At 46.7% G+C, this 71744-nt stretch overlaps 1 protein-coding gene and 1 long non-coding RNA gene across 2 annotated transcripts; both read right to left on the bottom strand.

The window, feature by feature from the left end:
• Positions 1-9369: 9369 nt before the first annotated feature.
• On the bottom strand, positions 9370-14125 carry LOC138923790 (uncharacterized). The gene is made up of 2 exons (XR_011437914.1): positions 10883-14125; positions 9370-10313 (listed from the first exon to the last, which is right to left on the bottom strand). It is a non-coding gene; the product is annotated as an uncharacterized lncRNA (long non-coding RNA).
• A 27335-nt stretch (positions 14126-41460) lies between these two features.
• MTURN (maturin, neural progenitor differentiation regulator homolog) lies at positions 41461-68604 on the bottom strand. The gene is made up of 3 exons (XM_023639451.2): positions 68125-68604; positions 58653-58775; positions 41461-46858 (listed from the first exon to the last, which is right to left on the bottom strand). Exons 1-3 carry the CDS (start codon positions 68284-68286, stop codon positions 46748-46750), a joined length of 396 nt encoding a protein of 131 aa, XP_023495219.1. The 5' UTR covers positions 68287-68604; the 3' UTR covers positions 41461-46747.
• Between the last annotated feature and the right edge of the window lie 3140 nt (positions 68605-71744).

Below are 71744 nucleotides of genomic sequence, written 5' to 3'. Positions count from 1 at the left end.
TCTGTTGCTCCACGTCCTCATCATCATTTGGTGTTGTCACTGTTCTGGATTTTGGCCATTCTAATAGGTGTGAGGTGGTATCTCATTGTTTTAATTTGCATTTCCCTAATGACATAAGATGTGGAGCATCTTTTCATATGCTTATTTGCCATCCGTACGTCTTCTTTGGTGAAGTGTTTTTTCAGGTTTTTCTGCTGGGTTTTTAATTGGGTTGTTTGTTTTCTTATTTTTGAGTTTTAAGAGTTCTTCATATATTTGGAATAATAGTCCTTTATCAGACATGTCTTTTGCAAATATTTTCCTCCAGTTCTAAGGTTTGTCTTCTCAATCTCTTAACAGTGTCTTTTGCAGCACATACGTTTTTAATTTTAATAAAGTCCTGCTTACCAGTGATTTCTTTCCTAAATGTTGACTTTGTTTTTGTATTTAAAAAGTCATCCCTCTGCCCCATGTCATCTAGATTTTCTCCTTTGTTATCTTCTAGGAGTTTCGTAAGTTTGGATTTTACATTTAGGTCTATAATCTATTTTGAGTTGATTTTGGTGAAGGGTACAAGGTCTGTGTTTCGATTAATTTTTTTTTTGTTGTATATGGATGTCCAGTTGTTACAGCACCGTTTGTTGAAGAGACTATCTTTTCCATATTGTATTGCCTGTGCTCCTTTGTCAAAGATCAGTCGATTTTGTTTATGTGGGTCTACTTCTTGGCTCTCTATTCTGTTCCATTACTCCATTTGTCTGTTCTTTCACCAGTACCACGCTGTCTTCATTACCATAACTTTACAGTGAGTCCTGAAGTCTAGTAGTAGCGTCAGTCCTCTGACTTTATTCTCCTTTAATATTGTGTTGGCTATTTTGGGTCTTTCGTCTTTCCATATAAAGCTGATTTAGAATCAGTTTGTTGATAGCTACAAAATTAACTTGCTGGTGAATGTACTTAATGCCACTGAACTGAACCTTTAAAAATGGTTAAAATGGTAAATTTTATGTTATGGACATTTTACCGCAACAAAATAAATAAATAAGAAATGAAGGAAGAATTGGAGCGAGGGTGGAGGGGAGGAAAATTTTTCCTCAACCCTCTTAGGGTCCCTGGCTGCATCTGAAAATTAAACTGACAAAGACAGATTAACAGGAGAAAAGCAAACAAATTTATTTGATGTAAGTTTTACGTGAGAGGGGAGCCTTCATAAGGAAATGAAGACCAAAGAAACAGGTCGACCTGAGTGTTTTTATGCTAGGTTCAATGAATAGTGCAAAGTAATGGAGGAAGATGACAGGTTAACATGATGACATAAGTGTAGTAAACCAGGGAAAACAGCACAGCCTGTTGGTTGGGACTCATCTAATAAGGATGCTCCTCCCCTCTGGGTATGACGGGGCACCACTCACAGGAGGGTTTATGACCTGTTTCAGGGGAGAAGGGTTGGGGGAAGGTCAGAGTGCCCTCCTGCTTCTGCTATTTTGTCAGACTCTTTCAGCTTAGACTATTCACTGTGCCAAGGTGCCATATTTTGGGGTAGCGTGTCCTGATCCCCATCAAGGGCAAAAGAGAGAAAGAGGAAGGAAGAAAAGAAAAAAGGAAAGAAGGCAGGCAAACATCTTGGGAATGTTCGGGCTGTCCAACACAGCAGCAAAACTTGGTGTTATAAAAACCTTAAAAAAATAAACCAGCCCATCTTCAGCCCTAGAACTGTGAATTCTCATCTGAATAAGGAAGTGTTTCATTTGCATATTAATACAATGCAAATTCCAGAATGGTTGGATGTGCCCCCAGCTGTAAACACTTAGTTAAAAAGTTGAATGCAGCACGTCAATGTGAAGGGTATGACGGTAATAGGTGAGGAGACATAAGGTCTGATAAAATACAGTCAGGCGATTCCAAAGATCTGAGGACAGACAGAAACGTCGCAATAGGCAGAGGCAGCAGGCTAAGTGGGCGTCCGGACAGACACGTCTCTGTTTAAAGTTCATCTGAGCTGGTGTCAGTGGAAGGGCAGTGATAGGACAGGCGGGAAAGGCTGCAGGGAGAGCACCTGCTGCACAGAGAGGGAACCGGAGTAAACACAGTTTTCACACCTCGCCGTGGAGAAGCCGGCTGAAAACTGGAACGCGTCCTTCAAAGCTCACACTGCATGAACAGTTTGTTTCTGCAGACAGCTTCGTTGAAGATTGGAGTGTTACTTGGGTTTCTTCTTTCCTTGAAAGAAAACAGTTTTGTTTTGGATTGGCTAAGAACAAAGACTTCACTATTAGATACTTACGGCATTGCCTTCAGATGCTGTCCATCACGGTTGGCGCGGCTCAGACTTTGGACAGAATGTGAATTAATACGCTCCGTGCTTCCTGGCCGCGTTGGCCTTCCTCTCTCCTAGCAGCCATCCCCCACTCCTGGGCTGGACCCTGCTTCTCATCTGTCTCTGCCAGCCATGCTGTTATTCTGGGGGTTCAATCTACCCTGTGCTCACTATAAACCTAGAGAAAGAGTAGACTGTGGGTTAAGGAGGCACAAGGGAGATGACGCTATACTTGAAGAAGTGACCAGAAGAGGGCAGGGACCTCTGAGTTCGTGGCAACCTAGAGTGCTCTGTTGAGAAATACTTGGAGGCCTTGCCCTGGCCCTGTGAGACAGCAGGCCGTAATCCATCAGCCGTGGCCACCAGGGGCAGGTGATAGGATGGGTGGTACCGGAACCGCCTGTTTGCATTTTTGGACTGAGACTGTCCCTCCATCTCTTACCTTTCAGTGTCAGTCACATCCAGTTCATTCTTTTCTGGGGTCCAATTCTATGGAAGGTGAGTGTATTGGTTTCCTAAGGCTCTCCTAACAATCGCTACAAACTAGGGGGCGTAAAACCACAGAAACTTATTCTCTCACAGTTCTGGAGACCAGAAGTCTGAAATCAAGGTGTTGGCAGGGCTGGTTCCTTCTGAGGGCGAATCGGTTCCATGCCTCTCTCCTAGCTTCTGATGCTGCCAGCAATTCTTGGCATAATTTGCTTGCAGCTGCATGGTTCCAATGTCTGCCTCCGTCATCACATGGCCTTCTTCCTTTGTATCTTCACATCATCTTTCTGTAAGACAATGAGTCCTATTGGATTAAGGGCCCACCCTACTCCAGTATGACCTCATCTTAACTAACTACATCTGCAACGACCCTATTTTCAAATAAGGTCACATTCTGAAGTATTGGGGGTCAGGACTTCCACATATCTCTGTGGGGGACACAATTCAACGCCTAATAGTGACGAAAGCTGAAGTTTGTACTGAAGCATTCGGGCACCATGGTGCAAAGGCAAAAATGCTTTGAAATCCATCTCTTCTGTTCTCGTAAAGAAAAGGAGGAAAAAGGGGTGAAATGCTTGATTTTAATCTGAGGAACTATACACAGGGTTTAAATATCTTCTCTCTTTAGAGGACTTCATTCCCCCAGGTCATTGTTTCTTTTTTTTGTACTTTTTTTTTTTTGAGGAAGATTAGCCCTGAGCTAACATCTGCTGTCAATCCTCCTTTTTTTGCTGAGGAAGACTGGCCCTGAGCTAACATCCATGCCCATCTTCCTCTACTTTATATGTGGGTCACCTACCACAGCACAGCCTGCCAAGCGGTGCCATGTCTGCACCCGGGATCCGAACCAGCGAACCCCTGCTGCCGAAGCGGTACATGCAAACTTAACCGCTGTGCCACCGGGCCGGCCCCTCACTGTTTCTTGTTTATGAGAACCGAGAGCAGAGTTTTCTCCAGATTCCTGGGGTCTGGAATTCAGCTGTGCACAGTCAGAGGGTGGTTCAAGGTCCCTGTTTGTGGTGTCCATGGCTCGCTCCATGACAGAAGTCCACCATAGCGAATTCCCAGTATGCAACATGCGAAAACACAAATGGAACTAAATATTTCTACAAATTCATTCTGGACCTAGACCAGAGTTTAAATTCATGAAGATGGGGCCAGAAGTTCCTTTAAGTCCCTAACAAATCTGCAACATTACTTTTCTGAGCCTCAGTGTATTCGTCTGTAAAATGGCAGATGTTAGGCTCTAAAGGAAACTCAAGGCTTCCTTCCTCTCTCCCCTCAAGCTGAAGCTCTGTGTGCTAAGTATAAACGTATTCTTTGGTCACTGCTGGTAGGTGAAGATTCTCCTAGGTAAGTGGACAGGGGTGGCATGTCCTTACTTCTATCTGTGGAGACAGTGTTAATGTCAATCAGGCCACTGGGATGGACTGTGGGGGATATGGGTGTATTTGTGGCACTTCCAATGATAACACATGGATAGTCCTTGCTGTGGACTGAATTGTGTCCCCCCAGAATTCATATATTGAAAGTCTAAGCTCCCAATGTGGCTGTATTTGGAGATGGGCCTCTCAGGAAGTAATTAAGGTTAAATAACGTCAAAAGGGTGGGGCCCTGATCTAATAAGATTAGTGTCCTTATAAGAGCTATCAGAGAGCTCATTCTCTCTTTCTGCCATGTGAGGACACACCGAGAGGGTGGCCATCTGCAAGCCGGGAAGAAGGCTCTCACCAGAAACTGAATCAACCGCACCTTGATCTTGGACTTCCCAGCCTCTGGAACTACGAGAGAGAAATTCCTGTTGTTTAAGCCACCCAGTGTGTGGCATTTTGTTATGTCAGCCTGAGCAGACCAAGACAGCCCCATGCTTGGTTCTAGGCAGGATCAGCCAGGAGAGAGGAGTCTTTCCTCAGCCTTGCATGGACCAAAGGTGGCCATGGATGGTGGAGCAGGAATGGTCACAGTTATGGTCCCCATGGAGTATGCTGTTTGTTTTGATCTTGAGGAATTAACTCACTTCTGTGAGCTAGTCAAGGGCTCTGTGTACTGTCCTGTGCTTGAGCAGTCTCTCTCCATCATGCTGAGTCAGCACAAGCCTACTGAGAAGAAACGCCCCCAGTGCAGCTTTGGGGTGCTCACCAACTCTCAGAAAAGTGTTCCAAGGCCTTTTATCCTTTTCCGGCACTAGTTCTCCCCCAGCAGCTTGTGCGAGGCCCACCCAGACGTCACTTCTTTCCCATCCGCCCTCCCTTAATTCCCCAATCTCATCACCATTCATCCACAGTAAGCTGAGCTAACACAGAGAAGCTGAAGGGGTGCACACTGGGAGGTGGCTTACTATGAATTAAGTGTTTCCAACAATAAAAAGGTTGGGGTATGCCTGCCACGGAGACTTGATTTGATCCACAAAGGGGAAGTGGATTTCCATGTCCTATAGTTGTGGGTTTTGCCCATTTACTTCTTAGCAGTCTCCAGGCAATGGGCTCGTCTTTCGGTGGTGATCAGTTTGACCCTGATTATTATTGGACACTTGGGATTTAGAAATGTGTCCCCACCCTAGATAATGTGCAGTGGCACCCTTTCATTCCAATGTGTCATCTCCAGACCTAAACTCCCACCATTCAAGTCAAATAAGCACAACATTTCCCCTTACTGCCCCTTCTCCTTTCGTAAGGAGCTGTAAAAAAAAATCATCAAATGCCTTGTGGTTTCCAGAAGTCCTTTACTTCATTTTTGCATATGAATCTCTGCCTCCCCTGAGCAGTATAGATTAACCACCTGAACACAGTAGGTCCAAGAAGCACCTACCACAGTAGGTCCAAAGTACGTGGTGTGTTTTCAGAGGGAGAGGGATGCAGCCCCCTCTCTGTTACTCTGGTCCCTGCAACGAAGGCCTGTAAGGAGAAGTCTTAGGGTTGGAGCTCTCAGAGCGGATGGACAATTCAGAGTGTGCATCCCAGAGAAGGAGCTCTGCAAACGATGGTGAACCCTGAGTCAAATGTCAATGAGCATCGCCTATGACCCAAAGTCGCGCAGGCAACCTTCAGGCAACTTCCCCACTGTTTGGGCCTTATCATTAAAATCCTGACCCCTGCTCTTTTATTAGCTCATCTCTGTGCCAGGCACTCTTCTAAGTGCTTGACACCCTTATCTCAGTGGTTCTCAGACTGGGGTTCCAGGATCCCAGAGGAACTAAGAATATCCCAGGAGAGTTTAAACGTTTGTATTTTCACTTCAATAATAATCTTCAAACACATTTACATAAACATATTTGGCTGGGTCATCTGGATGGACACCTTATAACTGAATACTGCTCATAATTTCAGCGACTTTTTTGCCCTTGGGTTTCTCACCTTTTTTTGGTGTCTAGAAGTGCTCTCTAATTGTCATTGGCTAGTGAAGAAAGAACAGATGCTCTTCCATAAGTTGCATAAGAAGGGGTCACAAACCCAAATATGACAGGGGCTTAAACAAATGAGTACAGCTTGGGGAGTGGTGTAGGGGGCAAACTAGAAGCCCAGGCTCAGGCTAGAGGGGGCCACCGTTCAGCTCCAGACTCTGCGGCCTGTGGGAATGTGGGCCTCGTGGGGCTAGATCTTCCAGCTTTCCAAGAGAAGCTAGAAAGGCAGATTTTGTGTGAAATTCTTAATTCTTCCATAAGAACAACTAAGTGAAAAAAATGAATACTGTGCAGGGCAAATGAAACATATCCCTGGGCTACACACAGCCTCTAGTCCTCCAGTTTACAACGTCGAGACTAGAGAAAAGTGGTAGGCAAGTCAAATCACCAGACAGCAACAGTGGGCTGAGGAGATCAAGGTCACAAGAGCCATGACCTGGCAGTCACTAGAAACACACATTTCAAGAAGCTGAATTAATTTCAGCAAAATAACATCATCCATCACATTAATCAATTTTAATTTTGTTGGCTAGTTGGTTTGGGCTTTTTTATTTGTAAACTTGCCTTTTAAGAGTGTATTTGGCAATATTTAAGACATGTCCTAATTTAAATAATTCAACTGTGGAGATCTGTAAGATATAGTCATTCTTAAGTCTGAGAAATGATGTCCTATCTTATTTGATCTTCATGTAAATCCTTAAGAATATGTATTATTATGTCTATTTTATAGATGAGAAAACTGAGACTTAACGAGGTTAAGTGATCTGCCCAAACTCACACAGCTAATAACAGGCAGAGCTGGGATTTGAACCCAGGAGGGGAGGGACCCCAAAGCCCATGATTTCAACCCTGACTCCCAAATTAACAGCAGGGGACCCTGTTCTCCCCCCCGAGTCCTCTCACCTTCCACTGCCATCTGCTTAGCCAAATCTACACACCCTCAGAATTTAGAGGGGCAGGGGGTCAAGACCTGAGTGTCTGGGATTCAGGCCTCAGAGGAACTCAGAATTCAGACGGGCTTAGGAGGAATCTGTGATCAGAACTGTTTCAACAATCCCTCAGTTACATTGTTGGTCACTGTGGTTTTTGTCAGCTGGCCTGGGAAGGGAATCCAACCAACATTTACAATCTTGTTTTTATGGATAAATATTGTGCAAGTGCCATTCAACCTTTGGAACCAGCTCAATGTCATCTAAACTGGCCGCTTCAGGATCAGGTCTGTGGTTGGGGAGGAATCTGCTGAGAAGGTGGTATGTTCGCATCCCTTATGGGCGGAGTAGCTTTCTCTCTGTTCCGTGTCACTCCCCGAAGTCCTGGCTCGTCTGCTACTGTATGACTGACAGCCTGGACTGTGAAAGGGTAAGGACAGGTTCATCAGCACACCCGGGGCCGCGGGACCTGAGAGAGATACCTGCTGAAAGACAGGACGTGAGGCCCGGGAAAAACTGGCAGGGAAATGCCATAAAATGTCAACTGTGGTTGTCTCAGTGGTTGCTGCATTATGGGAGATTTAAATTGTCTTCTTTATACTTTTCTACAATATCAAAACAATATATTGCTTTTGATATAAAGAAAAATTATTTTTGGATGAAAGAAAAAGGAATTTATGAAAAAAACCTCTCCTGACAGTGGGGAAGGAGCACTATTGCCACACACGGCCATCTGTTACCTCCTCCTAAGTGCCCCACAGCGTGAGAAGACAATAGGAGTCACAGATTGGATTTGGAGTAAAATGTGGGCAATGGCGACAGCTGGCCCTGTTCCGAGGCACGTGGTGAAGGTGTCGGTGGCGAGCTCTTCTTTGTTTCCTCCCCATTGACTCATCTCCAGCTCTGAGCACTTATCCTCCCCCTGCCCCCAAGCCCAGGCCCCTCCCCTCCCTCCAGCGACTGGCACAAGAACAAGAAGCTTCTGTGGCCCGAAAAAATTAAAGCGGGGCCTGCTCCTTAATCCACGGTGGTTGTCCTGGGGACGCGGCCCCTTGTGCCATCTGCTGCTGCCGCTAGTGTCAGTTCGGCACCCTTGGTGGCGGCACTTCTTTACGCTGGCTGCCATAGGGTGAGCATATGGGGCGCCTCCCCACTGCCCCCAGGCCCCCCTCCAAACCCTTTGCTGCAATCAATGGCTCCTTCTCCCAGATATTAACATATCTTTCCACTGGGCGCCCCTCTCCCCAACCCACGCACCCCAAATCCACAACCCCCATCTCCTTCCCAGCACTGGGGCTGCAACCTCTCCCAGCCCTTCAAAGGCCTCATCTCAAAGTCCGAGGCTCCACCCCCCTGCCCCAACCCTTCTCCATTTTGGGTAACTCCCAACCCTCCCTGGATGGACGAAGAACTACCAAATAAAGACCTGGGTGGGGGCTATCTTTTCAGCAGCCTTTAAAACACAGAAAAGCCGGCCATCCTCCCTGGGAGAAGGGGGCACAGAAATGAAGAACAGAAAAGCTTGGCTCTTTGCTGTGAAGGAAGAGGAGGAAATTGCTGTTTTATTCTTTTGCTCAGGAATTTAAAGCAGCAAAATAAATCACTAACTGGGTGTTTATATATAAACCAAATATGCAACAAGATAAATTATGCCAACTGCCCAGGTGTGTCTGGGGTGTGGTGGGGCGAGGGGACCATTGCCTCTTCCCCACATTTTCTTCCAATGCCGTGCCCCTTCAACAATCTTAACTGTGGTAAAATACACGTAGCATCAAATTTACCATCTTAACCATGTTAAAATTTACAGCTCCCTGGGGCTGGCCCCGTGGCCGAGTGGTTAAGTTTGTGCGCTCTGCTGCAGGCGGCCCAGTGTTTCGTTGGTTCGAATCCTGGGCCCGGACATGGCACTGCTCATCTAAACCACGCTGAGGCAGCGTCCCACATACCACAACTAGAAGGACCCACAATGAAGAAGATACAACTATGTACCGGGGGGCTTTGGAGAGAAAAAGGAAAAAATAAAATCTTAAAAAAAAAAAGTTTACAGTTCCATGGCATTAAGTACATTTACACTTTTGTGCAACCTTCATCACCATCCATCTCCACAACCTTTTCATCTTCCCAAACTGAAACTCTATGCCTGTTAAACACGACTCCTCATTCCCTTCCTCCAGCCCCTGGCAACCACCATTCTACTTTCTGTCTCCATGAATTCGACTACTCTAAGTATCTCATATAAGAAGAATCACACAGTATTTGTCTTTTTGAGACTGTTTTATTTCACTTAGCATAATGTCCTGATGGTTCATCCACGTTGTAGTATGGGTCAGAATTTCTTTCCTTTTTTTTTTTCTGCTGAGGAAGATTAGCCCTGTGCTAACATCTGTTGCCAATCTTCCTCTTTTTTTTTTTTTTGCTTGAGGAGGATTAGCCCTGAGCTAACATCTGTGCCAATCTTCCTCCTCTTTATATGTGGGTCACTGCCACAGCATGGCTAATGAGTGGTGTAGGTCTGCACCCAGGATCTGAACCTGCAAACCTGGGCCACCAAAGCAGAGTGTACTGAATTTAACTGGTATGCCACTGGGCTGGCCCCCAAATTTCCTTCCTTTTTAAAGTTGAATAATAATCCATTGTATGTATGTATCACATTTTGTTTATCCACTCCTCCATCAATGGACATGGCTGGTTGCTTCCACCTTTTGGTTATTGTGAGTAATGCTGCTATGAATATGAATGTATAAATATTCTTTGAGTCCTTGCTTTCCATTGTTTTTGGTTCCGACAACTTTTCTGAAGGTCGTATGTTGACATAATGGTCATTAAGTCTATGCTGAAGATCACAGGGTAAAATTAAGACAGTGAGATGCAGAGAAGTTGGTCCAAGGGCAGTTCTTTTTCACGCTCACTCCTTGGCTGGTGGTGGCAGTCCAGTGAGCTCATCCTGCCTCTGACAGTGAATTTCTCAGTGCCAGGGTTCACCCAGATAACTCAGTGAACATGGCAAATAAGAACACTAAGAAAAGAGAAAGAGTTTGTCTAGGAGTGGATTCAGGTGTCTTCTCCCTGATTAAGGCAATCTTGATGGATTCCTGTTTGAAGATCAAATGTTGACCATGCCTCTCCAGGGCCCAGGCTATGATTCTGGCTTGTCACCTTCAGGGCAGTGTGACCTCAATCAGAGCAGGAGGAAGATTCACTGAGGCATAAATACAAGACAGGAAAAAAGACATTAGCTATCTTCACACCTTGACTGCCCCACCCCAAAGAGGGCCATGGTTTCAATAAATGTCTCTAGACTTCTTCTTTTTTAAAAAAAAAATCTCCTGTCTTTTTTGTCAAATCGACTTATTAAAGCATTTTTAATAGCTTCAGCATTAACAAAAAGTGGAGCCAAGGTTTTTATCTATTTTTGTTTTTAAAGAACTAAATCAGTCATCTGAAATGTGAAAGGTGCTGACTTACTGAAACCCTGCAGGGGGTTTCCTGAGAGGCTTTGCTTTTCAGCAAAGAACCAGGGCCAAGTGAGGGGGCAGGGATCTTTGGAGCCAAACAGTAACGTGGCTGTTACTTGGGATGCAAGATTAAAAGTCAATTCAACTTGGGGGTAAAGTCTTCATGCATTTTATTTTTATATGAAAGTAAACAGGGATGTATTATAGAGAAGAAGACAAACTTTCCATTCAGAAGACTAAGAGGAAATTGAAACTTAAAGTAAGCCAGTTGGGTCATGGGCCCTTGTACTTGGGGACATGTGTTTACTCTTACCTGCACTTCTGGCAACTTCATAGGGAAACGTTTGAGAAGGTACGGTGCAGCCCTGGCCTCTCAACATCATGACTTTCAGCTTCAGCTCTGTGTTAGTCAGTATGGTAACGACTGTAACAAGCAAGCTCCAAATCTCAGTGGTTTAACACAGCAAAGTTTAAATTTTCAGTGACATCGCAGTGCAGTGAAGAAGCGGGTGTGGTACGGTATGAGAGACTGCTCCATGCAGTCATTCAGGGATCCAGGCTCCTTCCATCTTGTGGCTCTTCATATCACCTGGGGTTTCAGAGTCCTCCACTGGGTCCTCTACAACCAGCCAGCAGATGAATGAAGAGAGAGGGTGTAGAGGATCTCACAGAAGTTTCTGGGAACCATGCCTGTAAGTGGCATCCATCACTCCCACTCACATTACATTGGCCAAGACTAGTCACATGGTCCCTAGATGCAAGGGGCTTGGGAGATGTCATCTAGCTGTGCCCACTGGTGGAGCAGAGCACAAAGTATTTAACATTTCAGTTCGTTCTCTCTGGAGAGAGCATATAATGACCTGCTCATAAATCCATACCACGTTCCTGGTCAGCCTGTGGGTGTTTATCAAAGGCTCCTGTTCTCAAAGCTGTCAGGCCTCATGAAGCCAGACAGAAGCTGAATTTTCCGCAGAGGTAGGGAAAGTGGCCCCTCCCAGTTCTGTGACATATTGTCACCTGGTGGGGTGAGGAGGGACTAAGCAGCATTGTTTGGGCATCTCGCTTTTCTCCTGCACCTTACAATCTTACCCCAGTATCACAGGTCACTTTATAAGAGCAATTTCTCCAGCTTTTGTTGTTAACCCCTTTCTCTTAGAAGGGTTCTGAAATTGTCCATGAAACCAGAGAGAGGCACAGCCACCCACCTCCTGTCTCTTGGCCAGGAACTCTCCAACCACCTCTCCCTCTCAGTCAAGTGCAAGATTCCAGGCCATTCGAAGAAACCAAATCTTTGGACCTATCTGCCTCAGCAGGCCACCAAACAAAGCAGGACAAGTCTGAAGTGCCTTGTTTAGGCTTAACTTAATTAGTCATCTAATTAATTGTCTGTAATTTCCTCAGTTACAGATGGAGAAAAAAATGAATGACTACCTGAAGGTGGCAAAAATCAAATGAGGTGGATGAGAACTCAGCGGCAGCATAGAGAGCAGCCTGACTGAGCTTGGTGGCCACATAATGACAGCGAGAGTAATAGGAGTTGAGAACAAGACAGGTTTTGGCATGGAGGACCGAGGGGAAAGGGCTGATGTTAGAGACGCTCCTTAGGAAACAGCAGCCAGCCTGCTGAGAGGTGGAATGTATCGGAGACCTTGGCAAAGGGACTCCTATTGAATCTGAACTTGTTTGGGATCCTTTGAAAATACTGGTGTTAATCCAAGGCTATTATTACCCCCGCATTTTCATTTCCTCTTCTCTCTTATGTTTATATTTGTTGTTGCCCACACTAGTCCTGAATGGTTTACCTGCCATTCTACATACAAGCAACACGAATATTTTTAACCACAGTGAGATCACATCCTAACATTATTAATAGGCCTTTTGTTCATTTTGAGTGAGAGGAAAAATTCTCCAGTTCTTCACGTAGATCTTAACTAGGCTTGAATAGAAAAATAATTTTATTTTCTCCTTTAATATATATTAAGCATCATATCACGCTAACATCTCCCTGGGGGCTCACGTGATTTGGATGGAGCGGTGGATGGAGGGAACATCCACCCACAAAGATCCCTCTTTTCCTCCTTTGCCTTTTATTGTTCTCCTTCCACACCACTTTCCCCCAGAGAAAGTCGCCTCATGGGTCAGTCAAAATTCACAACGGAACCTTTCTGAAATGGCCACATGGAGTCTGCCCTCTTGCCCACGGCAGATCTGTCAACGAGCAGTTGGTCCCTTTTCCTCACCTATATAATGAAGCTTATGATTTATCACAAACTTGGTCCAAAGCCTAATTCCTGTTCATAAAACCCCATCATCTTTGGATGAACTATGTTCTCTGAGGGCCAAGATTATAATGAAACACAGGCTTGACAGTTCGCAATGGTGGGAATTAGGAAATATATGAGATGCTGTCTTCAAGAGTGAACAAAGACAGAACACCCAGCGTTACTGCTTCTGAGCTGTTGGTGGAGGTGGGCTCCTTTTATACACTATGCTCCCATTTCCAAGCCTGGATCCTCATAGGTTTATTGAACAACTCGTCTTGGGATCAGTCCAATGTCCTTATTTCAGATCTTTCAAAACTACCTCTTCTAAGAAGTTCACTAAAATTAAGTGGAAGCGAAGTAATGATTTTTCTTCCGTAGTCTGCTGCCTTGGAACAGTTTCTCACCTCTTAGTACCAAAACTGGAACCAGCTATTTACTTCATTCATCTCCAGATGGGTTCCTTTATCTATAAACATGTTATTGTGCCATTTTCTAGAACATAAATGGCAGAAGACATCAGACAGAACTGGCACCAAAGATATTAAAGAACAGGGACTTTGCCTCATTGAACTTTGTGTGTTCTGTAGGGCCCAGTGCACAGTCGGTGCCAAACATTATGTGGGTGAATTAATTTACTAATGGACAGGCCACCCGAAAAGACTCGAGATGCTTCAGGTGATCCCCAGCATCTTTTAGGGCTAATGAAGACTGCCTGTGTTTCAAAAAAGAAAGCATAAAAGAATCAACTTGGATCTTGGACAAATGGTAACAAAGCCAGACAACTCCAGCTCTAAAATGAGCAGTGGCAATAATCCAGCCATTGATTTCTTATCTGGACATTTACAGGAATGATGAGATGCTGTCTTGATAGTGATTCTAAATTGCTGCTTCTTAGTCACTTAGCTTCTATAAGATAATATTTTTTCTAACCCGAACCACAACGGTCAGAACCACGGAACAATGTGCTGTGACAAGAGAAGTGTGCACTGCCATAGCATTTCTCAAAGTGTGTTCCACTCAGCAGTAGTCCCAGGAGTTATCAGTGTCCCAAAGTGTTCGGGGGCCCAGTGAATTAGTCAACATCACATATTACACCCCCATTTCAGGCATTACAACATACAGTTGTATATTAAAGACTCTGAGAAGTGGACCTGCTAAAGATATTTCATCACAGATCCTATTTTCCTATACCATCTATTCCTTTTGCACAGTACCCACTTTAAGAAAGACATCTCTGCCTAAAGTTTATTGATAGCCTTTTCATGCATGTGCAGCAGGAAGTTGCAACCTACAATATGTTTGTGCCAGAAATGGCATGCAGGCCCTTGGCTACCAGCACACTTTCCCTTCTTCTCCTGCAAGGTGACCCTGACCATCTGCCATAGGAGTTACACTGAGCCACCTAGCTTGCAGGCAAAGGTTGGCAGGTAGGTCAGAAGAACCAGACCAGGAGGAGCAGAAAGTGGGAACTTCAGGCATAGTCTTGCAAAGGCTGGCAACTGTGGGGTAGAGCCGCCAACGCCCAGCTTGCGTTGAGTGTGCACTCATTCCTAGAGACACAGCAATGTGCTGTTGGTCTTGGATGGGCTCTTGGTGGGTCGTAGGGATGGGTGACAGCCCTAGAAGCACATCTGACACTTAGGTCAGTGGCAGATCAGAGTCTGCATGTTTCCTATGAATATTGGCTTTGAAGGCATATTCTTAGTATTTGCTATTACTTTGAAATATGTCCACAACCCAGCAGACTAGATGGGGAAATGTGCAGTTTTCTTTACAAAATGCAAATAGTCTCAGGGGTTATTCAGGCTTCCAGGGCAAAAATATGTAGCAGATGTTGGTGTGTGAAACGGGTCTCCCAATCCTGATGGCAGGAAGCTACAGTGTCCCACTCAGTCGCCGCGTTGTGGTTTTCCTGGTGTGGTCACGTGCTAGTCTGATGTGTTTTCTGATGCCTTCCTCCCCTCCTCTCCATTCTTCCACCCTGTGTCCTTTCCCCATCAGTCAGCCTGACACCCAGCTTGCCTCAGAGATGAGGAGACACTGCAGAGAGATGAGGAGACACTGCAGAAACTGAGAAATAGATTAAAAAGTCAGTTTTTGGCTTTTGGTTTTCAAAAGCTTAAGCCTCAGGTATAACAAGAAGAACCCAGAGCATGAAAAATAGATTTGGAAGAAAACCTGATGAAGGGACATAATTTACCCCCATCCCTACTCCCTCACCCAAACTGGAATTTTCCCAGTCTGGGAAAGGAGGGCAGAGAGGAAGGGGCAGGTGGACACTGATGGGTCCTGGAGGTGCGCTGTGCCCTGTTCTCCACTCTAGACTTCAGAGAGGACGAGGAGATGATGGAAGAATCCAGAAGGTGGGAGGGAATGCAGTGTGTAGATTTGTGGAAGTGGCAAGATGGCAAAGAAGATGTTTGCAGACTTTACCGAGTTCTCTGTGAGAGCCAGTGCGTCTCAGGCATGGCATTCAACTCACACAGAGAGAGCAGGGATGGGAGGAAACAAATGGTCACTCAGCGGTGAATCGACAACCAACACAACAAACAAACCACAACCCAGCAATCCACAGGGGCGCAGAGGCCCCGCTTGGGCCCCCTGAGAGATGATTCAGGCAGGTCTGAACAATAAAGCATAGCTGGACCTTGACCCCTTCCAGACCTCTGGCCCTGGAAATTGGTACTGGCTTCCTTGTCCCTCACTGTCCCCTAGCCCAAATCCTGGTCAGTGCCAACACGGACAGACGCCCATGGAGACCAGATGTGACTCTCACATATTGGTACGACACAATTCCTCAGGTCCTCAGATGATCTCGAAGGAAGGGGTCGGGGGAGAGGAGGGAAGACTGCGTTACTGAGATTCAGTTTCTGAATCTCAAAAACAAAGTTTTATTTCATGCATATTTGTGTTTGTGGGCTAAGATTTGTACTTAATATGCTAGAACAGACAGCAATTTAATCTTAAATTATATGATTAGTTCTATTCTGACAAGTTTTCATTTATCACGCTGAATAGTGACAGAAAAAAGATCATAGCCTCACAAAGCTCAGAAACAGACACACATACACATAACACACACACAGACATACATACACAGGTAAACACACAATCCCTACACATATGTACAAACACAAACACACTAGAGACACAGATACATACAGAATCTCACACTCATAGACACATACACCACACAGACACACAATACATACACATAGACACACAACACCCACATGCATGTGTACACAGACACATCCCACGCATACACACCCTACACACAGACATTTCCTCCTTTAAACCTTCTTAGCTTGTCTATACCACCCATAGCCTGAGGTTTCCTCACCATTTGAAGTGTTGTGGGCATTAGTTAGCACTGACCACAGAGGGGTGAAATAGTGTCACATGTCTTTGACTATCCAAATCAGATTCCATCTGCTCTAGGGCAGAGGACTTCTCGGTCTCCACTCCTACCACAGAGACTGATCTTGTTTCCCTCCCCTCGTGTCCATACTCTCCATCCCTCCCTAACTTTTAGCTTTACACATAGACATAGGCGTGGCTGACACCCCTTTTGGACCACGTCAGCACCCTAGGGATGATGAGAAGACAATATGGGAGGAGCTCGAACCCCTGACAACTTTACAGGGCCAGCCTGCTACACCAACATGAACTGTCACATGCAAAAGAGAAATTCTCTCATTTAAGGTATTGTTATTTAGGGTCTCTGTCAAAACTGCTAATGATATATCTCAATTAATACCATATTCGAGGTGTTTGAGTTTTAAAGCCCTTTTGAGAACAAGAAAAACTGTGGGCCTACATAAGATGGAGAGTCAGAACTGAAACCTCCTCATAAAACGGTAGCGCCATAAGGGCCACACACTAAGGAACTGGTTAGCTAGGATACAATCCACTCAGCGGCAAAGGGAGTTGACAAAGGAAGTTGTCTGTCTGTGACTTGACTCTGGACGGGGAAGCATTATCCCTAACTCCACTTCCATCTGGGCTTTAAATTTACACGGCTTCATGGTCGGATAAAAGAAAAGAACACAAAACTTGGTCCTAAGCCTGTGACACTCCTGAGACATCAGGTAGAGTCAAAGGCAGAACCACCCTGGAGGGACGCATCTTCAACCCAAACCACGCAGAGAGCCCCGCTGAAGCGAGACTACGAAACCCACAGCAAAATGATCCACCAAGAGCAGGAGTCGGTCAGCAGAGCAAAACGCTCAGGAAAGGCTCCAGGTCTCCATTCCTCACTACTTTCCGACGCTCTCTGCCCAAGCCCATGGAGACCCTCATGCCAGTCTTAGGGCACAGGGACCTTTGTGAAACTGGGAACCCCGATGTCCAGGCTCCCGCCTCTGAGTGCAGCAGGCACACGCCCCTCTAAGGTCCTGCTGTTGATCCAAGGAACTCGAAGGGAGCATGGCGTGTCCCTCTTTGCACTGCAGGCTTCAGGCCCCTTTCCTGTCTTGGGAGAAAATTTCACACACATACACATGTACATACACAATCACATTTGGACAATTCAACTCTCCCAGGACTCAAAGCCTTTTTGCCATTCAGAGGGGAAGCATGGAAACGAACAAACCCTTCCACGCTCATTCTTCTGCAGTAGACCTAAAACAAAAAGCGGTATCTCAACAGATTATCCTGTAACCAAAGAAGGTATTTTCAGACGCTTTGGAAAGGAGACACTCTTCTATCATTATTAGTGTGGACAGAGAAGTGAGTTCTGAATTGGAGGTTCTTGTCACCTCTTCCAAGAAGATATCCCAGGCCCTCTGGTGGTGCTTAGGTAACATTCAATAAAAAAAGAAGAGTAGTCAATATTTACCGAGTATTTACATTGTTGCAAGCACTTTACATGTAGATCTCATTTCAACCTCCCAACAATCTTATGAGGTTGGTGAAATTATTATCTTCTTTTTACAGATGGGAAAACTGAGGCACAAGAAGATTAAACAAGTCATCTGAAGTCACACAGGAAGCAACAGAATTGGGATTCAAATCTCTACAATCCGATTTCAGAGCCTGCCTGTCTGGGTTTGTGTTCCCCCAAAGTAGACCCTTGAGAGAAGGATTTGGGTGCGAATGTTCTGTCTGGCAGGCGATCCCAGGAAGTCCAGGAGAGGGGGTGGGGAAGAAAGACAGGGAAGGAGGAAAGTCAGGCAAGAATGCATTCCTGAGGGAGTTACCTCTGGACAACAGGGCTCAAGCCTGCCAGCGACCTTCTGAAGGGCCGAGAAAACAGACCTTAGGATTGCTGCGCCTAAGAGTGAGGCATGGGGTGCTGATACCATAAACACAGTCCCTCACTTGTTGACGGCTGGTCCTCAGGGTCCTAACCCCTCTGCACTTCTAACCAGTCCTGTGCTTGGGCTGAGCACTCTCCTCCAGACAGAGAGACACGGCTGCTTGAGTAGGAAGCTGCCGATGTTGTATAGAAACGGTCTCCTGGAGCTCCGGGAGACATCCAGGGTGGGCCAAGGGACACAAGCAGGGCACCAACAGCATCTGCTGGACCAGCCACTCACCCATCACGCCCTCCTGCCTCCTCATCCTCCCTCTATTATAATGGCACTCGTCACATTATTGTGAAGTGGATTTTCTGCCTGTCTACTCTATTAATCAGAATTCTTGCTTGTAAGTGAAGAAAACCCCAGTTTCAATTAACTTAAACAAAAAAGGGAATTTGTTGGTTCATGTAACTGCAAAGTCGGACATCCATCCATCCAGGAAGAAGCACTACTGCATCCAAGGTCTCAAGCGATGTAACCACATTCTCGCTCTGACTCCCTCTCGCCCATTTCTCAGATCCTCTCCTCTGTGTTAGCTCTGATTTCAGGCAAGCTTTTCCTGTGAGGTGGCAAAGGTGGCTCCCAGCACCTCCAGTCTTATGCTGTCCTCACCTTGCTATCTCAGATGCCAAGAGCGCCTTCTCCTTACTTCTGTCAAAACTGCTGGGGAAGGATTTAAATGACTGGCCTCAGGTCACATGCCCATTTCTGAACCAATCACCATGACACTCTGATTAGCCAGGCCTGGTCATGTGCGCATCCCTGGAGCCAGGGAGGTGAAGTTAGCGCCCCTGGAAGAACACTGACTGTGAGTGAGGCTGTCCATACAAAGCGATGGCCGGCAGACCAAAGCGTGCATCCACGGTGCTTGTCTTCATGGCTAGACAGTCATCTCCTTCAGTGTAAGGACTATGTCTGGTTTCACTCTGTATTCCCAGCTCCTCACCCAGTACACAGCACATGGGAGGTGCTTATTTAACATTTGTTGAATGAATGAATATGGCTCAGTCGTGTTCTGAAGAGGAAACATCCACAGGGCATCCAAGAAGCTTTGTAAAGTTGTTAGAGGCCATCCTGAGGTTAGGGTTCTCCCAGTGTTTGCCTCACCTGGCACAGGTGTCCTTCAAATTAAGGCCCGCTCTAACTCCTCTGCATCCTGTAGGTGTCACCTTGAATGTCCCTCTCTCAGAGACACCTTTTCCATCTCCTCAATTAGGATAATTCTAGCATCTCCCAGGTGCTAGGTTCCCAGGGTGCTGTAGGCTCCCAGGACACCTCATTCTTCCCCCTTCATCAAACTCATCACCGTATTGTAATCACTTGTTTCATTACGTACCTTCCCTGCGACACTGTAAGCTCGTCGGGGTGAGGGAGCTCTGGGATGTTTTCTGACAACAACCAATTCTCTGCGGACATCAGCTGGGTATCCTACAATTCAGTTTAGTTCTGACCCTAACCACCCAGAGTTAGTGCAGACCCCACAGGCTAAGGGCTCAGTCTCACAAAACTACCCCCACCTCAGATTCTGGTTGCAAGTTCCAGGCCACCCATACTTCCGACCAGCCAGGTATAAATCTAGGGTTCCCACAATCCCCTCCTCAGTTTCCATAACTTGCTAGAACAGCTCACAAAAAGCAGAAAAACACTTTACTTACGTTTTCTGGTTTATTATAAAGGATACAAATGAACAGCCAGATGAAGAGGTACATAGGGCGAGGCCTGGAAGGGTCCTGAGCGCAGGAGCTTTCATCGCTGTGGAGTTGGGGTGTGTCACTCTCCCAGCAGGTGGATCTCTTCGCCAACCCAGCAGCTCTCTGAATCTCCTGGTTCAAGAGTTTTCATAGGGCTAAATCTCCAGCAAGAGCCCCACCCCTATGTCGCTGGGTGGGGGTGAAACCTCCAATTCTCTCATCAAGTGGTCTTTCTGGGGACCAGCCCCATCCTGAGGCTATCTAGGGGCCCACCCTGAGTCACCTCATTAGCATAAACTCAGGTGTGATGGAAGGGGGCTCATTATGAAAAGCAAAAGACAGTCCTATCACGAAATACCAAGGGTTTTGGAAGCTCACTGCCAGGAACCAGAGACAAAGACCAAATGTATTTCTTATTACACCCCAGGAAGACGCTGACCATGTTCACAGTTGTGTCTCCAAGCCTAACACATGCCTGACACATAGTAGGCATGCAGTCAATATGTGTTCAATGAATGAATGAGCTAACAAACGAATACGTTATTTCCTCTGAGGTGGGAGAAGCTCCCCCAAGGGCTGGGGCGCACAGCTGAGCCCTGGCCCTGCAGAGCACTTGGCTAATTAAAAACAGCTCGTGCCTGTCTTCCAGGAGCGCCCTGGGTGGGTTTGGAAGTGTGTCTCTCTCCACTACAAGAGAAGCAGGCTTTTGGTTGGCTCCCTGAGCGCCTGGTCTAATGGCACCCCAGGGGCAGCAGCTGTCTGCGGGACAAAGGGGACAAAGGCCACCTTGTTTCTAGTTTCCAGGCCAGCCCCGGGCCCTCCCTCCTCCTCCCGGGAAAGGCAGCCTCCCACGGGGCTTCAAGGAACTCCGTGCTGGCGGCAGCAGGAGCCTCTGAGAAGCAGCCTCCCAGTAAATCAGCCCCTGGAAAAAGAGACGCAAACCTACCGGGAAAGAGTTAAACAGGACTGTGCAGTCCCGAAAATGAAGAGAACTTTTTTTCCTGAGAAACAGGTTCCCAGGGGTATTGAGGTAGAATGGAACCAACATAATTCCAACCAGAGAATCCCTATCAGTAGGTTGGGGGATGGGGAGCAAATAACCATATTAATGCTTCTGTTCAGTCACTTTCCCATCTGTTGTCTAAAAAGACAAAAATCAAAATAGGCATATTATTTCTGATATTGATAAAGCCAAAAAAGTGTGACTATCATCATAAATGAGAAACCTGGACCTTATTTCATTGACATTAATGCTCAAAGGATTATAAAAACAAAACAAAAATGGTATTCAAAGGATATAAAATTTGAATGTATTTTCATCAAATAATGTAAATTAAAATGTAATGTAAAAAAAAATCAAAGAAAGTTCATGTTTGCAAATATGTATTTGCCTTCTAAAAGTTCGAAATTTATCTTTAAAATTCAAGGGCAAAATACAAGTTATGATATACGAATGCCAAAAATTTAAATCAAAATTACTTAAAATCATTTTAGAAAAATAAAACTACTTGTGATTCTGGTGTTCAACGTCCATCGAGTTGCCAATGTAAGAAATGCATCACATGCCACTCATGTTATATCGACACCTATATAAAACATTATTTAAAAGTAATAGAAGTTGGGCTGGCCCGGTGGCGCCATGGTTAAGTGCACACGTTCCGCTTCGGTGGCCTGGGGTTCCTCGGTTCGGATCCCGGGTGCGGACATGGCACCGCTTGGCAAGCCATACTGTGGTAGGCATCCCACATATAAAGTAGAGGAATATGGGCACGGATGGTAGCTCAGGGCCAGTCTTCCTCAGCAAAAAAGAGGAGGACTGGCAGCAGATGTTAGCTCAGGGCTAATCTTCCTAAAAAAAAAAAAAAGTAATTGAAGTCATTTAATATTGCAAAATGCTCCCCATTTGTCACGTGCATCTGTTGTAAATACGGTGCCAATCTGTGAACTCCCCCAGAACCAGAAGCAGGAATTGAAACCGAGAAAGAAACAAGGATGCCTGCCTCCACTGGGAACCGATACTTTGTTATGCAAGAATCTACTACATTTACGCTGTCTGAGAGGAAGGATTTGACAAACTAATTGATCTGTCATTTCTGTAGTCTAAGCAACTGTACAGCTCAAATCCTCCTTGCACCTTAAAGCCGTGCCTGCCTGCGTCAGGAACAGCAGAAGCCTGGAACCTTCCTGGCATCCGATGTAGTCCTTTTGCGGACAGTGCAGATGTGGAGGTCAGAGGCCTGGGGCCTGAGGGTGCAGGTCTCGAGGGCGGCTCTCTAGCGGTACGGGTCACACACTGCCTGTGTGGATTGTGAGATCCCAAGGGACAGAACGGCCGTGTGCTCTTTAATATATTTATTTTTGTGTGGTTTGTGGTATTGACACCCTTGAAAGCAGAAGTAGGCAAACTTCTCTAAAGGGCCAGAAAGCAAATATTTTTGGCTTTGGTCTCTGTTGCAATTACTGAGCTCTGCCCTTGGAGTACAAAAGCAGCCAGAGACAATTCATAAATGAATGAGTGTGGCTATGTTCTAATAAAATGTTATTTACCCAAACAGGCTGAATTTGGTCCAGTTTGCAGGCCCTCCTTCTAACTTCTAACAGGACACACAGAGCCCTGGGCAGGGGCCTCCTGCTTGGATCTAAAGGCAGTCTTGACTACTCCAGCTCTACGATCCTGTGATTTTAAGCATTTCTAAAGCAAAGGATTCAAAAGAAGTCTTTGCGTTCATCAGCTAAACCCCACCCAGTTTTTCACAGCTGTGATGAGAACGCTAGTGGTCGTAGTTGTGTGACCTTGGGCAAGTCATTCCAGCCCTCCCTGCTTCCGTTTCCTCATCTGTAAACGTCAACTTGCTCTATCTAGCTCGCTGAGAGGATTGTTGAGAAAGTCAAAATAATGATGATGATGATGGTAACAATTTTCATTTGTAAAGTGCTTTATAGTTTTCTGAATTGTTTAACCCTTATAAGAATCTTATGAGATAGTTAGTCTTGGCCCCATTTTTACACACATGGAAACGGTGAGGCACAGAGTATGGAAGTAACTTGCAGAAGGACTCCCAATTGGTGACAGGCAGAAACCAGGACTCAAAACCACCAGGTCTCTTCACTCCCAAGGTAGGGCCACTTTTACTTCAACGATGTGGCATCTCCATGTAAATATTAAGTGTTAATGGAAAACCAGTGCTGTTTGAAACATTATTTTTTCATCTGAGACCCTTGACCCTCTAAATTATAATTCTCCTAACATTTAAATTTACCTTAGACACTAGACACTCTCTCACAATCTCTGTGACACATTAGAGTTATTAGTGAACAAACACACTTATACCTATATCTTGGGTTGTGCCAATAGGAACAGAAAATATGCCAACTTTATTCATTTCTCCCCATATGGGCTTTTTCATCAGGCTGAGGCCCAAGGTCACGTAGTAGGAGGCAGGCTTGAGATTTGAACCCAGGTCTTTCTGGCTCCAGAGCCTGAGCTCTTAAACACTCAGCTATACCAACCACTCTTCCTCATCCTCCTTTGCACCTAGCTCTGATGGGGGCCAGGCTAGGCAACCTGGGGATGGGGCCAGGGCTGAATGTTATGCTGAGGAGGGTACCCTGCCAAAAGCAAGGGCAGGGCTGGGCATGAGTAGCAGCAAGAACTATCTAAATGGGGGTAATTCAGCCCAGGCTAATTTTGTGCCCAGATGAAAGTAATGTTCTTTGTAACACAACTACTGAGGCTTTTCACAAACTGGATGCTTTTCCACTGGAAATACCCAAATAAGAATAATCACTAGTGGGTCTGTTAGGATTGTGAGTAAAATTTGCCATCAACCAAAAGAACTGAATATGTCGGTAGTGTCTCCTCTTCCTCTTTCTCCTCCTCCTTCCTCCTCCTCTTCCTTCTTCTCTGTTCATCTTTTCTTTTTGAAAGCACTTATTACATTCCACAGGTCCCATGTGCCAGCTATCATTCCAATCTGTGTTTCAAAAATTTTCTCTGGGCCAACTCTAGGAAAGAAGATGGGCTGCTGCCACTTGTTCAAAGCGACAGTCCGTATGTCTGCCCCGAATGTTGAGTTTTTACTTTGAAGCTTAAATTTACTTTTGTTTTTAATGCAAATAAATCTGTAGATTAGATAGCAAGAAATTGTATCTCTAGGAGGCAGCCTAGAGGTTTTCATTAGCTCATTATGAAAACTCAATGTTTCACATCATGGATTTCTTATGAGTCTTTCTTTCCTAGCATTCTTTTCTTTCCTTTTTCTCTTCTTTCTTTCACATGACGCCTTGAAACTTGGCTTTTCAGTTGTCAAGGCTTACCATATCTATTATTACATTTTTTATAGGTCATAACTTTGCCTGAGTGAGCAAATCCAAACTGGAACAAGTAAGACAGAGTTTTCCCCAAAATGAGTTTTCACAGAAACCATGCTAAACCCAGAATGTGGGGGGAAATTTCCTTGGAATCAAACAGTGCCATATGATCTTCAAGATCTAATCTGGCCACCTAAAACCTACTCTAAAAGGAAAGGTGCTGGATGGCAGACTGGAGAGCTACACAAACCTCCCTCCCAGGACTGTGATTCTCTTGAAACTGAATATGGAGTTTCAGATTCAGTCATTAGACCATTCATTAAGCATCCATCTGGCATATCAGACAGATTGGGTAATTAGCAAAAGTGAGTAAGAACACAGGAACAGACCAATTAAAAAACCTCTACCTATTAGTCATATTTGCAAGTTACCAATTATCAAACACCAGCCAAATCCTGTCCATAATCAACAACAAAAAAACATCTATTGAGAAGGCAAACTTCTGAGATCATGATGTCAGAATTGGGTTGAACTACATGAGTCAGAATGGAAATTCACTAGGTCAACAGACAGAGTGAATAATATAAGATAATAAGACTTGGCAGAGTCAGAACCAATATGGAGCTGGAACACAAAAGAGTCATGTGGCCAAAGCTGGATTTCAAGATTTCAAGACTTGGGCAAAATTGTTATCAGACTTAATAATGTTGAGTCCACTGTAGGCTCCAAGCACTGTGGACCACGTCCATTTTTACTTCCCATTGTATCTCCAGCACCAAACAGCATCCAGGATATAGTAGGCATTCAAGAAGTATTCTGTAAATTAATGAAGTAATAAATAAATGAATAAAATGAAATTTGTTTTCTATCCTTTGTCATAAGTACTGCCTCTCTTGGCCAAATATCTCCAAGTTACCCTGAAAAGTTGTATGGCTGCCCAGATGCCCCAAATGGGCAGACCATGATAAGCAATGGTCTATTCTTCAGGCATTCCTGTTTTGTCTTGTTTTTCTGCTCTCCATCAAAACTCAAGTATGCTGAACCTTTTCCCTCAGAGCCAGTTCATTTCATTAAGTTATTTGTACTGGGTCAATGAATGTACATAAGTTTATGGGAGTAAGTATACCCATCCTATATCTTACATTTTCAAGTCAACGTCATGGTTAAAAGCAAGGACTTTGGAGTCAGACTTGGATTGGAATCTGCCACTTAGCAGCTGTAAGACCTTGAGCAAGTCACTTGGACTCTCTAAGCCTTAGTTTCCTCATCTGTAAATATAAATCGTACAATAAGAGCTATAAATAGATATCAAAGCATAGTTGTGAGCATTAAATAAAACTTTCCTGGCAAAGGGACTAGCAAGATGCCTATCATAAAGAAAGCACACAGTGTATCAGCAGTTCTCAAAGTGTGTTCCCAGGCTCCAGCATCTGCAGCTAGGAATCTATTAGAATTGCAAATTCTTGGTCCCACCCCAAACCTATTGAATCAGAAACTCCGGTTGTGGGGCTCAACAATCTTTGCTTTAATGAGATCTCTAGGTGATTCTGATGCAAGCTAAAGTTTGAGAAGCAATGCAGTAAATGTCAGCTATAATTAATAATAATAATATAGCTAGCCTTTACATTATAATAACGTGCTGCTATTACTTTGACAGGGATTATGCAGAATATCTTAGTTCAGTTGTTTTCAAACCAAATTCAGGGAAGCTTTTGAGCTCATAGAGATACATAGGAGGCCATCGCAAAATGTTGAGGGGCAGGTCACAGACAGAGATCTAAGTAGTCCCCCAGCTCTGTTATAACAAGGGCTTTCCACTGTATCAGTTTCATATACTTCAGTTCCATTCCATTTTGTTTGCTTGACAAAAGAGTTCTGCTTAAGATAAACTTTGAAAATCACTGCCTCACCCAAAATACCAATGGGAGTTGGGCCAGACTATGGGGGCCGGTGGCGGGGGGTAGGGACCAGAAGATTTTCACGGGCCTGTCACCACGTGGGATGATTCATGCTGGCCCTGCATTCAGATCCAAACTCCACAACCATTCTTTGAGAACCACGCTGGGTACCTTTTGTCGTCATTGAATCCTTACAAGGTGTTATTCTCCTTCCTCTTCAGAGGAGAGAATGAAAGCGCAAAGAGGTTAAGCAAATGTGTCCAAGGTCACACAGCGAGTGCAGCTCGGACTAGAAGCTAGATCACCTGATACTGAGATTTGTTCTCATTCTCCAAGAAGGGCTGCTGGTCACGCTTGAGCAGATGACTTGCCATGCAGAAAAATCAGCCAGGGATGTACTGCACGAACTCCGCAGGGTCCTGCAGACCATACTCGTGGACTAACACGTAGAAGGCAGCTGGTTTTTGTTCCACCACTTGCTCAGCACCAAAGGCTGGGACAATTGATTGGTTTCTTCCAAAATGAGTCATGGTCACAAGGAATTAGGAAGTCCCCATTCAGAGGGGCTTTTACCTACTTACTAAATCAGTCAGGCTGGGAAGATGGTCTCAACATACCGGGTATGTAGTAGTGAGCTGAGAGCCCAAGAATCTGAATCCCAAACCTATAACCAGGCCAGATGAAGTGGACGGTTTTAGGCAAGGCAAGTCTCCTCCTTGAGGCCTTGGTCAAATGCCTCACTAAATGGCCAAACCTATTATTTACCATCCAAGGTGGACTTTGAAACTGAATTAGATGATGTTGAGAGATCTTTGAGCTTTTTGGAAAGTTACACTAGATAGATATTTTGTCATTAACTGCAGTAACATTTATTCATTTATTAACCGATTCCACAAATGTTTATTAAGCACTTACTATGCGCCAGGCATTGTACCAGGTATTGAGGACACAACTGTGAATAAGAAAGATATAGTCCCAGCCTTCACGGAGCCTACAGTTTGGAGGGATGGGGAATCGGTGCTGATGGTCTGGCCGGTGCTGATCACACAGAAGTATTACTGGGTATTTATTATGTGTGAGGCATGGTACTAAGTGCTACACACAAATTATTTTAGTTAATTCTCACAACAGTCCTACAAGGTAGGCATAATGATCTCCACATTATAGAAGAAGAAACTGAGGCTCAGAAAGTTTCAGTGACTTGCCGAAGTGGAGTCCACTGTCACTAAATGGCAGCATCTAGCTGACGCCAAAGCTGTGCTCTCAGCTTCTATGTCATAGGTATCTATGTGCATGTATATCCACATACAGAGAATATATCTTTTTCAGTGCCTAGAAGAATATCTAGTCTATAGTGAGTTCTTAAGTAAATGTATACATCCGGGTCAAGCTAGAGACAGAGGGTCCCAGATGACAAGATGAATGAATGGGGATTGTGGAAACTAAGAGACCATTTCGAGGAGTGGGGGCGGTGGGGAGAAAGCCCCATGCAGCAGCAGCCTGAGAAACAGGCGTGAGAGCAGAGGGATGCCCTAGATGGTTGCCCAGGCTGCTGAGAAGCCACAGTGCTGGAAATCGTCCCTGTCCGAAATTGTCTGGGGGTGGTGGTGGTGGTGGGGAAGAGAGGGTTGACCCTCACCATCCCTCCCAGCTGTCACCACAGAAGGACGTTCTGTCTGTCAGGGACTGGTTCATGACAGAGACTGGAAGCTGTGTCCACCCAGGTGGCTTGGAAGAAGGTGATTCACAGAGAAGGCTCATGTGACCGGTTCCTGAAGCACAGAAACCTCTCTGTATCCTTGGTTTTCTCCTGCTCTTCTGACCCCCTGAATTCTCCAGAGTAGCAGCATTCAACAAATGGTCAATTGGCTGGGCTGGGCATATGGGGATTATTTACCAGTGGTCTATGGGTGCAGGAATGGTTTAAAAGGTGATGACAGTTGTTATCAGCTGCCTTTATAACAGGGCACCATTTGCTCCTCCCTTCATCACTTAAGCTAGTCAGCTTTAAATAACACTGTTTTGGAAAAGCACGCTAATTTGAAAGTCCCATTTCTTACTTGTTAAAATCAGGTTACTCAATACCCCGGGCTCAAGGAGTTTTTAGTTGATGGAGTTACATGAGGAAAATGATACCACTGTTACCTTTTAGTTCAGGCCTTCGCAGGGAACAACTATCAAGGATCCAGGCCTGCATAGAAAGAAGAACCCAAGCGGTGGAGGTTGACACACCTGAGTTAAGACACCAGGTGTTACTTCCTGTGGCAGGCTGATGCAGACAGCCCCCAATGATCCCCACTTCTGGCATTCATGCCCTTGTGTAGTCCCTCCCCTTGAGTGGGCTGGCCCAGAACCTCCTTCTAGGCAACAGAATACAGCAACGGGGATGGGATGCCATTTCTGAGACTAGGTTATAAGAGATTGTAGGCTCTGTCTTACTGGCAGACTCTCTATTGCCTTCTCAGCTCACACAATTGATGAAGTAAACAGCCACATCGCACAGGCCCACATGGCAAGGGAACTGAGAGTGGCCTCCAGCCAACAGCCAGCAAGGAATTGAGACCCTCAGTGCAACAGGTCAAAAGGAACTGAATTCTGTCAACAACTACTGAGTGCCTTGGAAGTGGATGCTTGCCCAGGCGAGCTTTCAGATGAAGCCCCAGCCCTGGCTGACAGTGATTGAAGCCCATGAGAGACTCTGAAGCAGAGCACCCAGCTAAGATGTGCCCAGGTTCCCGAAGCACAGAAACTGTGAGATACTAGATATGTGTTGTTTTAAGTTGCTAAGTTTGTGGCAATTTGTCACATGGCAATAGAACACTGAGACCCTTCCCATCTGGGTAAATATGGGCAGGTTATTTCATCTCTTTAAATCTCAATTTTTTTATCTGCCAAGATGGCAGGGATAATAATATGTCTGCCTTTTGGGAATTAAAGGAGAAACTGCAAAAAAGTGTGCGGAGGTTGAAATCTCCTGAGTGAGTATGGGGTTTGGGCTCCACCTGGGCTGGAGTTTGGGGAGTGGGGTGAGAGGGGTGGGTGGAGTTACTCAGGAGTGGGAAGGGCTTCGCTGCAGCCATGAAGCTTGGAACAGAGATCTAAAGGCAGGATGTCAAAAGAAGGCAAAGTTGGGGATCCCAGAGACCATCAAAAGAGTTCAGCCAGAGCTGTAGATTCAAAAAAAGAGAAGGAAGCAGCGCCAAGAATGAGATGGAGGGAGCCTTTTATAAGGTGCCAGTGATGCCAATGGGCGGGAAGAATCGACTAAGACACTACAGTTGTTGAAATAGAAACCAGAAATTGATTCACGCCAAGGACACTGGAATCTAGGGCTTGGGTGCCCACGGCACTTGGCTTTGAGCCCTGAGCTGTCTTATTAACGGAACTTCTCTCCACACTGCCCATAAGTCCTAGGGATTATGTGTGACTCTCAAACCCCATATCAGACTTCTCCACCCAGCTGCCTGCTTGGCATCTCTACTTGGATATCTAACGGGCATCTGAAACTTAACATGTCCGAATCTGAACTCTGGATTTCAAACTTTTTCTCTGAACTCTGCTCCAGTTGCAATCTTCCCATTTCAGGCTCCCTCCGACAGCTCTGTGGGGAACTGGAATGACAGAAGATTCGAATAACTGGACAATATATATTGTAAAAGATGCAAAAATATAGATTTAAGTAAAGAGTAAAAAATGAATGTCTCCTTACTGTGTTCTGGTGTCCTCACTCCTCTCCCATCACATATTAGAATTGTTTCCACATCAGACCCTATGGAGCCCCCTGCAGCCACCTGCCCATGACTTGTTACCTTCCTGCCATTGATGAACAGTTAGATTGCTTCCTGCCTTTTTTTTTTTTCAATACTACAAGCAATACTACCATGAACATCCCTATCCACATGCACAGTTATTTCTGCAGGACAGATTCCTAGAAGTGGGATTGTTGAGTCAAAGTGTTTGCAGAGAAAACATTTAGTAGTGACTGACAAATGATCTTTCAACGTAGCTGAACCAATTCACATTTCCACCAACAGTGCGTGACAGGGCCTCTGTGCCAATGCTGGGTGTTATCAATCTTTGCAAAATTTGCCAAGAATAAGGTTTTGTCTTAATTTGCAGCTTCCTGGGGACCAGTGAGCTTGGACACATTTTCACATATTTGTTGGTCATCTGTATTTGTTCTTCGGTGATTTGCCTCTCTGTCTCCTTGGTTCATTTTTCTGTTGGGTTATTTATCCCAAACTGCTAATGGGAAATCTGAGGGTTGGAGAAACAAAGGGAACTGGCTCGAAGGCTCACAATAAGTGAAGTGGCAGAGCTGGGACTTGAGCTTGGCTCTGTTTCTTGAAAGTGCACACTCTCAACCAGCAGGTCAGTTCTGCCTTCTCGGGTGTGGTCAGGGTTAACTCATGAATGAAAATCTGAAGGCTGCAGGTGGGAACCAGTATCACTACCAGACCTTCCTGCTTTTACCTGGAACAGCCCAGCTGTGGGCTGCAGCTCCCTCCAGGGGCTGGGCCTGCGGTGGGGTGGGGGATGGACCTTCAGAAGGCCCTGGGGAAGGCCAACAGGCCACTTGGCCAACCACCATGACTGTTCCCCTGCGCTGGCCCCGGCTGCCCATTCTACTGCATTTAGCAATTACATTGCTTCTAAAGAAACAGGCAGCCCGAACTAAGTAACAGCTTATGGCTTATGGCCATTTCCTTACTTAAGCCAACTAGAGCTAAACAGTCCTTGGCTTTGGTGCAATTCATTCGCCAAACTTCAAGCCCAAGACTGCTCCCTGGATCTGGCAGTGCTCAGCTGTAAACGAGAAGAGGGAACTCACAAGCAGCTGCCATCAACTCATCTGACATCACGCCAGGGCCACCCTACCATTGTTTGTGGCAGAACGCCTTTCTTTGGCAAAGGAGGTTTGCAGCCCGGCTCTGCAGTATCTGTCAGGACTCTGCCTACTTCTCAGTAGACCCGAGACCATCTGAGTGCCCGAGGAGAGACTTCCCTATAAATAGAAGTATTTGCAGGGCTTCCACTGGCTGGCAGCCTGAAGAGCATCTGCACCACGTTATACATTCTGCACAGGACCAGCTGCAGGCATGGTGGTGGGTAAGATAGTCCCAGGAGAGGAGCCGGTGCTGTCAGTAGGCAGCTGTTCAAATCCAATAGCCTGGGGCCATCACAGACCAGCACCTGGGTCAGACTCCTTCTGCAGGCAGAAGTTTCACAGAGTCTGGACAGCTTAGAGGTTTTGTCTGACTGGCAAGTAAATGAACCTGATTCTTTTATCACTCCAGACTCACTGATCCTCTTGGATCCAGTTTGTGTCTTTGGGAATGCGTTAACCATGGCTTGGAGCTCCCGGAAGTCAACACAGACCCTGCTGGAAGAGGGTGCTACAGGTGGAATCTGGTCGCAATCAGAACCCAGTTCTGCCACCCAGGGGCCTGGCTTTGAGAGGGTGTCAGAACTCTAATACAGCTCTCTCAAACCAAAATTTCTGTTCCCATTTTTGAAAATAGCAGGGTAATGCCACTCAATCTTCTACGGGCTCTGAAGCAGAAAGGTCAAGTTTATGGCTGGTGACCATATCTGGTAACCAAAGCCTGCCTGAATAGTCACGAGGGAGAAGGGCAGGCCTGTAACGGGAGAGCATGTCAGCACAGTAACGAGAAGGGAGGTGTGAACCCAGGAGTAGGAAATGAGCATCAACTGGAATGCAGTGACTGGAAAAAAAGGAAGATGGGAGTGAGAAACAAATAGGGTTCTGAGGAATCTCAAAAGCTGGTTGTGCCAACAGCTTTCATGGAATCAGTGGCCCAGCTCTGGTGGACTGGCCCTGCAAGGTCTTCGGGAACCTGTCCCACTCCCTCACTAACCACAAAATTGTGGGGCCCGATGGGGGATGGTGAGGATTCACGGAGGATTCTTTTAAAGAGAGAGTGTTGGAAAAAGAGGCCTTGGAGTTCCAGGGTTCCTGTGACTGAGAACAAACGACAGGGGCCTGGATGTATGTCGTTCTAGATGCGGAAACCTAGGTGACTTGATGCTATAGACTGAATACTTGTGTCCCCACAAAATTCATATGTGGAAACCTAATCCTCCCTGTGATGGTATTTGGAGATGTGGCCTTTGGAAGGTGATTAGGGCGTGAGGGTGGAACCCTCATGAATGGGATTAGCGCCCTTTTAAAAGAGATTCCAGGGGCCAGCCCTGTGGTTAAGTGGTTAAGTTCACTTGCTCTGCTTCGGTGACCCAGGGTTTTGCTGGTTTGGATCCTGGGCACCGACATGGCACCGCTCACCAAGCCATGTTGAGGTGGCGTCCCACATCGCACAACTAGAGGGACCTACAACTAGAATATACAACCATGTACTGGGAGGCTTCGGGGAGAAGGAAAAAAAAGATTGGCAACAGATGTTAGCTCAGGTGCCAATCTTTAAGAGGAAAAAAAAAAAGAGATCTCAGAGAGCTTCCTCACCCCTTGTACCATGTCAGGACACGTGAACCAAGAATCAGATCCTCATCAGACACTGAATCTGCCAGATCTTGGACTTCCAGCATCCATAACCGTGAGAAATAAATTTCTGTTGTTGATAAGCCACTCAGTCTATGGAATTTTCTTATAGCAGCCAGAGTAGATTAAGACTTTTTATAGACCAAGGTCACACCAATCTCTCACCACTGCCTGGGAGGTACACGGGCCATTTTCCTGCTCCCAGGGTGTCCTGCTGGAATGGGGCAGTTTCTGAGTCTTCTCAGAGATGGTGTAGAGGCCAGCAGCCTTGGAGAACAGCACCAGCCACCAAAACGTGGGTGTCTCACGTCTGAGGCAGCCCCTACCCTACACTGGAACTCTTGTAGAAAGCAGGAGGGGCCACAGCATATGTTCTTGTCTTCCCACCAGGAGGCATCCAGGCCTGCGTCTGCTTCACGACTTTCCTGTCTACTGATGACACTTCCTGAAAGGTGGTTCAGGGATCATGGGGTAGGGGCACAGAGACCTGTGCCATCCACCCACTCTTATTCCCATTCCCTGGGCAAACTCAGAAGTCTTAGAGAGTCACCGAGAATATTCCCCACTCTAGGACACGAGAGTTTCCCTGAGATGGAAGGTCAAAGGCAGGTCCCTGGAGCTTGTGTCCTGGGGGCTGTGTACTTCCAGTGCTTGCCACTCAACACGTGAATGAACGAGAGCAGGCTGATCTCAGAGCAAAGCAGGCTCTCCACGTGCGCAGGAGTAAGAGTAACATTGCCTTCTTCTCCCTACCCCGCAATCATTGATTCATTCATTCACTGCACAAAGTTTCTCGAGAACCTACTACATGCCAGCACTGTGCCAAGCCTGGGGATGCAGTGGAGAACAGAACAGACATGATCTTTGTCCTCATGCAGCTTATGATCCTGTGAGGCCAATAGGCAATAAACAAGTAAACAAAGACATGAGTACATAATGATGTATTTAGATAATGCAGTCTCCTGCCCTCTGTCCTCCTCTGGTAAGTGTAATCTTCAATTGGCCAGCCTGATGGTAAACTTATATCATGGAATATGTGGTGAATTTCATGGGGTCCTCTGATTCAATCTTAGGCTTTTTGGTCCCTTTGCAATAATCTCATTTCTTTCCTATTGGGGCCGATCGGTGTACGGAGGGTGGTATAACAGTTTTCAGCTGTAATAAAGCACTGTTGCCAATTACAACTTGGCCTCTGCCCATTATTGTTCCCCAAATGCCACAGGAGCGACGTGACGTCCTGTGACAAGAAACTAGGCTTTGCAAACAGGCAGAATTAGATTGTATTTCCAGTTCTGTCACCACGTGCGCTTACAGGAGTGACTTTCTTTTCTCCAAGTCAAGAGATTTTAATCGAGATAAAACTGTGGCATCTCTGTAAGGATTTCCTCTTTGCGGAATAAGATGTCTTAGGACCACGAGGGCATTTTGCCCAGTGCCAGGCACACGGGAACCACATGATGGGCCTTGGCCCTCTCCACATGGTGAATGATTCCTAGCCTGGAGGCCAGCTCAACCCCAGGGCTTCTCAAAGTGTGATCCATGGGCCACCTGTAACAGGACCGCCTGGAGGATTTGTAAACACGTGGCTGTCTGTGTCCGTCAGGCTCTGGGGGGGGGGGGGGTCCAAGAACCTGCATGTCTCACAGGCTCCCCAGGGGGTTCTTAAGAGCCTAAGCTTGGGACTCGCTCATCTACAGCCTGGATCGGTGGCCCAGGCTTTTGTACTCTGAGGGTCAAGAAATCACTTTTTAATATTCACCTCTGAGCATAATAGCTTTTACAGGTGTGGAGTCACCTGATGACAGGTCCTCACTCAAGTACTTCCTGTATGGGAAGAAGGACTTTAAATCACCCGAGACGTTCAGCCTTCCTCAGTTCTGGCTAAACCACCAACACTCAGCACCTTGGGGGGGCAACCGAGGGATATACTCACCCTATTTCCGGAGGATGGCAAGTCCCAGATTCTGCCATTTGTGGACAGATGGGTAGGACAGGAAGTGGACCTGCCAGAAGCCTGTTAAAGGAGGGGCTAGGTGTCTCCTTGGACAGAAAGCAAGGGAAACATGTCAGGCCCATAAATTGGGCTCCAGGATGACATTGGGAAAGGCTGGATGAAAAGGTGATTCTGAGCCCATCACTCAGAGAAGCGTCCAACTTTTTGGACTCCTGCCCCTTTTGCAAGTGGCCAGAATAAAAGATGAATAAAAACTGAAAGAGCTGTGACCAGGGTAGCGCCCTCATTGGTGCCAGCACCCTGGACCACGCCTCCAGGGCCTCACTGGCAGCCTCAGGGCCAACACCGGCAGGCGGCAGAAAGTGGGCACCTTTGGTGGACAAGAACTGGGCCCATCTGTGGGCACCAGCAACCCAGCTACCATTTGGGATTTCTGCAGCATTAGCAGAGACAGCCGTGAGTTAAAGCCAGAGAGGAGAACGCCAGGTGCCACCAAAGGCAAGCTTGTGGACCACACAGAAGACATCCTGAGGACCACCCCAGAATATCTGGGAGGAATCTGAGGGGGGCTGGGAATCCCCAGAGTAAGTGTCAGAGCCAGAGAAATGTGACTTTGTGTCTATAGACGTGCCTCTCTCCTCACCCCCAGGCTGCCGTGGTTTGGGAAGATGGACGGATGACATCAGTAAATGTGGAGAGATTGGGAAACAGAATTAGTCACTCTGCCCAAGAGAATGAATTCCCTACTTTCTGCCTCCTTGTGACATCACTGCTCAAAAGCATAGCACACTGTGGTGCCAGATGAAAAGCTCTATTTCTGGAGGATTCACAAAAGTGCCATTGTCTCGATGACGGACTAACAGACCAAGGTCATTGTATTTCCCAGCAGCTGCTCTGCCCAGCTCCACATCTGTAACTCTCCCCCTCAGCAGCAGGCAGGACCGCCCCCAGGGAGATGCACTTCAAGCAGCAAGCAGCACACCTGACTCAGCATCTGTTTCCTTCTGTCAAAATTCTATCCTGAGTCACCAACACCAGCTTCCAAATGGAATTTTCAAGAGCATGCGGCCAATTTTGTTTGCGCTCCTCCAGAGCAGAAGAGGGCAGGGTCAGAGCAAGGTTTGAAGTGCACCCGAGGGAGCATGCTTTCATGCATGAAGCAAGGAGTTGGCCAGAGTTCTGAAGACACTAGACTGTGTGGATGTGTCTGATGAGTTCATTAGCGTTGATCTGGATGACATTTTTGGCTTGCTTCTGGGTAAGAGATCTTCAAAAGCTTGCGAGGTATACACGGAGAAGACGCTCCTCACCCGCCATGAGAGGGGCGCTGGCTTGCGATTCTAGCACGGCAAGAGCTTCACACCAAATCCCTCATATTATCTCACTTAGCCCTTCTTGAAAGGAGTTTCAGGAGGCGTTTGGGAGCTGGCCAGGGTCAGAAATAGACTTTGAAGGAAGGGGAAATCAAAAGAGATCAGGAAAGTTGAGCTCTACCACCAAGCATAATCCACTCCTCAGCCAAATCACCAGTTTTAACGATGGCCGGATAAGCCAGCTTGTAAATGGAATGGGTTACCTAATAATAGTCATTTTTCATACAGGGAGTTTTCTGAGTCCAGCTTGAAAGCTAAGGCCACTTGCAAATATGAAGGCCGTGGTTCTGAGGTAAGTAGTGTTGTGAAGTAAAGGATTTAATTATATCCCCACGTTAAATCCAGCTGATGAACTTTGAATTATAAAGTGCTCAATGTGGCAAGCTGGGCGAGGAGAGAACGAAGGGAGGGTGGGGTGTGGTGGGCAAGGCAGACCTGGAGACAGCCTTCAGGGGGGCACCTGACGAGAGGCGCATTCAACTTGAAATCCTATTGCAGACTGACAGCCGGGGGCAGACTCTGTCAGGCATGTCCTTTTTAGTGATTAGATTTACATTTCCGTTAACAGGGAATCCTGGAGTCAGAAATGGTTAAACTCTGACACTTTCCAGACCTGTTTTAAAGTTGATTCTCCCCAATGGTTTGGATCGTTTTAGCCTGTTGCAGCCTGAGGCTCAAAGTGGCCCTTAACACTTCTGTGCAGAAGAAACTAAGGATCTGAAAGAGCAAGGCCACACAGGAAGCAAAAGGCAGATCCAGAAGGCCAACTTTTCTTTGTCCCCATGTGGCACTGTGCCCTCTTTCCAAACCTGTGCAGCTTCAGTCCTCTGGAGAATTTATATGTCCAAAGGTTTGTTTTTGACTCACTTTTCTGCTTTCCTTCCTGTCATCTGTGCAGCATTTGGAAAACGGAACAGCCCTGAGCCTGGGTTTAGCGTACTCTCCCTGTAGCCCGTCACCAGCGAGCCCAGGCTCACGTGCCCACACCCACGGGGTCCCAGTCACGAGGGGACCATGGGATGACACTCAGATCTCAGAATGAAGAAGAGCAGGCTTGAGGAGCCAACACTTCCTATGGGATACGCATATGGCAGGCTTTTCCTTCCCTGCCTTTGTGGAGGTAACAACGGCAGAGGTCATCCAAACAAACAGACAAGCTTCAAAGCGAATCGCCTTTGAAATGTGCTCTCCAATTTCCACTCTCTCGACACAATACTGTACGAAGACGAGCATGAGAATTATGCAGCAGGGGCAGGGACATCCAGGTGTGTGCGTCGCTGCCTCAGCAGGAAAGGGCTGGAAGGGTTTGGATGGCTCAGTGAGCTACAGTGAGACGGAAGCTGTCGTGCGTGCTGGTGACTCTCCGGCTGTCATCAGGTGTGTGTGGGCAAGGAGAGCTCTCTTCTTGATCCCAGGCTCTGGCCTGACTACAGAGCAAGTTTCCGCTCTGGGTTATTTCAGAGGAAGCTGGGGTAAAAGCCCCTGCATGAAAAGGAGTCCACAACAACCGCTTCTGTTATTACAAGAGTCTGTCATGGTCTCGTAAAGGGCTGTTCAGGACCAAGACCTAGGAAGAAGGGTCCAGAAAGGAGGCATACTGGTTGTTGGCGCAGCCCTGCCCCTGCCTGAGGGGCCTCTGAGTCTACCAGTCACCAAGTTATTTCAACAAACCTGTCACTCCAGTTCTTCCAGTCACTTTCAAATCTTTGCAAGAGCATGGACAGTGGAAAAAAATGTATCCATTATCATCATCTTAATCCACTCAGCATGGCCAACCTGATCACAGGCAAGGCAATGAGCTGTTGAAATGTATTCTTCATTCCGACCTGTGCACAGCCAACCACGTTCACTGCATGAAGCATAAGGGTAGGGCCTCTGGAGTGCTGGGCAAAAAGAACCAGAGATGTCGTTTGAAGTAAGACCAGGGCGGGCCCCACGGCCTAGTGGTTGAGTTCAGCGTGCTCTGCTTCAGTGGCCTGGGTTCGCAGATTTGCCTCCTGGGTGTGGACCTATGCCGCTCATCAACCATGCTGTGGTGGCATCCCACATACAAGGTAGACAAAGACTAGCACAGATGTTAGCTCAGGGACAATCTTCCTCAAGCAAAAAGAGGAGGAGGATGGGCAACAGATGTTAGCTCTGGCCAAATCTTCCACAGCAAAAAAAAAAAAAAAAAAAAGGTAAGACCAATCCTGATGACACTATTCAGAGAAGAATAGTTAAGAGGACTCTGAAGCCAAACTGCCTTGGTTTGAATCCCAGCCTCAGCACTTACTAGCTGTGTGATCTTATGAAAGATACTTAACTTCTCTGTGCCTCAGTTTCCTCATCTGTAAAAGGGGGATATCAATCATAACATCTACCCTATGTTGGAAGGATTCAAGAAGTTACAAGGAGCTTTAGTACCGGCCCTGGTACTTAGGAAGGGCTTTATGAAAGTCTGTTATAATAAATTTTGTATGTAACAGCATACTGAAGTTGGGATATTCACTCAGCACTGTTTGCTTCATGACACAACAATTGAAAAGCCATCACTCTGTTCCATACTCACAAAGAATCCTGTGAACACTGGGGAGCAGGGTGACCTTGGACCTTGTCATCACCCACAGGATCAAAAACCATCGTTCTGAGCCCAGAAGGCAGCAGTGACACTGCTGCTAGGCTGCTCAGTGTTGGGATGTTTTTTGGGGGCGTCTGGGCTTCTGTTGTGCTTGTGACATGTTTGTTATCCTTTCCATCAATGCTGATTTTCAGGGAGTGGGTCCCAGGCGCAGCCCACTACCCAGCGAAGGACATCTGTCAACACTGTTTGACTGTGGTGTGGGTTAGGCCTAATTCAGCCGACAGGAACAATAAAAACCCTGGGCAACAGAGGGGCAGGGGAGGAGAGGCCTTCCTGTTCCTTGTTGGGCTAAAAGGAACCCCCTGGCAACTTTGGGCGTGCTGGGAGCTCCCAAGCGGCCCCTGTTTTTGGATTTGGCTTCTGGTGGCCCATGAAGCCTGAAGCCATCACTGCCTGTTGCTTTTTCATCTTGTGCCCCGGAGCCCCCAGGAGTGTTGACCAGTTCTCAGGAGCTCCAACTACCTCAATTCTGGCCAGATCATCTAAAGATGCTCAAACCCTTCCCACGCCTATCTGTGGAGGCCTCAAGGAGCCAGATTTGGGTTCCGAGTAGAAGCCTGTGGCCCTGCATTGCCCACAGCACCCCGAAGCTTGGTGGGAAGTGGCGGGGTGTAGCAAAGCCCACTGGCCAATAATCAGAAAGGCCCAGCTGCGCTGGAAACAGGGTGGCTTTTCAGTTGGCTCAAAGCAAAACGGAATGTGCCGTCCGTCTCATCTCTGGCATTTCCCCAGCCCTTCTCAGAGTGCACTAAATGCCACGCTTCATCGATCGGTCAATAAGCCATGTTTATTGAGCTCCGGTGTAGATACAGGGGTGTGGCAGCTGTAGAGAAAGACAGAGGAGAAGGGAAAAAGCCCTCAAGTCAAAAGGCAGGGTTTATGCATAGAGAGGACTGCACCCTCCTCTCCTGAGCACTCCTCTCCCGAAGGCTCCACGAGGAAACGGGCACCAGGACTACCCAGAACCAGAAAGCCCTTTCTTTATGTGCTGCTGACCTCTAGAGGCTTCCAATTAAAAAGCACCCCCAAGGACCAACTTAATTTTACTGCCGGTTTTCACATTCCGTGTTGTTGTCATATTTTCCTAGAAAATATGTCTGCTCCTTCAAACGTTACCTAATAGGAAATGCCCACCTTATTCTTGGGCTGCCTAATTACAGCTTGCCCAGATTTTTTATGAATGTCATTGGTTTCTGCTCCAAAAAAGGAAAAAGGTGGGCCAGAGATAGGGAAACTATTTCAAAGTTATTTGCCTACCACGGAACTAAGAGGAAAAGCACAGTGCCAGCTATTTCAGGATGCATTTCTTGAGTTCCCAAAGTGCCAGATGGCCAGGGAGAAAGGAAGGTCCACTCAGCCCAATTCAGCAGGCACCAGCAGAACGATCTGCCAGACGCTCCCACATCCAGGCAGCACGCCCGTTTGCTCCAGCCCGGGTGCAGGGTCCAGACACTGGGTCGGTGTGGGAATTTGGGGGAGGGGTGGTTGCTTACTTTGTTTTATTTCAACCCGTTCACGCCCACAATGAACATGAGGGACAATGGGTGTCCCACCTGGCCTGACTTTACTGTGGAAACAGGACTCATTTCTAAAAGAAAAGAGATTGTTTATTACATTCCTAGCAAAACACCCCAAATCTTCCTCTTCCGTTGTCGATTTTTGTTCCATGTTACTGATCACAAAGAGAAGGGACGCGGAGGAGGGCAGGAGAAAGTACTCAGGGACATCAGCATTTGCGCTGATATACACCCGCTGTTTTGGCTGGGCTCTTTATTTCTAAAAGGGGTCCTAGGAAGATGGGTTCAAAATCAGAGAAATACAGTTTTGCCAATATCGTTTGCCGAGCCCTGGCTTGCTGAGACACTATTTTCCACATAATTTTGCTTCCCGCCCTCCTTACCTCACTAGCCAAGAGAAGATACATCCCCACAATGCTAGTGCCTGGAGGGAACTTGGAAATAAGTCCTTACTCTTATTCTTACAGGTGAGGGAACAAAGATGGGGGCTGTGGGAGGGGTGGCAAGCCCACGGTCACACAGGTACTGAAGGAGGAGACTGGGCTGGAACCTCTCCCCCCAGCCAATCGACTCAGAATGATTCACCGCAAAGGGGACAGGTGGCTCTTTCCACCGAAGGCCCCTGCACTCAGACAAAGAGGCAGTGGCATTTTACCTGTGACAGTGATCAGATAACAGTAACGAAAGAATTCTCCCTCCAGGAAGGCTTTGTGTGTAAGCGGGAGCAGATACGCCCCCATCACGCTGAGGTCAGAATCTTAGCCTGGGTGAGGTCCGGAATGGTTGCACACAGCCCACCACTCAGGGCAATCTCTGACAACAGCCACATCGAAAACAAAGAACCACCAATTAAGCTCTTTGGAATACACACACAAGCCTCTACACTGTGCCTTATTAAGGCAATGTCCAATCTAAATCAACAATCTATGGAGACCTATTCATTTGGGGAAAGAAACTTGCTCTTACTCACATAATGGGACTTACCACCAACTTCCGGATTTATTCTTTAAATGCCATTGTTTCTGTATAACAATAACTGGGAGGAAAGTAGTGGGGAAATGGTGTCATGTCGTCATAGAATGACCAGAGATTTCTAATTGGAGCCACAAAGGATTCCTAACCAGGACAGAAAAAATAGGGTCCTCACATACAAAGCTAAAGTACTAGTTAGAAGGAAGAGTGGAAAATTACTAAATACCAGCTCCAGCATCAGGACACATTAATGTCTCAAAACATATCAATGATTAACATTTGAATCCTATCAGTGGTGCATGTAACCACCTCCTCCTTCTAGCATCCCAGCCATCACCCCCACTCAGCCCCAACAACAGCACCACAAAGTCACGTGATGGTCCTTATTCCTTGTGCCTTGTTTATATCACATTAGGTGTCTTCTAGGACCACCCATTGTGGAGGGAGTAAAGAAGAGGCAAACATCACCCGAGTTTGGAAGGCTCTTTAATAGCAAGCGTATGGGAATTACATCGTTGCATGAGATCTTCACTCTCAGGGGAGGGGGAAGGAGCAGATGTGGACAGGGTTCCATTGAGGATTTACACCGCTTGAAGCATCTACTGAAGGGCAACAATTTTTGGCAACCCATTTCACAGCTTTGTCATTTACAAGAGATTTCTTTGAAAGGAAATAGAAAGGCAGAGAAAGCGTACACACCTGCAGGAAACATTTCTTGCCTAAAAAAACCCCCCAAAACTCTTCCTTGCTTTTGCTTCTAGTGTAGACGGCTAAACTTTGCTCTCATACACAAATTAAGAATGGGTCACAGAGAGTTGCAGCTTTTCCCTCGAATTAACAATTTACTTTGTCCTCTAAAGCGCTGACATTTTACAGAGCACTGCTCTGCATCTTTCTCCGCCTAGCCGTCAGAAGGTACTTACAGTAAAAAATGAATCTTAAGAAACAAAGACATAAGAAAAACCAGGGAAAGGCAGTTTTACAAAGAACAGACTGTCAGCTTTCTCTGTGGTACCGAATAACTCAAATACACTTCTCAGCAAATTAAATGTTTATTTGTATGTGGCCTGGTGCACTTTTTTAACTCTTTGTGCCTATTCAGCCTTACAGTGCTTTAAATGGGGTTTCTAACGTGAAATGCTCAGAGGTCCTCTATTTTTGTAATCCAAATTTAAATGAAAATATCAAAGACAACATATTATTTAGCAATTTGCCCAGTGAACATGAGCTATAGATATTTTACCGCGGACACCAGGTTGCCATGGACACCAGAGGCTACTGGCATTCTGGCAAGTTTTAGAATTATTCTGTATAAAATCTAAAAAGACTTCAGCCTTTCATGTTATACCTAGTATCACAAAACCAAGATAACTGACTGGGTATTTAGGAAGGAGGATTAGTATTGAGTTCAAAAAGAATTTTAGGCTTCTCTGGAAATCTAAAGACTAAGCGGCAATGGCATCTCTTTGCAGTTAACACTCACTATAGTGGAAGAAGGATCTGCGATCACTCGCGTTTTAATTTTGCTCTTTCTACAATCCTGAAGCTCGGTGGGGTAGGTGGGCTCTGCCTTCTGGCCCACGGGGGCATTCCTGACCCATGGCCTCCTCCGCAGCTGACAGCGAAATCAAGTTTGGTTCATGTTCTTCCTGCCAGGTGTTTGGAGCCCCTCTCAGATCTGTTAGCACTTTGGAGAGACAAGCTTCTCTGGCTGGCAGCTGGTTTACTGAGCAAAAGAACCCCACCAGCTTTGCAGGACACCCATTGTCTCCTTGGCTGGGTGGTATTTTTAAAGCCACAAAGCCATCCCCAACACAGGCCTTGCGATGCAGGCAGGCAGTCCCTTTTAAGAAAGCAGCCTCCTTCCTAGTAAGACAGCCAGGAACACTTGTCCTATGCCTTACATGATAACTGCCTCCTGGCCTTTTGTTTCTTTTTTTTTTTTTTTTAGAATCAGACTCTAACTCTCCCGTTCTGCCTTACCCATCTCCTCCCAGCCCCGATTACATCCTGTCTGCTCCTAACTGCCTGTCAAATTGTGGGAAAGCAGATCTGTTCAGAGCACACTTTCCCACCTTGTAGATTTTAATATGCAAGGCAGATTCCTAAAATACAAATTCCGATGCTGCTCTGGTGTCACAGCTCCCCTAGGTCCATACACTTTGTGCTCTTACGAAACAGAAACAATATTCAGAGACGTAATTGTGCTAGTGAAAGGTTTCTGCTTATATATGAAAAATGACAGTAACTACGAGAGGAGAGAGGTTTTCACCTAAGTGCACTGGAAACCCAATTCTGGTACCAGGATACAAGGAGAATGCCTAAATGAGAGACTTCTCGTGTTCTAGTCATGGAAAAAAAGAAGTTCTACGTGCTGCTATGAGCCAGGGAGACGTGAGTGGACGCCTCAGTATAACTGAGTCCAGGGTGGTGGCAGGCATTGTGTGGGGTCTCACCTCCCTCCTGGCTCCATAGGTCATTCTCCGATTCCCTGAAGTCTGCTCAGTACGATTATCAGGCAGAGAAAAGTAACCAAGCGGCCATAAGAAAAATGTCTCTGTGATTTACTCAGACCCAGGATCAAGGTTTTGTAACATTATCATAGGCACGATTTTACAGCTGGCCTACAGTGATCAACCAGCAATCAGTCATTCCCCCATTCACACACCTACACAGACACATGCAGACACACATGCACACACTCACTCTCACTCATTCTATTACTTCTCTTTCTCTCTACTGGAGGACATGGTAAAAAAGTAAAAGAATGCGTTTTTCACTCTCTTCCAGCTATTCTTCATGCAAACCTCCCCCTCTCAGTTAAGTTAAACTTATTTCACGTCTAAAGCCCCAGTCCATCAGGGCACAAAGAAAAGCTATGCCTTCCATAGGCAGAGCACGCACAACCGGGACAAGTACGTTTCCGCATCTTCTGCGGCCTTACTTTACCCGCTCACCGAAGGAAGAGAACGTCATTGGCCCTCAGGATCAGGCCCCAGGGGCTTTGGACACTCACAGTCCAACAGAAACACGTGCTAAGGCAGTCTTGTGCCCAGGATCCTAAGGACAACAGGATTTAAAATGTATTTCCTTCTCCTCTCCCCATAGATTCCTTGAGTGTTGCTCTTCATACACACACAGGTCAGAAGGCAGTGATGGACGGATAGTGGCTAAGCAGGAAGGACAAACACCCCTTGTTTCAGGCTAGTTAAGCGACTTGCCCAAGATTATGCAGTCACTGGCAGAGTCAGGACTAGAACCCAGGTCTCTCTCCTAACTCCCGGGTCAGCGCTCCTCCCGCTGTGCCATGCCGCCCCCTTGGTAAGTGTGTTTATATGTTTGTGAAAGTCAGGAACTTGTCCAGCCACGGAACCACCTCCATATCAAGAACCACGGGCCGTCAGACTCCCTGATGAACCAGGTAAAGCCCTATCCTGTGCAAATTCTAATGCCACACACGACCCAAACAGAATCCACAGCGCAGCAGGGAGTGTGTGCGTGTGTGAGCAAGCACTGGCTGGGGTGTGTGCACAACCAGAGAAAGGGCAGTCTTACAGGAAACAATCCAATTGGCTAACGCCTTTGGGGGTTTTGCCACAAAATAAGTAACATACATGATGTTGTCCCTTACCCCTGGGGTGGAACAAAGACCAGATTACTCCTCAGCCCACTGAAGGGCTGAATATAGCGCAGCTCAGTTTTCATAAACAGAGAACATTAACATAATAATAACAAAATGTATGTGATCAAAGTCTAAACACTTTTTTGATAAAATACATCTTATAATAATGTCCATTCCATTTTCAAACATACGTAAATTTAGATTTTAAGCCTCTAAGTATAAAATTCCAGTTTACCTTTGAATAGAGCAAGCTAGTCAAGCGTCTTCATTTCAGTTGCCGAAGTCATTCTCGCAGCCTATTGGGTTAAAACAGAAGTTCCCCAAAAACCTGGGCGATACCTACAGAAGGTACAGCTCACAATCAGCTTTGCTCAGGAACAGAGCCTCTGAGAACAGGACAAGGAGTAAAGCACGGAGCACGCTCACTCCACGGGGTGAAACACCAAGGGGTGGGGTGTTCACAGGCTACTCAGAGGGAAATTCATTTTACTTGAAATTAACCTTTAATATGTTTTTCCAAGGAAAGAAACAAACATGGGTACCGAAGCACAGATGGAAACCGCTCTATTATTTTACCCGATGACTTGGCACTGCAGTACACTGTTCAAACCACGAGCAGACGTGTTCCTCAGAGCACCAATCAATCAAACGGAAAAGGCTGAGAGAGTCAGGTTTACGCCGACATGCCTGGGAGATGGACAAGATTCCTACAAGCTCTGTGGCCTCCGCCGCTGCTGCTTTTTTTGAAGTCCAAAACTTTGACAGCCTAACGGCACGTGTGTGGATGTCACAAACATTCCCACCCCAGATGCTATGTTCAGTCAAGTGCTGTGAAAGAGGGACTCTGCATCCTAAGTTACTAGAACCAGAGACGCTGAGGGCCCAAGAAAGTGAACGTTTTCAATAATTCCATGTTAGCATTGTGGACAATTTCCCCCATAAATATTTGTTGACTAAATGATGACAGCAGTGTTTCCAGTTATTACAGTAATTGTTTCTGTGAGTTGTCTGAATATTTTGATCACTGAAACTTCCTCTTTGCACCAAGCTAACCCACAATTAAAAGATTCCCGTGTTCATGTCGCTTTAAAAATTTGCTGCATTAGGTTCCTTGAAGCAGTTGATTATAATTTTTTAATAAGTTTTACAGTGGGATCCTTTTCTTGACTTGTTTTTTTAAAGGATAAAAAGACATTAAGAAAGGAAAGAAGGATTCCGTCATATTTTTAAAAAATTTTGTCCTGGTTTATTTTCCTATTAAATCTACCTATGGCTTCAACGTGTAAGTGGCACTTGGATTGTGGGTGTTTTCATGATTTAACAAGTTGCCATCTCATGATAAAGAGAGAAGGTAAACGTTTCATTTTATATGTGGGACGGTTTATCAACATTTTAAGGAAATCAATAATTTAGGTCTTTCACCCCATTTATATTTCCCACTATTAGACTTTAAAAGTGGCTTTGGAATTAGCATGTTTGAAAATAACTGAACGTGCAAGTAAGGTTTATATCTAACCACAAACCAGCTGCTACGTATCCAGGTAACTCAGTAATGGCAGAACACTTCAGTGAAGGCCTCTCTTATCCTCTGCACCCAAAACTAAGTGATTATCCTTTTCTGCCCTCGTATTTGCACTTGTGAAGTTTAATGACTAGATATTAAAACTCATGCTTTTTAAGCAAACCTTTCACTTACGGACACTTTAAAGGTACACAAAAAGTGCAGACTGCATTTCTTCTCTGCCATGCTTTCCCTCAATAATGTCACCTGGGAGCACTCAAAATATATCCATAATACATTCAGAGTTCTCTACATTCAAGTCAGCAAACGTCATTCCTCTAACACAAACTCAAGAGAGAACGGTCAGCCACAAAAGGGACTCTAAATTCAAAACGGCAAAGGCTACCGAGACAACTCCATAGAAACCCACTGAAACGGGAGTAAGATTCAGGTCACTTCTGAGCAAAGCTCATCCCAGATTTTTTGTTAAAAAGGTATTTCATTTTAATTCGGGTGCTGGGAGTCAGACGTCCTGTTTTGAAGTGCTAACGCAAAATGCTAACCCGGGAGCACGTGACCCCACCTCGGGTACCACGGGGCTCACTCCTTCTCAGGCGGGAGCCCTCGGAAGTTTACTGCTGACTGACCCCCATTTGAGGGTGGTCCGCCTCTGGCCCCTCTTCCTCCACGTCTGCACTGTACTCTTCAAACGCGTCGTCATCGGTATCTGGAAGCCCCAGTAACTACAGGGGAGAGAAGAGAAGCAGCTGTGAATGCCAAACGGTCTGCAGGCAGGAAGACAACCAAACGTATCGGACCCAAATTCAGCAGCACCAAACAGCAGCTCAGATTTCCCACGGGAGTCAACCACCCCATAATTATGTTTATAAACTCATTAGATGGAAACGTCAATCCTTTAATGGATTGAGGCTGAAAGGGGCTAGGTTTTACTGGGGAGCTTGGAGGCTCTCTACTTTTAAGTATCAAAACATAGCATCACATACCACCTACGCACAAAGATAAAATATCTATGCGCGTGCACGCACGCACGCACACACACACACATACACATACATCTGGGACATCAGCAATAGTACAGTGAGCAATGCTGACTGTCCCACTGAGATGTCAAAAATCTATTTCCTCTACATTTCCTCCCCTAAAAATACATGCTGCTATTATTTATAACACATATAAAAATGTGCAAACTACTAAAATGTTCAACAAAATGGTTAAATAAATTATGATGCATCTACAAGATGGAATCACACATTCACTTAAAACAGTATTTATGAATACTTTAATTATATAAAAAATATGCTAAGTATAAAAACAGCATGATAAAAATTGCATTTTCATTATGATACAGATTTTCTTAAAATTTATACACATACATAGAAAAACGGCTTCAATGAAATAGACCCAAATTTTAAAAGTATTCTTGTAGACAGTGGGATTATGAATAAATCTTGTCCTCCTTATTTCTCTGTATTTTCCAAATGCTCTACAATTATCATCAGGGAAATTCACAATACATTCACAGTAAACATTTTCTTAAAGCACTGACTGGTCTTTGGTTAGAAACTGTGAATGCCATTGGCTGGGCCTGATCAATATGAACAAAAAGCTCTTGTGCTGGCGGGAAGCCATGGCCTTGGGCGCTCCTGGGCCTTGTCTGTGATCACGGGGCTTCCATCCCACAGCTCCTCGATTTACAGTCTGTGCATGGCCAAAGGACTTTCTCACGTGATGGCCCCTTGATTAACCACTTTCAGGCAACCTCACTGACTGGCCCTATGATCCAGATGCTAACTGCATTAAGATACCGAACAAGATGGACCATTCTGTTCACTTTGCATTGCCTCCCCGGTGTCCTGCCCCCACCATCTCTCCTTCCCACTCCTTCCCAAACGCAAAAATGAGAAAAGGATACGCAGAGTCCTGATCAAAATAATGTCTTTACTCTGAAGTTCTCAAACTGCCATTCTCGCAGGTCTCACAGAGCCCTGTGAACACACTGAGGACAAAATCATCTGCTAGGCACTCCTAGTCATAAGATGCGTGTGGCCTGCCAGGGTGGACACAGCCAACTGCAGACATGTGCTTGCCCCTTAGAGCTGAGTGCTGTCTCAGAGAGACACTGTTGACCTGGAAGGGTGGGGCAGAGGAGCACATCCCAGTCTGTCCAGAGTTTGTACTAATCTTGTGTGTGCTTGGGAGAAGGGAGGAGCCCGTTTCTCCTTCTACTGTCTCCCTTCCATGTCTTAGCAGATGGAATGAAAGATAAAGTTTGCCTCTAAAGAGAGAGAAAAGATAGTTGATTACAATGAACACAGAAGACTCATATCTTGGTGTTCAATTTTTATTTGAAGAGCTGCTTGATGACACAGCAAGGTGAAAGTGTCAAATGAGTGGTAATATTTAAGTAAGTGATAAAACATAAATATTGTTGCCACTACCAAGAACTCCAGAATCAACTAAATGCCAAAAGAACAATGCATTAATTCAACAATAAATGTAACTCCTCATTGCACTGAAGGGATACCTAACAGAGGAATGGCCAATGGGTTGCCCCTCACTTAACAAATCTGACTGGTAGTGGCTGCCTAGAGCCCTGGGTTCAGGAGGATTCTGAGGCTCAGTAGGAAAGACGACAGTCAATTAGCAATGGCTGTCATGGGCAAAGAGGGTGCAGTTGAGGTATGTATCTACATATTTGCTATCCAGTTCTAAAGAGATGTGCCATTGGTTATTCTTCTTCATAATACACTCAGGTAATTCACACAGACCCCAACCATGGGTCCCTTCAAGACCCTCTCTCTCCTAGGCCCAGAGTGGCTTGTAGATGGGGATCCAACAAGTCACACATGAAACCATGCTTCCCCTCTCTCCTCTTCCTAGCTTGCTGCCTTACTTAGACGTGAATCCAAAGGATGCAGTTCTAGGTCTAGAGCATCAGCCACATGGGGAGGCCCTTCCCTTTGGCAGGAAGTGTTCAGATGATCAGTCCTCGCCCTTACAGAAGGGAGAAGGAAGAGAAGCGGTTCCCAACGCCCTCTGGACTTTTAAGGCACCTCAGCTCAGAGTCTGCAGACTCCTTGAGAGGCTGTGTGGAAGAGGCACTGAAACTGGCATCCAGATGCCAGGGCTCTAGTTGGGGACCTCTGCCAAGCCACTGCCTTCGCCAAACCTCAGCGCCCCCCTCTGTAAAGTGGGAACCGTAACACCTGCTCCACCTCACAGAGAAACTATGGAGATTAAATAAGTGAAGGTGGCCATGGTCTGCAAACTGTAGGGCCTTAAGTCAATGCATCTAGTTGTGTTATGTTGTCCTGCTTCCCGTTTTAAAGCACAAGCTGTTCAATTATTCAAGGGGATAAGTGACCACCTCCAGCCCCTGCTTCTCCCTCTCTCTTCCGCTGCCCTTGATTTTGGGCCACCTCACTGTTCATTACCACTGCAGGAAGCAAGAAGATGTGAACTCAAGTCTATCAGCCTCCTCATTTGATTTTCAGGCTTACATTCAGCATTCCACTGAACCAACCAAATCCATCATACTGCAGATTTAATAACAATAGCTAATACTGGTTAAGTTACTATCTGCTAGGCAATGCTTTTAGCAGCTTTACAGATATTAATGCCTTTGTTTTCATAATAACCCTGTAGGGCAGGGACTATCATTATCCCCCATTTACAGGTAGGACCTAGAAAGGTTGAGTAACTTGCCTGGAGTTACCCAGGATGCGGCAGAGCCAGGATCCAACCCAAGACATCGGACTGCAGACTTTACACGCCTAACCACCAGGCCACCCAGGCGATTCCCTTCCAGCTGTCAGCGCTGTGCCTATGGATGGATGCTTCAATATTTTGTATTGGGTACACACCTTTTTAAAAATACAATATGCAATGCTCATGTCTAAAATTATGAGTATGTACAATTTGGAAGCATGCAGAAGAGGGCAGAAAAAGCACAAGAACTAGAATTGGCCCGGAAATCCAAAGGATCTCTTACAGATATGTAATAATCTAGCATTCCCACCTCTGTCTTCACTCTCATCCATGGTGGGTAAGTCTAAATTTATCTTCTGGATCCAAATTTTTAACAGTCAAGAAGACATCTCAGAGACAGGAGTCCAAATTGACTGGTAAGAATCCTGGAGTCCTTGCTTTTACTGCACCCACACATTATTACAAGGAAAAGGAGACAGGCAAAAAATCCTGTCTGGCATATTTAAATTAGTTTTGATCACTATAATCAGTCATTACTATTTGAGTAAAGTTTTTTCAGCTGACTGGAAAAAAAACCTTCATGCTTACTCTGGACAACAGTGTTGGCATTTCCAGGGTCTTGCTGTCCACCAAGCTTCCTTTGAATAACCTATGGTCACCCATCCAAACAGAGTTCTACTGGAAAGGGAGAGCTGCCATCCCTTGAGAATTAAATTTCTTCAGACCCCAGAGAGTATGGGTTATCTGTAGGACAAACCCTAGGTCTTTTGGTAAGTGGTGTAAACTAGTTGAGGCTATATTCAGTTGGCACTTAGCATCTGCTATCTCCGAAGGTGGCACTGACTCAGCATAGTGGGTGAGTGTCTTTACAAAAGAAGGGGAGGAGGTGTCTATGCCTTGGAGAACATAGTCCACTAGCCAGGGCTTTCATGCTTCCAAGAGATGCCCTGTGGCTTCACAGGTCCCTCTAAGCTCCTTCCAGAGGATTCTTTGAAGCAGCATTGCTCACACTTTCGTGTATATATGATTCACCCAGGGATCTACCTAAAATGTAGATTGTGCCTCAGTGGGTCTCAGGTGGGACCTGAGATTCTGCATCCTAACAAGTTCCCAGGTGACAGGAATATGCTACTCCAGGAACCACACTCTGAGTATCGAGACAATAAAGCATTCAGGGAATTTGCCACTATTTATCTTAATGATCAATGATGCTAGTGGTACCAAGAAACCTCTGATGGGATCCTGGTCAGTCTGTCTTCTTGATACTAGGGAAAAAAAAGAGGTAGGTGGCAAGATGGACGTAAGACCCAAATGGGCAAGAATAGTAAGTGCTCTCTTAGGTTTAGGGGCCACTGTACTTCTAAAAAGACAAGGGCTTGAATGTTCAGAATGTGAGCAAGCACCAAAAGCCATGATCAACTTAAACTGTCAACTTTCAATGTCTTTCATTAAAACCCACATGTGTGCAGAATCTTTTCTTATCAGACTTTCTGACCCACAGGGGGAGCTTCCCACAGGTGGATTCTTTCTCTTCGCCCAGGCTCCTGACCAGACTAGAAGAGGAGAATAGACTTTTTCTGGATCCTAAAGGGAAGTTTTCCTGTGGGGTTTAAGCCCTCGCTCTCCGGCTGTAAATGGCAGACTGAGAACATCCATCTTGCTCATGCCAGTGAGCTAGAATTAGGGGAGTTTTTCTGGCAGAAGTGTCTCTGCTTCTCGAGAGAAAAAATGTGGATTACACAGCATCCCCAGGGAGGGGACCAGGGTCAATGAGAGTGAGAAAACACAGGGACCACGGGCTCTAGCTCCAGGTAGCGCCACCAAAGCAACATCAACCAAAACAGCAAACAAATCGTCATGGCAACAGATGCCTCATGACCCTAACATCCACAGCGCTGGTGAGAGAGAAGAGTCATACTCCAGGAAAATAAAATAAAGCTTTGAGAGGATTTGAAGGGCAGAGGTAAGGTTTGGTTTCGCAGCTAAACTGCAAGTAGTAAGCGCTCTTCTCTTGTGAACTGGTTTTTAACCAGGGGAAAGTCTGTCAGTCGTCACTAAGTAAAAGATACAAAAACAGCGAGGAAAAAAATGAATGACACAATCACCATTATTTAGACCCATAACCACTATTTTATTATCTAGCTCAGTCATGTGATGACCAGCAACTGTCACCTGCGGGCCACTTAAGAAAAATGTAGGACTCCAACAATTCTCTAATTCACATTTAGCAAGTCTCTGAAGCCATTATTGGTCACACGACATGGATAAACCCAGCTGCCCAGGGATGGCAGTGATGGGCTGCTTGGCACTGTCACTTGCCTACATGTATCACTTGGATATGACGTTCCAGCAGGAAGGAAAGAATCTAGGTACAAGTTAGGGGGTCCCTGGAGTGGCACAGAATGGGGGTCACCCCAGGAAGGGAGCTGCCCTGCTGCACCCACAGAGTATGTGTCTACCCACTTAGCATTTCCTAACAGCCGTTATGAGCCAGAAATTCAGACGAACGTCAGCAGGTTGGCTGGGCTCTGACAGCCCTCTGTGTTCTCAGTCTGACTTTGAAGCCCCTGCAAATCCACAGGATAGCGAAATAGGTATGACCCCCATTTTAAAGATGGGGACAGTGAGGTTGAGCGACCTGCTAGGTGCCACACAGCATGGGAGCCAGGCAGGCCAGAGCAGGGCTGAGCCACTTTCCCCACCCAGGGACCTCTGTAAGACGCTGAGCTAAGGGGCCAAGATGAACCTCCTGGACTTTCTCCCTGGCCAGCCTTCCTCCCGCTCTGAGCACAACGAGATTCTGCCATTTCTTCAAGTCCCACCTCCTCACAAAGCCATGCCCGGCACTTCGTGCCTCAATGAGCCTGCTCACATCTGATATTCTGCGCCCTTCTGACACACCATAGACAACACAGCCTTTTAAAAAACAAAACACAGTTTCTGATTATAAATCTTTTCTGTGACATCACAGAAAATTTACAAAATGCAGAATAGAAGAAAATAATTATCACTTATCCTGCCACTCAGAGGCTCTTTGATCATATGTCCCTCTAGGGGGACAAGAGCATCCATTCGTCCTCTTTGTAGTACTAGCATCTAACACAGTGAGTTGGATGGATTAAGTACTGAATGGATGTTTATTATTGTGCCCAAACCAATGTTGATAAACTTTTTTTTTTTGATGAGGAAGAGTGGCCCTGAGCTAACATCTGTTGCCCATCTTCCTCTTTTTGCTTGAGGAAGATTGTCTCTGAGCTAACATCTGTGCCAATCTTCCTCTATTTTGTATGTGGGACGCCACCACAGCATGGCTTGATGAGTGGTATGTAGGTTTGTGCCCAGGATCTGAACCCACGAACCCCAGGCCAGTGAAGCAGAGTGTGTGAACTTAACCACTATGCCACTGGGCCAGCCCAGATAAACTTTTGATTATAAGAGCCCGACAATACCTCTTTAAGATCTCTCACCTTAACCAGATGTTTCTGTTAAGCATGTGTTGAAATAACTTAGCCAATTGTTTTCTCTCTCCATCAGAAATCTAAGAGTCTTACAAGACGTTTCACTAAATCCTGCTCACTTCTCAAAGGTATTCTGCCTAGTGTCCTCAGCCCGTCCATATCAATGCCAGCATTTATTCAGTGCTTACCGTGTGTCATGTGCTGTACTAAGTACCCAACAAGAAATGTATCATCTAATTTTCATGGCAACCCTAAGGTAACAATCATCATTTATTACCCAATTTTACAAATGAAGAAACTGAGAAACAGAGAGGTTAAGTAACTTGGCTGAGTCACACAGGCAGCAAGTGGCAGAGCTGGGATTTGAATCCAGGCGGCCTGCCCACAGAGCCTGGATTCCTCATCACTGCAGTACCCTGATTTCACAGGACTGGGGAGAGACCACAAACAACACCCTGCAGTACACACTCACTAGCGTCCTCTCGGGAAATAGCTCCCCAAAGAACCAGCCAAGTGGAGTGAGCAGCGCAGAGAATGAACTCCCTTGCTTATTGTGTACAGTAGCAGAGTGTCTGGACCACAACGAATGCTGTGTCTTGTAACACGGAGTTCCTCTGTATGTTTCTGTGGCTGACTCTCCTAAGAAAGTCAGCTCCTTGAGGACAAGAACTGGGCACTGAGCCCTGCCCCTCACTTCCAAAGCCGTGCTCTGGCAAAGAGCGGAAGATCAACACAGTCTGTTGAAAATGTGATAAAGAAGTAGAGGAAAAAGAGGAGGAGTAAGATGGTGAAAAAAATAACTTTTTTTCTTTCCAAATCCAACAACAGATTTTTTGGAGGGAGTGGACTTTGACTGTGATACTCATTGTTTCAGTGAGGGGAAGGCAGAAAGAGAAAGGGGAGAAAAGCACAAGGTCTACAGAGTTAGTACGTTGAAAGATGCACAGTGCTCAAGTGCGCGCTGAGGCTGCGGGCAGGACCACTGCGGAAGGCCAGAGGATGACCCACTCTTGGCCCGCGCAGGCAGGAGCGCACAGGCTCCAGCAAAGTTAATTGATTCTGCTCGACTGATGCCCCAAAAGGCAGCAGCAGGCTGTCAACAGATCGGCCCTTATCTTTCTGGAGACACTGCACAGGGCAGGGGCTGGCGAAGGAAAAACAAGGATTCAAAGCCACGGATGAGGCTGTTCTAAGATGAAGGTGAAAATATTCTTCCAGTGGTTTCTCCAACTATAAACAAAAAGCAGCTGTGTGAATTGATCAGATTACCACAAATTTTCAGGGAAATGATATGCTGAAGTTTACCTGCTTGATAACCTTGTAGCATTTGGCTATGCGTTACTTTAACAAATACTTTCAACTACGACAGCAACAAGACTCCTTCTTGCGTCTTATTTCTAAACCCAAAGCTTCCTTATATAAACAGACAGAGAAAGAGCGGCAGAGGGGGGAAACGCACTCTGCAGCGGAGGTGGAGAGGGTAAGAGCTGCCGGTGATCTCCAGCAGTCAGTCCTTCGTGCTGGTCTGTGCCACTCCCTCTCATCCGGCCTGGGGCACATCCTGACTGAGAGAAACCCAAGGCCGTGTGCACTTCACCTTCAGTAACCCTGAGAAGGTGCCCCACACAGGCCTCTCCCTGAGGGGCAAAAAGGCCCAGCCAGAGGGCACCCAGAACCCAAAACCTTCCCCATCAGAGGGGGCGGTGTACTGGGTCAAGGCCTCCTCACCTTGGGAGCACCATCGCGGTCCACAATGTAGGGCTCTGCTTTAGAAATGACCCCCGAAAGCCCAACAACCTTGGATCAAATCTGTGGTCTCTGTGACATGCAGCAGCTTGATCTGAGAGCATTCGATCGATCCAGCTGCTTTCAGCAATGCATCTCGATTTGTTTGGACTGCGTTTTTTTTCCCATTCACACGTGGCTGTCTGGTTGCAGAAATACAGCCACATACTTGGTAAAGAAAAACAGCAAAACAAGTTCTGGCAGGAGTTTACCTTCTCCAGTTAAGTCAGTTTGACAGTATTTTGCTTGCCACCAGAGATGATGTCCACACAAAGAGAACCAGGTGGCAGGTTAATGAACCGAACCCCTGTGAAGAACCCAGCTGCAAAGTGAGTATCATTTGCTACTATTTTTCTGGTTAAGAATTGGGGGAATCTGGGCCGGCCCTGTGGCCGAATGGTTAAGTTTGCGCACTCTGCTTTGGCAGCCCAGGGTTTCGCTGGTTCGGATTCTGGGCACAGACCTACACACCACTCGTCAGGCCATGCTGAGGCGGCGTCTCACATAGCAGAGCCAGAAGGACCTACAACTAGAATATACAACTATGTACTGGGAGGCTTTGGGGAGAAGAAGAAGAAGAAAACAAAAGATTGGTAACAGATGTCTGCTCAGGTGCCAATCTTTAAAAAAAAAAAAAAATTGGGGGAATCCATTTTTTAAATATTTTGCCTACCTTGATATCTCTACTCGGATGTCTAATAGGCACTTCACACACTGACATGATCAAAACTGAGCTCCTGATAGCATCATCCCCCAACTTTTCCTGCTGCAGCCTTCCCCATCTCAGTAAATGACGCCACCACATCTTTCATCACACAGGCCATCACACAGGCAAGGAACTTTGGAGTCTTCCTGTCCTCTCTCTTCTTCTCGCCCCCCATTTCCAATCCACCAGCAAGTCCGGCTGCGTCTACTTTCAAGGCATCTCCAGAATCCGACCCCTTTGTTCCACCTTCATTGTGGCCATGCCAGTCCAAGCCCCATGGCCTCTCACTTGGATGACAACAATGGCCTCCTCGCTGGTCTCCCTGCTCCCACCCTCCCTTACGGCCTATTCTCAACCCGTCAGAGGGAACCTTTCAAAATGTGCAGTCAGATCCCTCTGTGCTCAGACTCGTCCAATGGCTCCCCATCACACCAGAGGGAAAGCCAGGTCCTCCTGTGACCTGCAGCCCCTGAAATTCCTGGACTCCTCTCTCGCTCCCCCCTCCACCCAGGCCACACCAGCCCCTCCTTGGCCTTGAACAGTGGTGCCCTCCTACCCCGTGGCCTCCATATTTGCTGTTCTCTCTACCTGGATCTTCCTCCAGATCTCCTATGGCTCACACCTCACTTTAAGTCTTACTCCAATGTCACCTTCTCGGTGAAGCCTTGCATGCTCCCCTAATCAAACATCTCAGTACCTCTGACATTTCTTACCTCCTTTCCCTGACTTATTTTTTTCTCCTTGGCACTCATCACTAACACATTATACGCTGTACTTTGTCCTGTCTCCCCCGCCACTAGAATATAAGCTCTGCTTGATTCAAGTGCTCCGAACAGAGCAGTAATAGAGCCAAAAGCCCAGTGGGTACTCAGTAAACACATAGTGAATGAACGAAAGTGGGAGAGGCCAGTACTTTTAAGTCAAAAAACTATTTTGAATGAGCCAAACAGGATTAGATAATTAACAACAAAAAAATGAACTGGTTGGATGAATGATACAAATCAGACCGAGAAACAAAAGCCACGAAATTTCATTTCTTCTAACGGTGGATTAAATGATTGGGACCAACTCTGCCGAGGAGAAAGGAAAAAGCTGGATTAAATATGACAAATGCCTTCTTAAATACATTGAAGAAATAAAGCCTGGAGAAGTAAATCAAACATAGAAAGCTGCTTTTGTCCTGAGGGCATTAGCTGACCTAGCAGAAACAGCTAGAAACTTGACTGCATTCTTGGCCTACTCTAAGAGCTGGGGGGACCAAAGTCAAACGCAGAGTCTTCCAAAGGAGCAGACTGTGATAATCCATCGCCATTTTAAGCTGGGACCCCAAAGGTCTACACCTTTGCTATGGTCTGAATGTTCGTGTCCTCCCAAAATTCCTAAGTTGAAATCCTAACCCTGGAGGTGATAGTGCCAGGAGGTGGGGACTTTGGGAGGTGATTAGGTTATGAAGGCAGAGCCCTCATAACAAGGACTGGTGCTCTTATAAAAGGGGCCCCAGAGAGCTCTCTCCTTCCACCACGTGTGGTTACCGTGAAAAGATGGCCGTCTGTCTAGGAAGTAGGCCCTCACCAGATACTGAATCTGCCAGCACCCTGATCTTGGACTTCTCAGCTTCCAGAACTATAAGAAATGAATTTCTGTTGTTAATAAGCCACCCAGTCAATAGTATTTTATTATAGCAGCCTCCACAGACTGAGATCACCCTCAGGACCTGCGGCCTGGCTTTTCATCACCGGGAGAGTTCCAAGAACCATGAGTCTTAAATTGTTTGAAAGTGGTGTCAGACTGATGGAGGCCCCAGGCCCTGGCGGAGGCAAAGAAAAATCTTCTCTGGAGGAAGGTACCATCATCTTAGGCCTCACTTTATTCCTATGTGTAAATTTTCAAATACAATAACCAGCACACACAGATAATCCAACACACAAAGAAACAAGATACCAGGAGTGAGAACCGGTTGAAACAAAAGACAATGAAACAGACTTAGAAACCCTGCAGTACAGGCCTATCACACACAGTCTGTTATGCAACCGAGCCTACTATGTTCCGAGAGATAAAAGACAAGCTTGAAAACTTCAGCAGAGAAGTAGATATTATTTTAAAAGACTTGAAAAAGAAAGAAATAGATATTCTAGAGCAAACATCATTGACCACGCAGAGGATTTACGGTGGGCAGGGACCCGAACTGGCGGCAAGTGTCACGACACTGGTGATCTGACTTTATCTTCCAACAAAGATAAAGGGAAACAGGTAATCTTCAAAATAGGGGTGAGTATTAACTTCACGTTTTTCAGTTAGGATGAAAAGAAACTGTCACATAGCCACAGACATACAGATTCCTAAATCCTGAGCGGGGGTGGGGAATCTCTCTACAAGAGAGTTTATAAAAAGAGAAAAGAATAGAAGCCGTATCCAATTTCATCCTTCTCCATACCTACAGATATGGAGGTACATCCTTTATATAGCTTTCTGGAAATCCCCCCAATGTCGGCCTTACTGCTATAAGAGACCCTCCACAGCACCTCCAAGGACTCTGGGCTTAGATCTGCCGGACGAGACCAGGAATGTTCAGTTGTCTTATAAAGGCTCTGTTTGCTTCCCACCCTATCAGAGATTCTTAACTCAAGTGATGCTAGAAATAACCAACTTCCCTGCAACAAACAGCTGTGTCACATCCCATTCCCCCTCCCTCCCCGCCCTCAGCCTCCCTCCGCTAGCTGCTATCTTTAAGCCACAGGGCAAACAGGAGAAAAACAATTAGTCATCCCAGGTTTTGCCCACTTTCCCCACAATCCATGTTATTCAAAGCACCATCACTGTAGAGAACAAGACAGCTTTAGAAGCCAAGCAGGCACCTACAGGTCTGAAAGACTTGAAGACTTTTTCCAAGACTTCATGGAGTGTCTTCTTGCCGCAGGAGGAGATGTAATCCTGTGCTAGCTGCAAGAAAGGCAGGCAGTCCTCGCTCTCACTCCACACGTGCTGCATGCCCACGGGCGAGGGGAAGAGAAAACAAAGACATACAGTCATTACACTCGGTGTGAAACACAGAAAGCCAAGAACTTTTTTTAATGACATGAATTTGCAGGCCTCCATTCTAGAGTAAAATTCATATATTCATTTTTTATTTGTTAGCATCGATGGAGATCAGAAAAAGCAGACCCTATGAAAACCCCACAGTTTTGGTCCGTAATCTCACCTGCTCAATTCGCCACCAGACCTGCTCATATGGAGTAAAACGGGCAGTGGGATCTGTAGTCCCCCACCCATGATTTCCACTTCCCCCCTTCTAGTGCAGACTAAGGGTGGTTTTAACACAGGAGGGAGGGGAAACCAAGGGGCTGCATGATCCTTAACTTTGCTTCAGCTATGGCTGAAGGACTGATTAAGCATAGTTTGTAACCAATGACCTGGAACGAGACATCCTTTACCCAGCTTGGCCTGAGAGTGGGAGTGAAGGTAAATTTACTTCAAAATGAAGTGAACTTAGGAGAACAGACAGAAAGTCATCACAAGTTACCGGGAAACAAAGGCTTCTGAAAGCCCACTTTCCCTTAAGATGCTTTAAGGGGGCATCATACCCAAACATGGCTTCACAATGTTAACATGCACCCAGAGGAGGTTGGTTTTAGGTTTTACTTTTTCTTAAGGCTAAATGAGTTTCTTTTCCCATGTGAGGATGTCTGTCTTAGCACATGTTTAACACTAGACAAGTCTCTCCCATAAATGTTCAAGGATCTGGAATAAGCCCAAGAAACAGGCTTGAGAGATGGAGATGCGGAAGCCCCTGGCTCTGCGTGTGTGAGCAGGGAGGGGCACTGGGCTACCAGGATAACAAACATCAGGGTATCTGTCAGGTACCAAGAATGTTTAGAGGGGGCGATCAATGACAGCTCAACACTGGTGGAAAAGTGTAGAGGCCTGGAGAGAGGAAGACATCTGGCAGATGAGAGCAAGAAGCAGGGAGTAGGCAGCAGGAGACAGGATCTATTTGGAGAAATGGTCCATGTCAAGCACACACTTGTTCCCTTCTATTAATACAAACAATTAGGCCATCACCCCAGAAAGTTATATGCCATCACTCAGTAAACACATTTTACCTCCTTTCTTCTCACTGTAGCATTTCTAATAACTAGATCTATAGACCTAAAATACAGCTCAGGTCCAAGAGAGACTAACTGGGTGCTAACATGCCATCTTCACACCTAATTATCTGTGTTTCCTAGATGTAAAGGTCCACTTCTGACACACGCTGCTCTAATTCCAGCAGACTTCCAGAGTCGCTTCTGCCTTGAGCTAACAGAGACAACTTCTAGACTCTCTAACGTTAGCGAATAGCTCAAACACGATTCCCCATTAATTAGAGACCCTTAAAGTTGTCGAGCGACTAAAATGCCATTTATGTAATCGTCTCTTACACCGTACAAAAGTATAACAGTACAAAGTGCTTTTATATCCATTATCGCACTTGATTCTTAATCAGTGGGGATTCAGCAAGAACAATAAAGTCCCACTTTAATGTAAGTTCTGCTCAGTACCCATTTTCATACTCGAATTTTAAAAAGGTCCAGCGTATTTCAAATTCTTATCCAAGTTAAAGATAGATTAACATCTAGCACCACACAATAAAAAACTTTAAGCCTGCCTTCCCTAGACTTGTTGGGAAGATTAGAGAAAAAGTAAAAAGTTTATTAAGTGCCTGACTGGCATTCAGTGGATGTTCAATAAATGGTGACGTAAGTACCCTCTTTCCCCTCTTGCATCTGGAGGAGAATGGGGGCGGGGCAGGCTTACCACCTGCCACAAGGCTAAGGTCACACGCTGAGCAAAGCAGAGGCCTAATGTGGCTTCACTGAGAACACCGTCCAAGACAACTTGGATTATAGTTAATTGAGAAGTAGAGGCATCTTGAAAAACCTTGTATACCTATTCTTTTTAAAGTGCATTTGAACTTTAAATTACAAAGGAAACTAAGGAAAGTCTGTCACTCAAACAACAACAGAATTGTAGCGTACCCACCACCGCTTGGTAAGCGGTTTCTTTAGTGCAGGGTTTCTAGGGCACCTCTAACCTTAGGAGGAGATTGTTCTTGCCACAATGCTCACTCCTCCGCTGTTGGAGTTGTTGCTTTGTGACTATATTGAGGAAGGAAGACTCCACATCTGCTAAAGGACCTTCTGTCCAGTCGGCCTGAATTCCTTCATCTGGCTGTCTAGCTCACTCTGGACTCCCAGTCGTGTTGGTTTTGCGGGTTTAAAAAAGTTTTTCCTGAATGCCTGCCCATATGATATGCGAGGGAGTACGGGGTTTGGAACCAGACAGACCTAGGTGTACATAGCCACTTAAAAGACATCACTTAATTAATGCTAATTGTTTCATATCCATTCTTTCTCATACAAAAAGTATTCAGTTTTATTTATGAAAACTGTTTCCTTCCAAAATCAATCAGGGCAGTCAGCAAAAATCCATAGAATACAAAATAAGATGAAATAAAAAATAAGTGTGCAGTTGGGAAAATAAGGACAAAGGGGAAACGGGAAGGAAAAGAAGACAAACCCAATTGAGATTAGGACAAACAGTGCAAGGTTAATGGGCCTGGCCACTTGCTAAGAAGAGGACACAGATTTCCCTCCATCACTTTCCAGAGGCAGTGCCCACAGATAAAACAGACCAGCCCTTCAGAACTACCAGGCAAGGGGCTGGGGGCAGGATGGTTCCCCCTTAGAAAAAGTAGACGGGCCCATTCCAAAACCAGGGGAGGCCCAAGAGAACATGTAGTGGCTGGCCTAAAGCTCTTGAAAACAGGATCTGGGGTCTAGTCTTGTACAAAGACAAATGGGCAACTGAAGACCCAGAGCCCTGACCACAGGGTGTGGCCACAATGACTCCGACTCGGAAAATATTTTAAGCATGTGTAACCAAACACCCACTCTGGCCACGAAAAAACTACAGCAGGGGTCAGAGAACCTGTGGCTTTGAACAATGGAACTCCCGGCAAATATAAACCCAGGTACAGAATGTATTGACTTCCAGTAGGGGAGTTAGGCTAAGGCAGATGGCAGCCCTCGCCTGCTGTAACAGGAGAAACGCCAGGGAAGGGCTGCAGGAGGAGGGGAAGGCAGTGGTGCTCAGGCCCCAGCGTGCATTACAACCACCTGGAGGCTTTTTAAAACTCAACTGCTGGGCCTCACCTGGAGTTTCTGACAGGGTGGGGCTGAGTTTGCCTTTCCAACAAGTTCCCAGGTGATGCTCCTGTGGCCAACGCCGGGACCACACTCTGAGAAGCAGAACTAGGGAAGAACTTGGACTAACTATGTATTTGGGGACGTGGGAGTGGAGGAGAGTGTTATATGTAAAAGTCTTAATGTCATCACGGACTTAAACCAACACCAAATCTCAGGACGGCACAGGCGGCAGTGAAGTGGCCCTCGCGGTACCTACCCTGGGCAGCCTACTCTTTCCTACAGACTCCTGCCTGTTAGGAGTTGAAAAGCCCCGGGGACACTGCGATTTAGAACAGGCCATCTGCGGCCCCTTTTTCTGCTCTTAAGTTGGGCCAGAGTTTATTATGAAAGCCTGCCCAGCCTAAGACAATATAACCAAGTCCCCTGCACATAGGAGAATGAGCACCTTTCTGTGTTCTACAGTGTAGATGAGAACATCCAGCTTATCCAGAAATGGTATTAGATCATTATGGTAATTCCATCCCACAAACAGCTTTTGGAGCCCCGTCGGTGGGCCTCTACTGTTTTAACACTTGTTTGGATGGTGCTTGACTTCCTGGTGCTCAGGCAGAGGGGGGGTGGCAGGGGAGCCAAGGACACACCCATTTCTCCTCCCTGGACTCAATTATCTGAGTCAAAGGGCCATGGCGGTGGGCCTCACTCTCACCGTGATACTGATGTGAGGGTTTTCTGCCGTCATCAGTACTGGGGAGTCCATTTTGAGTCTGGCTTAATTCAAAACTGACTGCCGTCCACAGAAGAGAGGGCGCAAGAAGATAAAAGCCACAAGCCATCTCATGCCACCCAACGTGGGAAGGGCATGGCTGGCCATACCTACAACCTGCTCTTTGTGCCAACCACTGATCCATTTTACCAAGGAGGAAACTGAGGCCCAGAGAGGTTAAGCAACTTGTCTGTGGTCACACGGGGAGCAAGGGGCGGATCCAGGACGTCAACAGAGGTGTGCATGCCTTCATCGAGCCTCAGCTCCTTCATTTGAGAGTCACGGAATACTCCTTGCAGGGTGGTTATAAAGATTATAGGAGACAACCTGTAGACTCTCATTTAGCAGGGGCCCAGTAAGTGTTTATCCCCACTTATTTGAACTCTCATTGGCATAACTCTACTCTCCTCAGGACTACCACTCCAGGGATATATGAAGGACATATCTTTCCCTGAAATAACCTCTCTATACGAATAATGTGCAGCCATTGCGGAAAGCTTTACAGTCTGCCACTATTCCCCAATTCAATCCTCACAATAATAACGTAACATGGGTACGATTATCCCCATTTGACAGATGAGGAAACTGAGGGCAGAGTTTAAATTAAACAAGAAAGTGCTCTCTCCCCTATACCACCATATAAACACGATGCAATCTCATTTACACACGTTGTAGTTTCTTCTCCAAAATAAAAAGGTTGTTATTCGGTCATATAATTAAGAATAGAGACATGCCTAGAACAAAAACGGGGGAAAAATATATACAGACATAGGCAGACACATATAAAATCAAACCACATAGTCCTTCTAGAAATAAAATCTTTTTCTTTAATACCTCGACAGCTGCTATCTTTGTTTCTGTACTGAGGAGGGATTCAAACTATACAAAATTTTAGATCCAAACATGTTTCTGATGGGTCGGCAGAAAAAGCAGGACAATGAGGGAGTCTTTCCCTCCTCCAGCCATCAGTGCCCAGGCACTAGAGAGGGCGGGGCAGTGCCCTTTGTGCAGCGAGCTGCTTTCTCGGGGCCCAGGACAAGGGGACGGCAACCGGCGCGGCCATGCCCGGGAGCGCATGGGCACGAGCCCACGCGCGCCCCTGTCCACCTGGTGCACCTCTGTCCATCCGGTACAACCCTGCCGCCAAAAGCCCACTCCTCAAAGCCGACAGAGCACTCCAGGACCTTCTGAGTTGGCAGAAGAGGGGAGAGTGCCACCTGTCTGAGCTCTCAGCTCCCTCCCTGACCTGCCAGCACACGTGGGGCTCTGGCAGCTTCCTTTTATCCCAGGACCTGACCTCGCAGGCCATCCCGGTGAAAGGGCCGCATCAGGGCAGCGGCCGGGAAAGCGACAGCCTGGACAGGCCGGCCTGGGAGGCCACAAGGGGAAAGAGTGCACGGGGCCCAGGAGCTGCCGGAGCGGAGGGAAAAGAAAAGGAAGTCCTTATTCCTGGGCCTCTGGAGCTGCTGGCCTGTGGGACCTTCTGCATGGTGGCCTCTGGGCGTCTGCGCAAGTCCTGGCTGTCACTTCTTAGTGGGACCGTCCTGGATGAGTGCCTTAAACTCACTAAGCCTGTTTCCTTGCCTATAAAATGGGGCTAATAGAACCTACCGCCTAGAATTTTTGTAAGGCCCAGTAACAAGCTGTCCTTGAAACCACAGTCTGAACTGGGTCCCCAGCTGTCACTCCTGTGATGCTATGTTTTCAGGGTCGGGTATGGTTCAAGTTGCTCTACACTTATTAGCTGTGGGAAAGTTAGGAAGCCTCGCTGTGCTTATTTCCTCATCTGCAGAATGGGGCTAATTATAGAGAGTGCCTTGTGAGCTCACGAAGATTAGATAAATTCACATAAGCCAAGGGCTTAGAGCAGTGTCTGATACAACGTAAACTGCACATAAGTGGTAGTCGTCATTATTATTGTTCCTTGACGCTGTCATTCTTGAAATTTAACATCTATCTTCTACACTAGACTGTCATTCATTCATTCATTCATTCTTACAAACATGGATCGAGCACCCATCACATGTCTGACACTGTTCCAAGTGCAGAGATACAATGATGAATAAGTCAGACAAGATCACTGCTCTCATGAAGCTTACAGGCTAGTGGGGAAGGCAGAAAATAAACAAGAGACTATCAAGTACTAATGAGTGCCATGATAAGAATAAAACAGGGCGAGGAGAGGGAGAGTGTGGTCAAGAAGGTTTTTGGCAGGCCTGAATGGCATTAAAGAGCTAGCCATGTAAAGATGTGGGGGAAGAGTGTTCTAGGCAGAGGGAACAGCAAGTGCAAAGGCCCTGAGGCAGGAATGAGCTTGGCATGTCTGAAGCCCAGTGTGGCAGGAACATAGTAAGCAAGGGAGAAGAATGGTTCAAGATGAGGTCAGAGAGGTGGCAGGAGACAGATTATGTGCGGGCTGGAAGCCAGGGTGAGGGGCTAGGTTTTATTGTAAAAGTGATGGGAAGTCAGTTTAGGTGAGGTGGGGAGTGGTGGAGACAGCCCTGGATTACATTTTAAATAGATCCAGAGTGATTGCCACGTGGAGACTCTGCCAGAGGGCACTAATATGATCACCCCCATTTTAGGCACTGTTCCAAATAAGCCTGCTACGAAGGTAGTAATATTATCATCCCCATTCGACAGATGTGGAAATCATGGCACAGAGGGATTAAATAACTCCTCCTAAGGCACGCAGTTAGACATAGGGGGCCAGGGTACAAACCCAAGCAGCCTGACCCCAGAGTCCGTGTGCTCCTAACCACTACACCACAGTGCCTCTTAGAGAGGATAAATGGCCCCAGGAGTTCCAAGGCAGAGACCCTATCTGCATTCCAGGTAGCCCTGGCCTGGTGCAAAGTAAGCCTTCAATAAATGTTTGCTGAATGAATGAATGATGTGAACACACTGTAAATTGAGAAATGCTAGGTAAACACTCTTATTATTAACAAATCCTTCAGATGACAGGAATTCTACTCTTCTCAGATTTCTTCTAATGCTTAATTTTCCTGGGGTTAAAGAAAAGAACAGAGGTAGGACATTTACTTCGTGCCTGAGTTCCTTTAGTAGAGGCAAACAGCAGCTTGACGAACCTGGCCCAGGGCAGATTCCAGGAGAGGTCTGAGCTAAGAAAACTCCTGCGGTTGGCATCTTGTCCATTATGGCCTCCAGAAACTTTGAGAAAGTTCAGTGTACCCAAGGAATTGCTTTTCCCACCACCTTCTTTCTTCCTTATCTATTTCATTTGTTGGCAAATGGCTATTTTAAGCATTTTACTCCTACAGGTGGGAAAACATTTAAAATATAATATGGGTGGCCTTGAAAAAGGCCTGATGTACGTGATGTTTCTGAACGATGGTTTCATACACATATAGTCAAGGCCAGACAATAGTCTTGTGTTTTCTCCACCCACTAATTCTGCTTGGAGTAATTTCTCTGTGGATGTCTCTCTCCTGCAGTCTCAGCAGGGAGGCTGTGTGGAACTCCCCCGGGAAAATCCCGACCACGAGTGATGCTTATCTACCTATGTCCCACAGTAAGGAAGGGAAAGGCCACTGACAGACTAAGGGAGCCCGGGGCTAGAATGGAGTCCTAATCAACCATGGTGTCCTCTCCGCTACATCCCTGTGGCTTTCTCACACTCTTACAAAGGAGTGAATCCCTTTTTAATGATCGCCCACTCTGCCCAACATTTATTTACTTCCTTTCACTACAGTTAACAGTGTCTTACATACATTCACAGCTTACTTGCTCTTCACAGGTACCTGTGATAGAAGCATTCGGATTAATCTCATTTTACAGATGAGAAAATGAAGGCTTTTAAAAGAAAAAGAGACAAGTTCTAAATTCTGGGGAACCCCAGATCTCTGACTCAAATTTGGGGGGGCCCTGCTGGAGTAGAGCCTGTTCGGTGCTTTTTCTATCCCATCACTTGGGCGCTGGCATAATACCCATATTTTGGACGTGTAAACTGAGCTCAGAGGAAAGCATGTGACCAGAGTCACACAGCCAGAACTCAAATCTGGCTGTCACCCAAGGCCATCCCTCTTCTAGAGTGTCGCATGGCTGGGGACCAGGTGGGTTCTTCGCCTCCGCGGGGTGGGGTGGAGGTGGTGGGAGGGGCGCGCTTTATGGGCAAGTCAGACACCAGCCTTCACCTCTCCAGGGCCGAGAAAGGCGATCTTGCTGTCTCTCTAACTCCTTCGCGAACTTCCCGCGGGTGGTAGGGGCGCGCGGGGGCCCGGACCCCGGCCCAGCTTTGTCTCACCCCACCTGAGGAGCCAGCGCCAGGCTGCGCCTCAGCGCCACCCCACCTCCGTCCGCAGGGGCGGCAGCAGCGCCAGCTCCAGGCTCAAGCCGGCGACCACACAGTAACCCGAGCTTACAGCCGCCTCCATCTTACATTTGGGGACCATTATTTTTTCCCCGTCCTTACAAACACTTCATGGAGCGCCATCCTCGCCCACTCTCCGGACCTCCCACCTAACTCCCCTGCCCTCCGCATCCCCTTTCTAAACTGCCTGTGCCAAGACCCCAGGTGGGCGCAGGATGCAAAGTCCAAGATTGGGACACCGCAGTTCCAGGTCCAGGTCCGCCCGAGTCCGGGGCGGGGCGGGGAGGGAGAATTCCTCATCAGGGAAAACCGAAGGGCTTTAGCAGGGCTTTGGCCGCCGCCTCCGCGGGACAGAACCCGCTCGGGCCCCACACACCTCGCCGGAAGCTCATAGCGGCGCAATGGAAGCACAGGAGGAAAGGGGGATAGGCGTGCCCGCGTGTGTGTGCGCGCACGCGCGCGTGCGTTTTTAAGATCCGGGGTGTAATTCCGCAAAGAAGGTCCAGGAGCTGGGGCATCGCTAGGGTGGACAGGGGCTTTGTGTCCAAACAGGCAGCGCAGGGACTAACACGGGGGACGAGAGGTTCTCCCGGGCGGGGACAACTCGAGGAGTTGTATCTGCGCATTGGGAGGGGAAAGGGATTCCTCGCCCGGACGGGACGCCTGGGCGTAGGAAGCTTTAGACTCCGGGTCCTGCGGAAGGGTCCGTGGGCCCCGGCACGTGCTGGGGCGACGCGGCGACACTCCGGGGATGCTTCAAGCCGAGCACCGCGCTCTGGCTATGGGGTCGTGTCCCCGAAAGAGCCCGCCCCAGCCCGGCTCCCAGGATCCTAAGGGCGCCCCTGCCCGCCGCCCACCCGGCCCCACCCGGAGCGCTGACACCACTGCACCGGGCCCGGGGGCTTGCCTGCGGAGCCGCGGGGCGCGCGGCGGCGAGCCGGTTACGCCCCCCCACCCCCACCCCAGCGCCCCACCTCGGGAGCTCGGGCGCCGGGGAGCGGCCGGGCGGCCACACTCGCGCGCGCTGCGGCGGTCCCTCCCCCATGCACTCACAAAATTGTCCCCGCAGCCGTTGTCCGGACACAGCACGTAGAAGGAGACGCCGGGGTCGGCGTAGAAATCCATCCTGCGCTCAGTCTCCTCGGTGGCGATGAGCTCGAAGGGCGTGTTGGAGCACCATTTCTCCGCAACGTCAGCCAGCTGCTGGAAATCCATCCTGGCCCGCCGCGCCCGCCGCTCCCCAGCCTCCTCTCGCGCCGCCCGCCTCCTCTTTCCTCGGGCGCCCTCCTCCCGGGCGGGCAGCGCGCGGCTCCGCGGGCTCTGGGGCAGGCGGCGGGGCCGGGCAGCGCGGGCTCCCTCCGGTCCCGGGGCTCCTCCCGGCGGGGACTGTTTACATGCTGTGTGTAACGGGGCGGGCGGCGGCCGGGGACGGCGCGGCGCCGCGCCCGCCTCCTCCCCGCCCCGCCTCCCCGCCTGCCCGCCCGCCCCCTTTCGGGCCGCCCGGGAGGCTGGCGCGGCCGGGCCGGGCACGGTCGGAGGCGGGCGCGGCTGGACGGGGCGCGGCGGGGGGCGGGCTCCTCCGTTCCCCCCACACCTTTTTTATAAACGAACCCGGAGCATCCCGGGTCCCCGCGAGCCCAGGGCCGCCCCGGCCCTTGACGTCATGGACCTCAGCCAATCACCGGAGCCTGAGGCCGGCGCCGCGGCCTCTGAGCCCGGTGACGTCACAGCGCGGGCCCGAAAATCCGCGGCATCCCGGGTTACCGCGAATCGGAGAGCGCTCGCCGCCCGCGTTAGGGTTTTTCTGGAGTTAGAAGGCCGGGAAAACCTTTTCCCGAATGCAATTTAAATGCAGGGGTCGCCCGCAGAATTGCGGATAACTTGTACCTTGTCTGAGGCTGCAATGGAGGAACTGGGAAAGTCCAAGGGAAACGGAGCTTTTCTTTTCCAGAAATCAAAGCCCTGTACTCCTATTGATGTAAAGAAATGTTTCCCCTAAATACATTTACTAGACACTAATGTGAATGCCATTTGGAAAGGAAGATGAAAGTTTTTTCTTTTTTTCGTTAATATCAAGCTGAGTATTAGAAATAAGCCCCATAAGACTAGCTTGACTATTATGCAGTTTCAGTTCGTATTGCATCACCTAAAATGATCAACTGCTACTTTGGAAGAGGAAGAAGTAAATTTTAAAGCAAGAGTGCATGGCCCAGCAGTTGCACCTGTTGCATGCTCACTGGCTGCCAGGAACGGACAGGCATTGCTGGATTGCAGAAAATGCCTTGGACAGAGCCCTCGCCCACAGGAATTGAATGACTACTAGCAGAGACACGTTAAATAGCATTCATTCTACAAACATTCAGTCAACCTTTATCTTTCAAGTTGTCTTCTGAACCAGGCACGGTGCTAGCCCTAGGGACATAATTATGAATAATATGTGGTTCCACCCTCAAAGAGCTAGCTGACTAGTCAAGGGAAGCTCATGACGCCATGAACGCACTGAACATACTCTTCACTCAACAGAATAGACGTGATTCTGGAAAGTTGTTTCTCTTGCACATTTCTGGGAGAGGAATTCTTTTTCCCTTCTCTTAAAAATCAAAGCTGTGTTCCCATAGTGAAAGTACAAACTCCACTTAATCTTTTGGTAGAGGAAGAGGTCAGGATAGTGATCAGCTCAAAGGCATCCTGGGCATTGCATCTTATCTGATCTTTTTCCTCATGGGAGTTGTCCTTACCTGGAAATTAATGCTCCAGTGTGACAATTTCCTGACTTTATAAGTTTCCAGTTCCTTTAAAACAATTCAGTTGAGTGAACATTTATAGAGCATCTTTTGGGTACCAGACAAAGCTGTACAAGGCCCAGTTTTTGCCATCAAGGAATTTACAGAGTGTAAACCAGGCAAGATTCTAAGATGACCTCCCAAGACCCCTGCTGGCCTGGTACACACACACCTTCTCCCAGTTATTCAAGCAAACTAATCTAAGTGCTGTGAGAGATTTTGCAGGTGTCTCAAATCAATTGACCTTAAAATAGAGAGGTTGTCCTTGGTGGGCCTGACCTAATTAGGTGAGCCTGTAAAAGGGATTGGGCTCTTTCTGGGGAGAGATTCAAAGCATGAGGTAGATTTATCATCAGGGAGATTGTCCATTGATGGCTTTGGAGATGGAGGGGGCCACCTGGAAGACCATCGAGTGGAGTCTAGAAGCTGGGCGCAACCCCTGCCCAACAGCAAGCAAGGAAATGAGATTTCAGTCTTACAATGGCAAGGAACTGAATTCTGCCAGACCTGAATGAGCTTGAAAGCAGGTTTTCCACAGAGCCTCTAGACCAGAACTCAGCCTGACTGATCCCATCTTTTCAGCCTTGGGAGACCCTGAGGAAAGAACTCAGTTCTGCCTCGGCTGTGCTGGAACTTCTGACTTGCAGAACTGTGAGCTAGTAAATGAGTGTTGTCTTAAGTTGCTAAGTTTGTTTTAATTTGTCATGCAACAGTGGAAAACTAATACACAGGACAATGGAGGAGACAGGCACGTGAAGAAAAAAATTCAATATGTTGCTGTAAATGTTACAAGATGTTGCTTTCTTCTTTCTTTCTTTGTTTTTTTTTTAGTATGGGACCTCAAGACAGAACAAGCTTCTTTGCAATTTTACCTGGTTCTGCCATTTAAGACATGATATGCATCAGTCTTGAAGTTCCCAAAATGAAGAGATTTTTAAAATTTGAGACTAAAATATATAAAATACATAGATTTTCTTCTTTTTGGGAGGGAGTTTTAAAAACACATGTGTTTTATAATCCATCGTGTGCTCCAAGTGATGGATGACCATAATTACAAAGTTATATTTATTTAACGAAGAGTTTTTGTCAGAAGTTGAAAAATTCTCATCATGAAAAATAGAATTCTGGGTATAAAGCAATTGCTCGGTGAATTGAATGGATACTATTAGTTTCCTTAGAGAGGCATTGAGTTCAAGAGCAGAAACTTTGGAGTTCTGGGTTGATTCCCACCTCTGTGATTTTAAAGGTACGGTTTTGTTTTGGTTTGCGTTTTTTAATGCTTTTTTTGATGAGGAAGACTGGCCCTGAGCTAACATCCATTGCCAATCTTCCTTTTATTTCTCGTCCCCAAAGCTCCAGTGCATAGTTGTATATCCTAGTTGTAAGTCATTCTAGTTCTTCTATGTGGGATGTCACCACAGCATGGCTTGATGAGCCATGTGTAGGTCCACATCCTGGATCTCAACTGGCAGACCCCAGGCTGCCGAAGCGGAACATGCAAATTTAACCACTTGGCCACGGGTCAGCCCCTGATTTTAAGTTTTCTGTACACCTGCAACTTACTTAATTGCCCTGAGCTTCAGTTTTCTCTTCTGAAAATGGGGAAAATAGTGAGATAAGTATGTAAAGTCCTCATCCCAGAACCTGGCACATAGTGAGAACTCAGTAAATGCCATTATTACTCTTCATCGGCTTCTTGGGGATGATTTGGAGGGTGACCAGCTGATGAATTTTAAAGTAAAATTCAGGAGTGCCAGGAGTACTGGTCACGGAGGAAGAGAAATCTCATTTTTTCCAAGCATTTAGAGCAGGGTTTCTCCATAGCCGCCCTGCTGGTACTTGGAGCTGGATAATTCTCTCTTGTGGGGAGTCGTCTTGTGTACTGTAGGG

The sequence above is a fragment of the Equus caballus genome, chromosome 4 (assembly GCF_041296265.1).
Source record: "Equus caballus isolate H_3958 breed thoroughbred chromosome 4, TB-T2T, whole genome shotgun sequence".
NCBI classification, from domain to species: Eukaryota; Metazoa; Chordata; class Mammalia; order Perissodactyla; family Equidae; genus Equus; species Equus caballus.
The sequence above is the reverse complement of the archived record's forward strand: the minus strand, read 5'-3'. Positions and strand labels throughout refer to the sequence as shown.

What these genes read in the sequence shown, in the direction of transcription:
- MTURN (XM_023639451.2), bottom strand. Translation starts at nt 68,286, where the DNA reads ATGGATTTCCAGCAGCTGGCTGACGTTGCGGAGAAATGGTGCTCCAAC. An exon ending in ACGGCTGCGGGGACAATTTT is followed by an intron (nt 58,776 to 68,124) that starts GTGAGTGCATGG and finishes GTGGGCATGCAG; the next exon opens with CACGTGTGGAGTGAGAGCGA. An exon ending in TCTTCAAGTCTTTCAGACCT is followed by an intron (nt 46,859 to 58,652) that starts GTAGGTGCCTGC and finishes TCTCCCCTGTAG; the next exon opens with TTACTGGGGCTTCCAGATAC.